This window comes from Coregonus lavaretus (genome assembly GCF_964263955.1).
Source record: "Coregonus lavaretus genome assembly, contig: HAP1_SCAFFOLD_2795, whole genome shotgun sequence".
NCBI lineage: Eukaryota > Metazoa > Chordata > Actinopteri > Salmoniformes > Salmonidae > Coregonus > Coregonus lavaretus.
The window spans coordinates 1,717-73,805 of NW_028156951.1; the positions used below are offsets into that span (position 1 = coordinate 1,717).

The 72,089-nt window shown below is 43.6% G+C and overlaps 3 protein-coding genes across 4 annotated transcripts; 1 reads left to right on the forward strand and 2 right to left on the reverse strand.

The window, feature by feature from the left end:
* The first annotated feature begins 22,249 nt into the window (after positions 1–22,249).
* LOC311125998 (uncharacterized protein) lies at positions 22,250–33,102 on the forward strand. 2 transcript variants are annotated; one of them, XM_084200022.1, is made up of 3 exons: positions 22,250–22,496; positions 30,591–30,758; positions 30,908–33,102. In XM_084200022.1, exon 3 carries the CDS (start codon positions 30,953–30,955, stop codon positions 31,700–31,702), a length of 750 nt encoding a protein of 249 aa, XP_084056148.1. In that variant the 5' UTR covers positions 22,250–22,496; positions 30,591–30,758; positions 30,908–30,952; the 3' UTR covers positions 31,703–33,102. The 2 variants fall into 2 exon arrangements, with proteins under 2 accessions (XP_084056148.1, XP_084056147.1); XM_084200021.1 differs by having other exon boundaries at positions 30,591–33,102.
* Positions 33,103–33,177: 75 nt separating this feature from the next.
* LOC311125999 (uncharacterized protein) lies at positions 33,178–44,283 on the reverse strand. Its single transcript, XM_084200023.1, has 5 exons — positions 43,963–44,283; positions 40,340–40,399; positions 39,852–40,160; positions 35,515–35,835; positions 33,178–35,110 (listed from the first exon to the last, which is right to left on the reverse strand). The coding sequence occupies exons 2-5, from the start codon at positions 40,377–40,379 to the stop codon at positions 34,647–34,649; spliced, it is 1,134 nt and encodes a 377-aa protein (XP_084056149.1). The 5' UTR covers positions 40,380–40,399; positions 43,963–44,283; the 3' UTR covers positions 33,178–34,646.
* Positions 44,284–65,520: 21,237 nt separating this feature from the next.
* Positions 65,521–71,986, reverse strand: LOC311125997 (rho GTPase-activating protein 7-like). The gene is made up of 4 exons (XM_084200020.1): positions 71,758–71,986; positions 70,633–70,850; positions 67,769–67,942; positions 65,521–67,375 (listed from the first exon to the last, which is right to left on the reverse strand). Exons 1-4 carry the CDS (start codon positions 71,977–71,979, stop codon positions 67,255–67,257), a joined length of 735 nt encoding a protein of 244 aa, XP_084056146.1. The 5' UTR covers positions 71,980–71,986; the 3' UTR covers positions 65,521–67,254.
* Between the last annotated feature and the right edge of the window lie 103 nt (positions 71,987–72,089).

The following is a 72,089-nucleotide window of genomic DNA, read 5'->3' on the forward strand; positions in this document are numbered from 1 at the left end:
GTGACTTCATAACAGGTTGTTGTGAAGGTAAACAGTGACAAGCTAGCGTACCACCTGCTGAGCACAGGGGGTTGGTGGCACATTAATTGGGGAGGATGGGCTCGTGGTAATGACTGAAGCGGAATCAGTGGAATGGTATCAAATACGTCAAACACATGGTTTCCAGGTGTTTGATGCCATTCCATTTGCTCCGTTCCGGCCATTATTATGAGCCGTTCTCCCTCAGCAGCCTCCACTGCTACTGAGGGGCTGTTCCAGCTCGCCGATTGAGCGTTCTAGTTCCACAAAGGTTCCTTGTTGAGAACCGGTTCTTAGAACATGTCGCCACAGATTACGTTAATCTGCAAATCCATGACGCTCTGTTTACCCAAAATTCCCAAATGAATATGGACTCATTTTAACGGTAGATCGTAAAACCCACCCAACTCGTTCTGTCTATTTTTACATAGTAAGATATATATATATATATATATAGATTTTTTTGTTTTCTCTTTTACAGGGAAGACATACTGAGACCTATATACAACATAAATATAGACATTATACTCAGACCAGTCTAAACCATCTCCACCTCTTCCACCACCTAGTTAACTATAATCCCAGGTGTAAGCATTGTCATGTGGAGCCCTGCCTCTGGTGAGTCCCCTAGGGGTAGGGGAAGAGAGGCTGTGTGTTAATGACTGAGTCTCATTAAGAACCATGTCTATCCATTAACTTGCTCTTCAACCATCACATGGTGGACTGGGTGAACGGACAGAATGGCTGATGAGACAAAGGAGTGCTGGGGGAGTACAGTAAGATTGAAATCAAAGATCTGATAGCACATCCTCCTTATGATGAGGTCAGTTTCCCATGAGGTTGATATGGAAAATGCTGATCAGCCAGCATCATTGTGGTTGGCCTCTTCCTCCCCCCATTTCTCAATCAACAGATGGCTGTTCCTCTCCCTCCTTCCATTTTAAATTGTTTTGTCATTTAGCAGACGCTCTTATCCAGAGCGACTTACAGTTAGTGAGTGCATACAATGTTTTATTTTTTTATTTTAACATTATAATTTTTTTATACTGGCCCCCCGTGGGAAACGAACCCACAACCCTGACGTTGCAAACGCCATGCTCTACCAACTGAGCTACATCCCTGCCGGCCATTCCCTCCCCTACCCTGGACGACGCTGGGCCAATTGTGCGCCGCCCCATGGGTCCCCCGGTCGCGGCCGGCTACGACCGTTACTCAATCAGATGGCTGTTCCTCTTCCTCCCTCTGTTACTCAATCAACAGATGGCTGTTCCTCTTCCTCCCTCCGTTACTCAATCAACAGTCCGTACTTGTCAGTTAGTGTGTGAGAAGCAGAGTGTGTGTGTTGACAGGAGGGGTGAAACAGAGGGGAACAATAGGGACCAGATGGAAAGTGTCCCTTTACAGCCTGTCTGGGTCTCTCTCTCTCTCTCTCTCTCTCTCTCTCTCTCTCTCTCTCTCTCATCTCTCTCTCTCTCTCTCTCTCTCTCTCTCTCTCTCTCTCTCTCTCTCTCCTCTCTCTCTCCTCTCTCTCTCTCTCATCTCTCTCTCTCTCTCTCTCTCTCTCTCTCTCTCTCTCTCTCTCTCTCTCTCTCTCTCTCTCTCATCTCTCTCTCCTCTCTCTCTCTCTCTCTCTCTCTCTCTCTCTCTAACAGTAAACATTACATTCACAAAAGTTACAAAAGAATAAAGACATTTCAAATGTCATTAATCCATATATACAGTGGGGGGGGAAAAAAAGTATTTAGTCAGCCACCAATTGTGCAAGTTCTCCCACTTAAAAAGATGAGAGAGGCCTGTAATTTTCATCATAGATACACGTCAACTATGACATTGTAGGATTTTTTATTTATTTATTTGCAAATTATGGTGGAAAAATAAGTATTTGGTCAATAACAAAAGTTTCTCAATACTTTGTTATATACCCTTTGTTGGCAATGACACAGGTCAAACGTTTTCTGTAAGTCTTCACAAGGTTTTCACACACTGTGCTGGTATTTTGGCCCATTCCTCCATGCAGATCTCCTCTAGAGCAGTGATGTTTGGGGCTGTCGCTGGGCAACACAGACTTTCAACTCCCTCCAAAGATTTTCTATGGGGTTGAGATCTGGAGACTGGCTAGGCCACTCCAGGACCTTGAAATGCTTCTTACGAAGCCACTCCTTCGTTGCCCGGGCGGTGTGTTTGGGATCATTGTCATGCTGAAAGACCCAGCCACGTTTCATCTTCAATGCCCTTGCTGATGGAAGGAGGTTTTCACTCAAAATCTCACGATACATGGGCCCATTCATTCTTTCCTTTACACGGATCAGTCGTCCTGGTCCCTTTGCAGAAAAACAGCCCCAAAGCATGATGTTTCCACCCCCATGCTTCACAGTAGGTATGGTGTTCTTTGGATGCAACTCAGCATTCTTTGTCCTCCAAACACGACGAGTTGAGTTTTTACCAAAAAGTTCTATTTTGGTTTCATCTGACCATATGACATTCTCCCAATCCTCTTCTGGATCATCCAAATGCACTCTAGCAAACTTCAGACGGGCCTGGACATGTACTGGCTTAAGCAGGGGGACACGTCTGGCACTGCAGGATTTGAGTCCCTGGCGGCGTAGTGTGTTACTGATGGTAGGCTTTGTTACTTTGGTCCCAGCTCTCTGCAGGTCATTCACTAGGTCCCCCCGTGTGGTTCTGGGATTTTTGCTCACCGTTCTTGTGATCATTTTGACCCCACGGGGTGAGATCTTGCGTGGAGCCCCAGATCAAGGGAGATTATCAGTGGTCTTGTATGTCTTCCATTTCCTAATAATTGCTCCCACAGTTGATTTCTTCAAACCAAGCTGCTTACCTATTGCAGATTCAGTCTTCCCAGCCTGGTGCTGGTCTACAATTTTGTTTCTGGTGTCCTTTGACAGCTCTTTGGTCTTGGCCATAGTGGTGTTTGGAGTGTGACTGTTTGAGGTTGTGGACAGGTGTATTTTATACTGATAACAAGTTCAAACAGGTGCCATTAATACAGGTAACGAGTGGAGGACAGAGGAGCCTCTTAAAGAAGAAGTTACAGGTCTGTGAAAGCCAGAAATCTTGCTTGTTTGTAGGTGACCAAATACTTATTTTTCACCATAATTTGCAAATAAATTCATAAAAAATCCTACAATGTGATTTTCTGGATTTTTTTTCCTCAATTTGTCTGTCATAGTGGACGTGTACCTATGATGCAAATTACAGGCCTCTCTCATCTTTTTAAGTGGGAGAACTTGCACAATTGGTGGCTGACTAAATACTTTTTTTCCCCACTGTATAATGATGTGCAAATAGTTAAAGTACAAAAAGGAAAATACAATGGTGTTTGTTCTTCACTGGTTGCCCTTTTCTTGTGGCAACAGGTCACAAACCTTGCTGCTGTGATGGCACACTGTGGTATTTCACAGAGTAGATATGGGAGTTTATCCAAATTGATTTGTTTTTGAATTCTTTGTGGGTCTGTGTAATCTGAGGGAAGTATGTGTCTCTAATATGATCTTACATTTGGCACGAAGTTAGGAAGTGCAGCTCAGTTTCCACCTCATTTTGTGGGCAGTGTGCACATAGCCTATCTTCTCTTGAGAGCCAGGTCTGCCTACGGCGGCCTTTCTCAATAGCAAGGCTATGCTCACTGAGTCTGTACATAGTCAAATATTTCCTTAATTTTGGGTTAGTCACAGTGGTCAGGTATTTATTTTATTTAACCAGGTAAGCCAGTTGAGAACAAGTTCTCATTTACAACTGCGACCTGGCCAAGATAAAGCAAAGCAGTGCGATAAAAACAACAACACAGAGTTACATATGGGATAAACAAAACGTACAGTCAATAACACAATAGAAAATCTATATACAGTGTGTGCAAATGTAGTAAGTTATGGATGTAAGGCAATAAATAGGCCATAGTGCAAAATAATTACAATTATAATTTAGTATTAACACTGGAGTGATAGATGTGCAGAAGATTATGTATATTTGCAAATGAGCAAAATAAATAACAATGTAAATAACAATATGGGGATGAGGTAGTTGGGTGGGCTAATTACAGATGGGCTGTGTACAGGTGCAGTTATCGGTAAGCTGCTCTGACAACTGATGCTTAAAGTTAGTGAGGAAGATAAGTGTCTCCAGCTTCAGAGATTTCTGCAGTTCGTTCCAGTCATTTACAGCAGAGAACTAGAAGGAATGGCGACCAAAGGAGGCGTTGGCTTTGGGGATGACCAGTGAGATATACCTGCTGTAACGCATACTACGGGTGGGTGTTGCTATGGTGACCAATGAGCTAAGATTATTGGTCACCATAGCAGCAGATAAGGCGGGGATTTGCCTAGAAGGGATTTATAGATGACCTGGAGCCAGTGGGTTTGGCGACAAATATGTAGTGAGGGCCAGCCAACGAGAGCGTACAGGTCTCAATGGTGGGTAGTATATGGGGCTTTGGTGACAAAACGGATGGCACTGTGATAGACTACATCCAATTTGCTAAGTAGAGTGTTGGAAGCTATTTTGTAAATGACATCGCCGAAGTCAAGGATCGGTAGGATAGTCAGTTTTACGAGGGAATGTTTAGCAGCATGAGTGAAGGAGGCTTTGTTGCGAAATAGGAAGCCAATTCTAGATTTAACTTTGGATTGGAGATGCTTAATGTGAGTCTGGAAGGAGATTTTACAGTCTAACCAGACACCTAGGTATTTGTAGTTGCCCACAGATTCTAAGTCAGAGCCGCCGAGAGTAGTGATTCTAGTCGGGCAGGCGGGTGCAAGCAGCATTCGATTGAAGAGCATGCATTTAGTTTTACTAGCGTTTAAGAGCAGTTGGAGGCCACGGAAGGAGTGTTGTATGGCATTGAAGCTCGTTTGGAGGTTTGTTAACACAGTGTCCAATGAAGGGCCAGATGTATACAAAATGGTGTCGTCTGCGTAGAGGTGGATCAGAGAGTCACCAGCAGCAAGAGCGACATCATTGATATACACAGAGAATAGAGTCGGCCCGAGAATTGAACCCTGTGGCACCCCCTTAGAGACTGCCAGAGGTCCAGACAACAGGCCCTCTGATTTGACACATTGAACTCTATCTGAGAAGTAGTTGGTGAACCAGGCGAGGCAGTCATTTGAGAAACCAAGGCTATTTAGTCTGCCAATAAGAATGCGGTGATTGACAGAGTCAAAAGCCTTGGCCAGGTCAATGAAGACGGCTGCACAGTACTGTCTTTTCTCGATCGCGGTTATTATATAGTTTAGGACCTTGAGCGTGGCTGAGGTACACCCATGACCAGCTCGGAAACCAGATTGCATAGCGGAGAAGGTACGGTGGGATTCGAAATGGTCGGTGATCTGTTTGTTAACTTGGCTTTCAAATACTTTCGAAAGGCAGGGCAGGATGGATATAGGTCTGTAACAGTTTGGATCTAGAGTGTCACCCCCTTTGAAGAGGGGGATGACCGCGGCAGCTTTCCAATCTCTGGGGATCTCAGACGATTCGAAAGAGAGGTTGAACAGGCTGGTGATAGGGGTTGCGACAATTTCGGCGGCTAATTTTAGAAAGAAAGGGTCCAGATTGTCTAGCCCAGCTGATTTTTAGGAGTCCAGATTTTGCAGCTTTTTCAGGGGGGGGCATGGGCAAGTTGCAGCGGAGGGTGCCGAGCTGGTGGCCGGGGTAGTGGTAGCCAGGTGGAAAGCATGGCCAGCCGTAGCAAAATGCTTGTTGAAATTTTCGATTATCGTAGAATTATCGGTAGTGACAGTGTTTTCTAGCCTCAGTGCAGTGGGCAGCTGGGAGGAGGTGCTCTTATTCTCCATGGACTTTACAGTGTCCCAAAACATTTTAGAGTTAGTGCTACAGGATGCAAATTTCTGTTTGAAAAAGTTAGCCTTTGCTTTCCTAACTGATTGTGTATATTGGTTCCTGACTTCCCTGAAAAGTTGCATATCGCGGGGGCTGTTCGATACTAATGCCGTACGCCACAGGATGTTTTTGTGCTGGTCAAGGGCAGTCAAGTCTGGGGTGAACCAGGGGCTATATCTGTTCTTAGTTCTGAATTTTTTGAATGGGGCATGCTTATTTAAGATGGAGAGGAAAGTACTTTTAAAGAACAACCAGGCATCCTCTACTGACGGAATGAGGTCAATATCCATCCAGGATACCCGGGCCAGGTCAATTAGAAAGGCCTGCTTGCTGAAGTGTTTTAGGGAGCGTTTGACAGTGATGAGGGGTGGTCGTTTGACCGCGGACCCATTACGGACGCAGGCAATGAGGCAGTGATCGCTGAGATCCTGGTTGAAGACAGCGGAGGTGTATTTAGAGGGTAAATTAGTCAGGATGATATCTATGAGGGTGCCCATGTTAACGGATTTAGGGTTGTACCTGGTAGATTCCTTGATATTTTGTGTGAGATTGAGGGCATCTAGTTTAGATTGGCGCAGTGGTCTAAGGCACTGCATCGCAGTGCTAGCTGTGCCACTAGAGATCCTCGTTCGAATCCAGGCTCTGCTATAGCCGGCCGCAACCGGGAGACCAATGGGGCGGCGCACAATTGGCCCAGCGTCGTCCAGGGTAGGGGAGGGAATGGCAGGCAGGGAGGTAGCTCAGTTGATAGAGCATGGCGTTTGCAACGCCAGGGTTGTGGGTTCGTTTCCCACGGGGGGCCAGTATGAAAATAATAATGTATGCACTAACTGTAAGTTGCTCTGGATAAGAGCGTCAGCTAAATGACGTAAATGTAAATATTCACATGGGAGATCGGCATAAAGCAGTCACAGGTGTTATTCGAGAGAGCTAAGACAACAGCTGGTAATGGCGACAAAAGTTTGAGCTGAGACTAAACAGATAAACAGGATGGGGTACCGTATAAAGGAACAGTCCAGCAGGCATCAGCTGTGTAGCTGAGTGATCATAAGGTCCAGTGACCAGCAATAAGTAAGTCCGGGAGCAGTTCAGTGGCTGCAACGCTACAGGCGAGCTGGAGGCACGGCTGTTGATTGCGTGGGCTAGCGGGCCGGGGCTAGCAGATGGATCTTCGTGGTCGTCGCAACGGGAAGCCTGTTGAAACCACATCAGACGATTACGTTGGCAGACCAGTCGTGATGGATCGGCAGGGCTCTGTGTCAACACTAGGAGGTCCCATCCGGTTGACAGAGAGGTAGATAGCCGGGAGATGGGCCTGGCTCGAGGCTAGCTCAAGGCTAACTGGGGTTAGCTTCAGGACAGTGGTGATTAGCCAACAACGACAACAGCCATTCGGTTGCAGCTAGCTAGTTGCGATGATCCGGTGTTAAGGTCCAGTGATTCAGTGATTCCGGCAGAAAATCCGATATGCTCTGGCTCGACTGTGCAGACTGGCCGATAATTGTCCAGGCTAGAGCTGGCTGGTAGGTAGTGCAGGCCACGGCCACGGACAATGGTGAAGACCGCTAATAGCAAGTAGCTAGTTAGCTGGCTAGTTTCAGCCAGAGGTTCTGGATAAAAATGTATGAAGAAATAATAGAATCCGTTCCACATTGGGTGAGGCGGGTTGCAAGAAAGTATATTTAGTTAAAGGATGGAAAGTGAGATTGAGAAATATATACGAAAAAGACAAAAAAAAAAAAACAGGCTATTTACATGAGGACACTACAGAAAACACGACCGCACTGCTATGCCATCTCTGTTTAGGGCCAAATAGCACTGCTATGCCATCTCTGTTTAGGGCCAAATAGCACTGCTATGCCATCTCTGTTTAGGGCCAAATAGCACTGCTATGCCATCTCTGTTTAGGGCCAAATAGCACTGCTATGCCATCTCTGTTTAGGGCCAAATAGCACTGCTATGCCATCTCTGTTTAGGGCCAAATAGCACTGCTATGCCATCTCTGTTTAGGGCCAAATAGCATTCTAGTTTGCTCTGTTGTTTAGTAAATTCTTTCCAATGTGTCAAGTAATTCTCTTTTTGTTTTCTCATGATTTGGTTGGGTCTAATTGTGTTGCTGTTGTTGTCCTGGGGCTCTGTGGGGTCTGTTTGTGTTTGTGAACAGAGCCCCAGGACCAGCTTGCTCAGGGGACTCTTCTCCAGGTTCATCTCTCTGTAGGTGATGGCTTTGTTATGGAAGGTTTTGGAATTGCTTCCTTTTAGGTTGTTGTAGAATTTAATGGCTCTTTCTTGATAATTAGCGGGTATCGGCCTAATTCTGCTCTGCATGCATTATTTGGTGTTTTACGTTGTACACAGAGGATCTTTTTGCAGATTTCCGCATGCAGAGTCTCAATTTGGTGTTTGTCCCATTTTGTGAATTCTTGTTTGGTGAGGGGACCCCAGACCTCACAACCATAAAGGGCAATGGGTTCTATAACTGATTTAAGTATTTTTGGCAAGATCCTAATTGGTATGTCAAATGTTATGTTCCTTTTGATGGCATAGAAGGCCCTTCTTGCCTTGTCTTTCAGATCGTTCACAGCTTTGTGGAAGTTACCTGTGGCGCTGATGTTTAGGCCGAGGTATGTATAGTTTTTTGTGTGCTCTAGGGCAACGGTGTCTAGATGGAATTTGTATTTGTGGTCCTGGCAACTGGACCTTTTTCGGAACAGCATTATTTTTGTCTTACTGAGATTTACTGTCAGTGCCCAGGTCTGACAGAATCTGTGCAGAAGATCTAGGTGCTGCTGTAGGCCCTCCTTGGTTGGGGACAGAAGCACCAGATCATCAGCAAACAGTAGACATTTGACTTCAGATTCTAGTAGGGTGAGGCCGGGTGCTGCAGACTGTTCTAGTGCCCTCGCCAATTAATTGATATATATGTTGAAGAGGGTGGGGCTTAAAATGCATCCCTGTCTCACCCCACAGCCCTGTGGAAAGAAATGTCTGTGTTTTTTGCCAATTTTAACCTCACACTTTGTGTACATGGATTTTATCATGTTGTATGTTTTTCCCCCAACACCACTTTCCATCCATTTGTGTTGCAGACCCTCATGCCAAATTGAGTCAAATTTCTCTTAGGGCCCTGGGAGACACAGCCTCCATGTCACTACATGATTTACACACACACTGACCTTTAGATACACACACACACACACACAGAAACAACACACACAGAAACAACACACACACAGAAACAACACACACACAGAAACAACACATACACACATAGAAACAACACACACACACTTGAGAAAGGAAAGAGATCAAAAGAGAGAGCAGGAAAATGGCGACTAATTCAGACAGAATCTTTTCGGTTGACAGACCAGACCAGACCAGACCACCAGACCCGACCAGACCAGACCAGACCCGACCACCAGACCCGACCAGACCAGACCAGACCCGACCACCAGACCCGACCAGACCAGACCAGACCCGACCACCAGACCCGACCAGACCAGACCAGACCCGACCAGGGCCGACCAGACCAGACCAGACCCGACCACCAGACCAGAGCCGCTGTTTCTCCTCCCTTTCTTCTTTAGCTTCAATGTTTCAATCAGACAATAGACCAATAGGAAAGCCAGCCTATCAGACAATAGACCAATAGGAAAGCCAGCCTATCAGACGATAGACCAATAGGAAAGCCAGCCTATCAGACGATAGACCAATAGGAAAGCCAGCCCATCAGACGATAGACCAATAGGAAAGCCAGCCTATCAGACGATAGACCAATAGGAAAGCCAGCCTATCAGACGATAGACCAATAGGAAAGCCAGCCTATCAGACGATAGACCAATAGGAAAGCCAGCCTTGTGCTAGAATGTTTCTTTGTCAAACAAAGACAAATGTCGCTAATGAAATAGAATCTATGTAGCCCTCTAGCAGCGCTCTGATGTCACAAGCAGAGATAAAGCAAGGGATTGGGAAAGAGAACAAGGAAAAGGAAGGTCTCTGCTAGATTACTTATAAAAGAGAGCCCCTTCCAAAGAAGAGCTATGGTTACTAATGACAGAATGATGTGGATAGGATACCCTCCCCCTCTCTCTGTCCCCCCCCCCCCTCTCTTTATCTCTCTCTTCCTTCGTTGCTAATTTCTCTCTTTTCTAGTGTGATTGACCTCAGATGCTCTTCCACATAGAAGCCTGTTGCTCTCCTTCTCTCTCATCTCTTCTCCATTTCAGTCTTTTACACGTTTACTGGCTCTTTTCTCCCTCTCTCCGTCCTTCTGCTATCTCTCAGATAAGCAGGGAAGGCCGAGAGAGAGAGAGTTTGAGGTAGATAAGAGAGTATAAACTACCACAACAGATCAGCCTAGAAGCACAAAAACAACACAAGACTCATTCTCTCTCTCTCAATTCAATTCAATTCAATTCAATTTAAGGGCTTTATTGGCATGGGAAACGTATGTTAACATTGCCAAAGCAAGTGAAGTAGATAGTAAACAAAAGTGAAATAAACAATAAATATTAACAGTAAATATTACACTCAGAAGTTCCAAAAGAATAAAGACATTTCAAGTGTCATATTATGTATATATATATACACAGTGTTGTAACAATGTGCAAATAGTTCAAGTACAAATAGGAAAATAAATAAACATAAATATGGGTTGTTTTTACAATGGTGTTTTTACAAAAGCTTTTTTGAAATCAACAAAGCACGAGAAGACTTTGCCTTTGTTTTGGTTAGTTTGTTTGTCAATTAGGGTGTAGAGGGTGAATATGTGGTCTGTCCTACGGTCATTTGGTAAAAAGCCTATTTTACATTTCTCACTATATTGTTTTCACTGAGGAAATGAACTAGTCTGCTGTTAATAATAATGCAGAGGATTTTCCCAAGGTTGCTGTTGACGCATATCCCACGGTAGTTATTGGGGTCAAATTTGTCTCCACTTTTGTGGATTGGGGTGATCAGTCCTTGGTTCCAAATATTGGGGAAGATGCCAGAGCTAAGGATGATGTTAAAGAGTTTAAGTATAGCCAATTGGAATTTGTGGTCTGTATATTTGATCATTTCATTGAGGATACCATCAACACCACAGGCCTTTTTGGGTTGGAGTGTTTGTATTTTGTCCTGTAGTTCATTCAATGTAATTGGAGAATCCAGTGGGTTCTGGTAGTCTTTAATAGTTTATTCTAAGATTTGCATTTGATCATGTATATTTTTTTGCTGTTTGTTCTTTGTTATAGGGCCAAAAAGATTGGAGAAGTGGTTTACCCATACATCTCCTTTTTGGATAGATAGCTCTTCGTGTTGTTGTTTGTTTAGTGTTTTCCAATTTTCCCAGAAGTGGTTAGAGTCTATGGATTCTTCAATTACATTGAGCTGATTTCTGACGTGCTGTTCCTTCTTTTTCCGTAGTGTATTTCTGTATTGTTTTAGTGATTCACCATAGTGAAGGCGTAGGCTCAGATATTCTGGGTCTCTAGGTTTTTGGTTGGATAGGTTTCTCAATTTCTTTCTTAGGTTTTTGCATTCTTCATCAAATCATTTGTCATTGTTGTTACTTTTCTTCGGTTTTCTGTTAGAGATTTTTAGATTTGATAGGGAAGCTGAGAGGTCAAATATACTGTTTAGGTTTTCTACTGCCAAGTTTACACCTTCACTATTACAGTGGAACGTTTTGTCCAGGACGTTGTCTAAAAGGCACTGAATTTGTTGTTGCCTAATTGTTTTTTGGTAGGTTTCGACACTACTTTCCTTCCATCTATAGCATTTCTTAATATTATTCAGTCCTTTGGCTTTGATGCCTCATGATTGAGTATTGCTCTGTTCAAGTAGACTGCGATTTTGCTGTGGTCTGATAGGGGTGTCAGTTGGCTGACTGTGAGAGACTCTGGGTTGAGGTAAGTGATAAAGTAGTCTACAGTACTACTGCGAAGAGATGAGCTATAGGTGTACCTACCACAGGAGTCCCCTCGAAGCCTACCATTGACTATGTACATACCCAGTGTGCGACAGAGCTGCGACTTGTTTTTGTTGGTTATGTTGTCGTAGTTGTGCCTAGGGGGGCATATGGGGGAGGGAATGCTGTCACCTCCAGGTAGGTGTTTGTCCCCCTGTGTGCTGAGGGTGTCAGGTTCTTGTCCAGTTCTGGCATTTCGGTCGCCACAGACTAGTACATGTCCCTGGGTCTGGAAATGATTGATTTCCCCCTCTCTCTATCTCTCCACCCCTAACCCTATTAGTCCAAACACAAGAGCCATCGGCTAGAAAGAAACACAATCCAGTGTGTGTATAGAGCGTTTGAGTATATGTGTGTGTATGTGTGTATGTGAGGCCTCTGCTCCTAATCCATGGGCTATGTTGTGAAACACGCGGTGACTGACGGCACTCGGGAGGCCCTGGGGCCCTGGAGTAACCTGACACGGACTGTTGCACAACAAACTACTGGGTTGTACTGGGGGGAACGTTCTGTTCTGTTCTACCCCCCTCTGTCTCTCTCCCTCCCTCCCTCACAACAACCTATTGGGCTGGGGGGGAAACTTTCTGTTCTCTCTCTCTCCCCTCCCTCTTCTTTCCAGTCTCTCTCTCTCTCTCTCTCTCTCTCTCTCTCTCTCTCGGGTCCTAGCTTAGCGCCTTTCACTCACGTTTCAGGTTTGGCTTGTGTTTAGTTTACCTCCACCCTCTCTCCCCCAGGTTGACCCCGTGACCCCTGCACCCCGACCCCAGGCTTTGTGGGTGTCTGGGAAACATGTCCCCTTCGGCTGGACCAGCTGGAGCAGCAACAGGGCCTCCGAGCCTCAGACGGCAGCTGGCTGCTTCTTCCAAGACCAGTGTGTGTGTGTGTGTGTGTGTGTGTGTGTGTGTGTGTGTGTGTGTCAGACCACCCCCCCCACTCTCTGTGCTTTTCTATCCGTCTATGCCTCAGAAGCCTCTATGCCTGTCAGTCAGTCTCATATGTGTGTTTAGTCCATCCGTCAGTCTCTGTCTATCTGCCTGTTGTCAGCCTCTGTCTATCTGCCTGTTGTCAGTCTCTGTCTATCTGCCTGTTGTCAGTCTCTGTCTATCTGCCTGTTGTCAGTCTCTGTCTATCTGCCTGTTGTCAGTCTCTGTCTATCTGCCTGTTGTCAGTCTCTGTCTATCTGCCTGTTGTCAGTCTCTGTCTATCTGCCTGTTGTCAGTCTCTGTCTATCTGCCTGTTGTCACTCTCTGTCTATCTGCCTGTTGTCAGCCTCTGTCTATCTGCCTGTTGTCAGCCTCTGTCTATCTGCCTGTTGTCAGCCTCTGTCTATCTGCCTGTTGTCAGCCTCTGTCCATCTGCCTGTTGTCACTCTCTGTCTATCTGCCTGTTGTCAGCCTCTGTCCATCTGCCTGTTGTCACTCTCTGTCCATCTGCCTGTTGTCAGTCTCTGTCTATCTGCCTGTTGTCAGTCTCTGTCTATCTGCCTGTTGTCACTCTCTGTCTATCTGCCTGTTGTCACTCTCTGTCTATCTGCCTGTTGTCAGCCTCTGTCTATCTGCCTGTTGTCAGCCTCTGTCTATCTGCCTGTTGTCAGCCTCTGTCTATCTGCCTGTAGTCAGCCTCTGTCTATCTGCCTGTTGTCACTCTCTGTCTATCTGCCTGTTGTCACTCTCTGTCTATCTGCCTGTTGTCAGTCTCTGTCTATCTGCCTGTTGTCAGTCTCTGTCTATCTGCCTGTTGTCACTCTCTGTCTATCTGCCTGTTGTCAGCCTCTGTCTATCTGCCTGTTGTCAGCCTCTGTCTATCTGCCTGTTGTCAGCCTCTGTCTATCTGCCTGTTGTCAGCCTCTGTCTATCTGCCTGTTGTCAGCCTCTGTCCATCTGCCTCTCTATATCAACCATCATGTCATTTCAACCATAATTCTCTAACTCCCCCACCACAACACCTTTTTCCACTGGGTTTTGTTGTGTGTGTTTACCAATGTATCAACTTGTGTGAGTTTGGGAGATTGCGGTTGTATGTGTATGAGAGGGAGAGAGACAAGAGTCAGAGGGCAAGAGAGAGGGGGAGAGACAAGAGAGAGGGAGAGAGACAGAGCAGAGAGACAGAGGGGTGAGAGAGCAAGAGAGAGGGAGAGAGACAGAGCAGAGAGACAGAGGGGTGAGAGAGCAAGAGAGAGGGAGAGAGACAGAGCAGAGAGACAGAGGGGTGAGAGAGCAAGAGAGAGGGAGAGAGACAGAGGGGTGAGAGCAACAGAGTGAGAAAAACAGATTGACAATGTGTTGGAGAGGGAGTCAGTGACTCAATCAGTGGTCGGAAGGGTGTGCCCGTTCACAAGAGTCTGCCCATTTTCTGACAGACGGTAACAGCGATGGCTCAGTCGGCGAGTGTTTCTCAGAATTATAAAAGGGAATCTAAATGGTCACCCACTTCAGGTAGAAAAACATTTGCTTATGTTTGAGGAAAGACTCCCCAGACGTCGGTTGACGGCAGCTAGCCTAAATGCTAACGGCTTCCTGAAATGACAGCCAGACGCTAACGCTAGCTGGGTGTTACCTTTCACAGGGCTCCTCCCGAAAAGTGAAACCGTTCCTAAGCTTTCAGTGACAGCTGAAAACTCTTCAGTCTGGCTTCTCTGATTGACTATTAGCCCTATGAATAGTTGGCATACTGCGTTTCCAAATCCTGTAGCTATGGGGAATTACAGGAAGGGGATTTAAAGTAAACTAATATTTCCAAAAAAAAGTTGTTGAACCAACAAAGTAATGGAATCTTTGGCTGTATAATAGAAGGGCTGCATCACACAGTGGTGGAAAAAGACAGGACACAGAGAAAAGAGAAACATGGATATGTGAGGCTTAAAACCATCACCGATGGGGTGTAAAGTTAATTTGGAGACTGCTTGGCTAGCTGCGAGCTGTGAGCTGTAGTATTCTCATGCTGTCTGTCTCTAGCACAAACATAGTGGGATTCAGTGGGAGGGTGAATAGGCAATAGCATACCATCATCAGCTCTGGTGAAACAGCAGAGTGTAACTACAAGATAAAGAGAGATATTTCTGTCATTACTGATCTCTCCCCCTTTCTCTCTCCCCCATCTTTCTCATTCTCTCTTCATGTTCTGTCTCTCTTGTCTCTCCCCTTCTTCCACTTCAGTGAATTTATAATTGCCGGTACGCCCCCTACCCCGTCTCCCGACTCGGTGCGCCTGAGCTCTGCTCCTACAACTCTCTCCCACACTCTTCCCTGTGTGTGAGAGAGAGTGTGTGTGTGTATCTGTGTGTGTGTGTGTGTGTGTGTGTGTGTGTGTGTATCTGTGTGTGTGTGTGTATCTGTGTGTGTGTGTGTATCTGTGTGTGTGTGTGTGTGTGTGTGTGTGTGTGTGTGTGTGTGTGTGTGTGTGTGTGTGTGTGTGTGTGTGTGTGTGTGTGTGTGTGAGGGTGCCTGCGTGAACGTCTACTCCACAATAGAGGAGCCAACATCTGTTCCCTCAACTTCAACAAAGAGAGAGAGAGAGAGAGACGGGCTTCCCTCTCCCTCCCTCTCTCTCTTTCTATACCTCCTTCCATCTATCTCTCCCACGTACCGAGGTTCTGACGCCGCTAGTCCCTAGAGATCTGGCCTATTGACAGAACTAAAGACAAGACTAAAGAAATCCTTAGGAGACAGTGTGGCTGAGACTCTACAGGGGGGGGGGGGGGAGATTCTCAGATTCTCTGCTGATTAAGCCTTGAAATATCACATTCTCTCTGCTTTCCCCTTACGCTCTGGATCTGTCACAAAGGGCACCCTATTCCCTATGTAGTGCACTACTTTTGACTATAGGGTGCCATTTCTTTCTCGCTCCCTCTGCTTATCCCACCCAATTGTCCGTCTCCACACGGCAGCTGCGGGCGTTAGATTCGGGGAGTATGGGGGGGAAGAATGTCTCTCGCAAGAGAGGCCAAGGCTCCGTGAGGTACAGCTGTTCTAGGTCATCACACTTCCACCCCATTCTGTCTGACAGGCAAGCGGAGGGTTAAAGTCAGGGACCCAGCCAGGTTCTTGGAATATGGAACTGATTGTAATTCATTCTTAATTCTCATTCTATGACGGAATGGAACCAACCTGTGAGCTCTAAGCGCCACTCCAGTGGCAAAGCAGTCACTATCTATCAGTCGAACCACATGCAAAACAAACAGAATTGTATGACGCTGTGCAATAACATGAAGTAAAAACCAGAACATGCTGACAACTGGGCCTAAGATGGCAAAAAGGCCTCTGTAGAACTAAGAATTCTGATATGACTTTTGTCTGTCACAATGTATCCATTCCAGACAGACCAAGACACAGACAGACACTCACTGGACATCACAGGAGGTTGGTGGCACCTTAATTGGGGAGGATAAGGCTTGTGGTAATGGCTGGAGCAGAATAGGTGGAATGGTATCAAACACATGGTTTCCCATCTATCTCTTAAGACCATCCAGTTTTGATTTTTAATTTGCCATACATTTTCAACTGTGCTGTGATGTTTCACAAAAGTTCTGCACCTACATACATCCAACTGCCTTCTTACACCAACAACACCAGTAGCCTAACGACATGACAACAGCATCCCCACAACAACAACAACAGCCATTCCCACCTCTCGTCTTCTTACCTGTGTCCTGCCTGAACTGGTGCATCGACTGCAGGTCTAGGATGTAGGGCGAGAGGCGGTTGTCGACTTGGCCTAGCACGACGCTCCCACCACGGGGATCGCTTCGTATCACCGCCTCGATGTGGTGGGAGACGGCCGGGCTGTAGGGCCGCCACCGCCCGTGTTCGTTGAGCCATTCCCACACGACCACAGCGGACGCAAGGAGCATGGTGGCCCTGGAAAGAGAAGTTAGAAAATGCCCCTTTGTTAGCAACCATGTCGGGATTCGGTGAAAAAAGGAAGGCGCGACGTTGTGTTTACATCCGGAACCAGGCTAGACTTTGTTAATTTTGATTTGGCTACAAAGTCGCCTATCGCTGTTCATTGAAACGAGGATCGCTGTCTCATCACTGATTCCAACATCAGCTCAATCTAGCCTACATTAAGTCCCGTAGTGTATAAGTTATATGGGGTTGTAGCTAGGTTATATCTACACACAAATACAGGTCTCCCTAAATTAACAATGAGGGATCTTACATTTAGTCAGCCGGCGGCGTGCTAATGTGAAGGAGCGCAGCATCTGGCCACAAATATCCGTGCCACTTTCATGGTCGAACGCGGAGAAATCTTATTTTACCCGGTTGTTATGCCTTCATTAACCGTGGACAAGCAAAGAAACGGAGAGTGCTCTTGTTATTATTGTTGACAGCCTTACTTTTCAGTCACGTTCTAGCGTAAAGAAACAAGTGTGTCCGACTGAATCTTATAAATCCCTTTGCCAGAGCGCAAGTGGCGAGACCAAGCTACACTTATGGAGTGAAGGCAGGACGGAGCTCCGTTCCAGTCGTTGGGGCGTAGTAGCGTGTTGAACTGTTCCAAAGTGACATCCAACACCACACTCGTAATAGACCTACCTACCAATGCCCGTGACTCGCTGAGCGACCTTTCACAAATCTGTGAAACAGGCTGGACAGGTATATGCTGCGCAGAGAGAACGGATTGGGTGTACAGTTTCATTCATACAATACATGCATTTTTGGATGAAGCCTGGCACAACATGTTTAGGGGCGATTACTCAGCTCTTTGTGATGATTGGCTAATCATCGCGTCATTTTCCCTAGAAACAGTACAGTCGGCCTATTGAACATGTTTATTACATGTCAATACTGTAACTATGTATCTTCCCTCCGTGGGATGGGCTACATTAGGCTACAAGTACACCAATTGTGTCAATTGAATTGGCACCTGTCAATTACTGTACACAACTACCTAGGCTAAGCACAAGAAAGAAACCATTGAATAAGAAAACGTTCCGGTATCTATATAGGTTTTTTATAGCCTATCTTTTGAGTTATTGTGTAAATCAGTTGACACTTGTTTAAATCCATAAAATAAGCCAGTCCCATGTTCACGCATAAACCTCGCCTTGTCCAAGTTCAGAGAAAGGCAACTAGGTTATGATAGAAGTGATGATGATGTATTGTGATCTTGGAACATTTGGAACGCATTTTTACGCACGGGCTATGTAGACACTAGTCCCTTCTTATAAACACAATCAAAACGCAAACAACAAATGCAGCATTTTATTGGTATTTGAAAAATCACATTCAACAGGTTATCTACGGGAGATATTGAATCAATCATTGCTCTAGTATAGGCCTATTCACCAGTTACTTACCGTCCTTGCGATGGAGGCTTGGTTTTAGAAATGGGTTCAAAACCAAGACTAACAATCCGTCCGTCTTCCACACGCATGTTTCTCATTTACAATCCTCAAGTGGTTAGTGATGCAAAAAATATGCCTTTTCATAAATCCATAAAATACAATTCAATTCAATTCCTGCGCGTATTTATCGGATATCGAATACGAGTTCCATGGTGGAATGGTTTCAGTATTCCAAAGCAAATATTGGACATATTTTACGTCCTCTGGCTAACCATACGTATCCATCTCTGTATCCCTAAATTGAATATGACCCATTCCGGAGGCTGGTACCTCCGTTCTATTCTATACCACGCCCAAAGCCATAGGAGGCTGTCTTTGCAAGCCAGTCAGGTGCATTGAACTCCCAAAGTAGTACGCCACTGGTGCAGATCCGCCCTAGTTATCCCAAATTGTAAATGCATAAGCAAACACAAAAATACTAAGGTGCATAGTGTTGCTTTATAGGCTATGCCAACTAAAGGATTATTTATTTGTGTGCACATTCTGTATTCAATGGTCAGTGCAGTGGTTACAGAGAATGACTGGAGAAGATAGATTTAGGTTTTAGCCAAGTTTTCCCATTGAAAGACTGCCGTGCAAAAGCACGAGTAAAGTAGTAAATACTGGTCTGGACTGTGAATATATATGTAGTCTATACATAAGCAATAAGGCCCGAGGGGGTGTGGTAAATGGCCAATATATCATGGCTAAGGGCTATTCTTACCCATGACGCAATGCAGAGTGCCTGGATACTGCCCTTAGCTGTGAATATTGGCCATATAGCACAAACCCCCAAGGTGCCTTAATGCTATTATAAACTGGTTACTAACCTTTTTAGAGCAGTAAAAATAAATGGTTTGTTCTTCCCGTGGTAAAAGGTCTGTTATAAACTGGGTGGTTCGAGCCCTGAATGCTGATTGGCTGACAGCCGTGGTATATCAGACTGTGTATCACTGGTATGACAAAATATGTATTTTTACAGCTCTAATTATGTTGGTAACCAGTTTATAATAGCAATAAGGCACCTCTGGGGTTTGTGGTATATGGCCAATATACCACAGCTAAGGGCTGTATCCAGGCACTCCGCGTTGTGTCATGCTAAAGAACAGCGCTTAGCTGTGGTATATTGGCCATATACCACACCCCCTCGGGCCTTATTGCTTAATTATCCACTTGAGCGCAACAAATGACTGGCTACAAACAACTTCTGAACGGCTTGTTGACAAATGCAGTTCTTCGACGCCATCTAGTGGTTGAAGTTGAAAACACATTGCAAGTCAGAATGCAGGATATTTTTTTGTCTTTATCGTGGTGATTTAAAATACTGACAGAGATGTTTTTACAATACAATCAAAGCGATCAATTTAGGCCTTTGCAAGCAAACATAAAATATTTTCAGAACATTTATAGAGCTCGAATGAAAGGCTGTCCAGGCCATATTCAAAAAGAGTTTGCGCTTCAGCCTCAACAGAACAGGGCTCCATAGCTCAGGGGTTAGAGCACTGGTCTTGTAAACCAGGGGTCGCGAGTTCAAATCTCGCTGGGGCCTGTACATTTTTCTCCCCTTTCATCTGATCAAAACAGGTCTTTCATTTACGTTCTAAACTTGAGACCCCCCCCCCCCAAAAAAAAACTCACACTATACATTAGTCGCAGTTTTTTTTGCTCACGTTAATGACGTGAACAATAATGACGTTAATAAAGTACGTATATTGATCTGATGAAAACACTGAATTGTCAATAAATGGAGATGAAAGGAACAACACAGAGGCTGACAGTAGTTTTTCGGTGCATATTAACACTTACACATGGACAATGGTGCATATTTGCACCGCTAGGTTAGCTGACCACAGAATGAAATGGAACACTCTATTGCGAGCTATGATAGCTACAGTAGCTAGCTAAGTTAACGTTAGCATAACCAAAGATACGGTAACAGTTCCTATTCACCTGTGGGTAAAACCAAAGCTAGTAACCTATTCATCTGTGGTATAAACGTTACGATGCTGACTGCAATACACTTACTGTAACGTTAGCTATGTGGTAGGAAAGTGTCCCCTAGCTCTTGCGCAGAGCAACACAGAAAGAATGCAACGTCTTCGGCAACAGTTGCGAACGGCTCACTTTCCTAACAAGTTTAGATGTGATCTAGCTACAACTTCTAAAATCAAGATATTTAAATTTTCTCTGCATGTCAGAGCCCGGATAGCTCAGTCGGTAGAGCATCAGACTTTTAATCTGAGGGTCCAGGGTTCAAGTCCCTGTTCGGGCGGTAATTTTTGTTTTGTTTTTACCGCTCTCGTTTGCAAGCGCCTTCTTTCTCACCTGCCTTCTAGACAGAACGAACGTTAGAAAATATTGTAATGATCATAAATGAACAATTGTCCAGACAGAGGTTTGAGTTTACGAATTCCCGGTTTATTAACCAAACTCAGATAGCAGGTTGACTGGCATGTCGGACCCCACGAACACTGGGTACTGGTAAGTACAACACAACCAACGAACAGCACATAACACACAGCTGTCTGTGCGGGCCGCTACAATATTATTATCTGTCTCGATAGCTTCTGAGGTTTGTTGGAATCATGTTGCGGAATACATGTGCATACAACATCTGGTTTCTGGCTTCTTGCATTTAGCTAGCTCAACAAACTCATCAAAACCATTTTCCAAGAAGAGAAGCAGGCTTTTTAATGCACAATACAATTGTGTGATATTTTACAATATTTCAAATAAGTGAACTGAAATTAAGAAAGCTAGCTAGCCAACCACATTTTCCAACCTAGCTAGCGAGCGAGCTAGTGAACACGGACTGGGCTCGCTCGTGCTCTCTAGTTAGCTAGCTAGTTGTATTGGATAGCTGCAAAAAAGTCTGATACATTTTGTGACATTATAATAACAGTATATTAACGCAATAATTCAACCTAAATTGTCGACTTCTCTTATAACTTACATGCGGCCAGTGGTTTAGTTGGTGTCTTCTTGCCTCACATGATTTAGCTAGCAGGGCAAACACCACGGCCAGGTCATGAAATCCCTCCGCCACAACCAGTGTCAAACCATTTAAGGCGCTACATGGTCAATCTGACATCTGCATTGGATGTCAGGGCATTCATACTTCTTGCGCTTCGCAGACCAGCGCAGGGCTGTTGTGAAGTAAGTTGTCAAGGAAGTGAGTTTGTGTTTATACAATGCGGAGCTATACGGAGCCATCCGCATCGTTAAAACATTTTAGAGGCGCACAGCGATACACACCGAGCTCAATTTGGCCTCTGGGGGCCCCGCAATTCCGCCACACCATCCTTTGACCACATTTCGGATCAAGCATAAATCGGCTCTTAGCGATAGGTCGTTTGCGAATTAACAGCACTTTTTGAACTGATCTTTTTGGTGAACGTCGGGAACCGAAGCACATTGGTGAAAGAGTTGTTCATTTGGCTCCCTGATTTGCATACTGCTACTACTGCTTTTTTGGCGTGCTATTTATTGTTTCTGCAGATAAATGACACGATCATTATAAAGAGGGGGAGTCCTCACTGCAGAAACAATAAATAGTGGGGAGAGCACGGCAATCTGGTCCATGCTGATTTTTTTCAGTGCATAAAAAACCCCCATTGTTTTGCAGGATATCTAATAATTTGGCCAGGTAAAAATGTATTTGACGATCTGACATAATAATAGCCTAATTTTGGGGCTTTACATTAGAGATTTGCACTTTTTTTCATGCTTCTAGGTCGATGTTTAAGCATTTTGAACGAAGAGCCGTTTGGGAGCCAAATGAGCCCTTCTCTTTTACGTGAACGGAGCCAAATGATCCGGCTCACCGAAAAGACTGGATATGACAATCAATATAAAAATTGCAGGTCCTTGCGCCAGTGGCTCAAAACAGTTTTGTCGTGTATTGGGATTATGCTTTTGTTAAATGTTTTTAAGTGGAACTGAAAGAATGTTGATTTTAGTATCAAGAGGGAATGTTTTAGTGTAACGCCACATACAACAGACAGGAAGTGTGTTGTAGACAGGGGAGACTGGTGATTGGCCAGAAGAGGGAGCATCTTTTTGCATTGTTTATAAGTAGGGGGAAAAACGAAGGAGAAGGCAGAGCAGCCATTCTGAGGCGTCGCTCTCCGGGTGGGCATGTCACCTGTCACTTATGCTAAAGCTTGTGATCTGAATAAACCTTATGATCAAAGTTCAGTATGAGCGGACTCCTTTGTTCATCAGCAATAATTGCCACCATTCACCCGATACGACAAATGGCGCCCAACGTGGGGCTGGTCTGCATCTCTCCTTTGCTCATTCGTAGCCACCAAGCTAACTTCGGTCTGGAGTCATGACCAGACAAGGGTGAGTGTTCCTCACAGCTAAGTTGTTCGTTTTGATACTGCTTGTGTACACTGGAGAGATGTACCATACGACCGTGCCTCGTGTGGCGTTATTGCTGATGACTGGAGGTCTGGCTAATCATTATCAATTGTTGCACTGGTAGACAGGGCAAAAAGGGGGAGAGTAGGCTTGGAATTTTAGAGCAATCGATGGTAGAGATATTAACGGCAGATATTGGCAGAATGAAGTCAGGGATACGTATGCAATTAGAGCATTGTGGATCTGTTAAAGACCTCGAAAACGAGGCGACTCTTTAGGAGTGGGCCATAAATCCGGGCAACGCGCTAGTGTGGGGTCAGGTTGGTTCTGGGAACCATGAGGTGGACGATGATATTGTATGTTATGCTCATCTTATAGTCGACGGATTATTCGTTTGGGGTAACCGCTCATATGATTATCCAGAACTTACGGCAGCATAAAGTTAGCAGGTGATATATGGACAATGATTTAGGCACAATGCAAGGTTACTTAGGGCGTGGTAGGCCACAGTTAGCTAAAGGCTAAGGCTAATGTTAATGCTAAATGCTAATTGTGTTGTGTGCTACATGCTAACGTATCCTTAGAGGTCCTATTGCGATAGGATAAGCCTCTTAAAATATGTATGTGTGTGTAGAATTCAAAGTTCTACGCAAATGTGAGCTCTGTTATGTGTAATTGTGTGAGTATAAGGTATAAAATAGTGAAGCTGTAGCGTAATGCTATCGTTCTATTGTCTGAGAATCGTATCATTGGATGCATTTGCGCATGCGTTTAATTTTATGACACTACACTACAAAACGTGGGAGTTGTAGTTTATGGCACGAGATTATGAGACGTTTGGTTCCGGTACTAAAAAACTACAAAATGTTGTTTACTAAAACTACAAAACGGGATTGTGGGTAACGTGTCATAGTTCTGTTGGGCTGTGTCTCAGGGGGAGACAGAGAGACACAGACGAGGGAACAAAGAAGAGAGATTTTAACACGAATCTTATAGTTTAAAGCGGCTGGTGTTTGAACATGAAACTATTTGTTGAAATGTAGTGAATTTATACATTAAATATATGTTGACGGAGTATAATGAATTAAATTAAATGACGGATTAAAATAAAATAAAAATGTTTTTGAGCGATCTATTTAGTTCTGAGTTTAGTCTTAGAGTGAATAATGGGTGAACGAAGGAATGTTGAATATGGTTGAGATAACTCAGTGATTGCAGTAACTACTAAAATCTTTTTCTGTGTCTCTGTTCTTCTGTCATATGTGAGGAGCAATAGGACGATACGACAGGAGAGAGGAGGGGCTAACGTGTGACTGACGTGCGTCACGTGACAAGTTGTGACGAGGCAGAGGATCAGATATCAGGCTAGTTCACAAAATCTTCCCCTAACAGGATATGTGATGTTATGAAAATTTCACATAGGCTTGGCAAATACTGATTTGAATAAAATTTGCATTTTGGAGTCTCTGTGCATCACTGGGCTGGATTACAGTTCGGTTGGAAATCAGGTACTGACAGTATTCTGGAATTAAGATACTTGGGTGCATATTAAACAATGGAGTTTATGGTTACATTTACTTTCCTGATGGATTGTGGTAAGATAGCCTAATTGATAAATGGGTAAGTTAGGATATAGAAATAAAAAATTGGTTTTAAATTATTCATAATTTTTAATTGATTTTTTAATTGATTTTTTATTTTAATTAGAAATGGTTTTTGAATAAAACATTTAATTGAATTTTTTAATATTCATATTTTGATTGATTTATATTTTGGGTTGTTTAGGTTATATTAATAATTGAAGGGGGGAAGCCATAGGCTATATAGTCTAAAATAAAATAATTCACGATAAAGGAATATAAAAGGGTTGTTACAATGGGGAAAAACGACATCAAGGCTATAAAAGTCAGTACACCGGTTGATATAGTGCAAAATGGTAATCCTTTAACTAAAGTATTGCGAGGTTATCCGGCAAGTGAAACAAAAGTTGCCCTTCATTCTCAAACAAAAACTGATAAAAGATTCGAGCGATAAGATAAACAAAGCTATAGAGATAAGGCTAAGGGAAGTAGAGCTTAGGGATGTTTATCCTCAGCTTCCAGTGATCATCCAGGAGGGTGATTGCTGCATCAGAGATGAAGATGAATAATAGATAGAGGACAAGCAGAAACGACCAGAAAGATGAATCCAAAACTCCAGAAGGAAGAACATGAGATGTCTGAAAGAGAAGAGTGAGGTTAAAGAAGACGAGGATGATGAAGATGAGAGTGATTGAGAAGAGGTCATGGGTGGATATGACTCTGTGATCAGAAGGAAGTTGGCAAGAGAGGAAAGAAGAAGGATACTAGAGATTTCATCTCTGATGGAAGTTGAAGGAAGAAGGATACAAGAGATTCGAGTTCAGATGAAGACAGTGAGAAATAGGAGACTGAAGGTGCTGTGTATTCAAAAGGAGTTTGTCCTATAAGGACTGGCACAGAATAAATAGAAGGAGATATAGACCGATGCTTATCAGGCCTGGAGGAAGCGAGGACTTTGGGAGAGGTAAGAGAGCTAGAGGAACAGCTCGAGACGCTGAAGAGACAAGGAGAAAACCTGCTGAGAAAATAATCCCAAGAATTGGAGGAGAAGAAGAATACATTGAGGCCAAGAAGTTGAAGAAATAGTAAGAAGATGATGGAAGATGATATTTTGAGGACAGAACTTAGAATATAAGCTTTTGAAGAATCCTGATATGTCAACAGCAAGAAAGAACAGGATCACGAAACTCTCAAAAAACTCAATCATACAACTGGTGGAGAAGAGAAGCTTTGGTTATGAAGAATCAGAGTGAACCAAATCAACAATCACTGTTACAGCTTCAACTGAACAATATCAAATGCAATTGTACCAGCCAAGGGGGGTACCAGGTGTTCCATATCCACAGATAGTTTCTGGACAGACACAGAGTTGGAGAGGAAGAGGACGAGAAGGCTTAGAAGGAGGAGGAAGATTTCAGCTACACTTCCAGCAACTTTCAGAAGACTGTTATAATTATGGACAGATTGGTCACTTTACCTGTGAGTGCAATGGGTCAGGAGGAAACAACAGAGAAAATTTTTAAGGAAGATACAGGGGCCATTCAAGATCACCTGTTCTCCAGGTGAACCCTAAGGATTCTAGAGTGCTAGAAGATACGAAGGGGGGGTGTCAGCTGATAGCACCGATTAGAGAAGAAGAGAAAATATCTAACAATTGAAGTAAAACCAGAGGACTATGAGAAGTGATGGTGAATAGTGTAAAAGCTTTTATCTGTGTTCAGCCTAAAGAGGTTAAACATCTTACTATGTAAAATTAACTAATTAGGATAGGGATTTGAGGTAGTAAAACAGTTAATTACTCTTAAGGAACCAATGGAGCTATGCTATACGAACTCAAAGAGAAATTAAAATAGACATACTAATATTAGAAGATACTGTTATTGCAGTGTTGGGAAGAGATGCATTGTTTAAATTGAATTGTACAATAAGATGTACACTAGACGGATGTCTGGTAGAGGATTTTTAAAAGTAGGGTTTTTGGGAATTATATTTGCTTAAAAAGATAATATCATAGGAAGGATGATAATCTATTAGACTGCCTATTAGACAATCTGTCTGAAAAATAAAGTTAAAAGGGGTGACTGTTATTCTGGGTTACATTCTTACACCAAGAGATTTCAGGCTAGGCTAAAAGGTGTTTAGTCGTTTGCCAAGTCTGTGTGTAAAGAAGTCAGAAGCAGGGGGGGCTTTCCCAATCACATATTCTAAAAATTGGTGGTAAAGGGATTTTGTGAATAAATCAGTGGAAAATGTTTTTAAAGGTTAGGAGAAAAGATTAGATTAAAAAAGTTAGGAGAACTAGGTTGAAGGAACTCTAAGACAGTAAGCTAAGTTTCAAAGTTAGTAGTAAGAGAGAGAGAACAGTGGTGAAGGACACTTTAGAGTAGGGAGATCAAGGTAATTATAGGTGTATTTTTTATAATCAAAAGTTTGAAAGTCAGGGATTACAGGTAGGACTGAGAGTTGGGAAAAAGTGACACTAGTGGTGATAGATGGAAGTACAAGCAAAGACAACTTTTCTTTGGGGAAAATGGATGAAGTAACAATAAGGACATTAACACTTCAGTCTATTAAAACAACAGTGAGAAGCAATTTAACTCTTTCAACATTGATAGTTATTAAAGCCATAAATATATCGCATTTGATTATAAGGGAACCAATAGCTCCAGCACCAATTTTAGAGGAAAAATACTTATTAGGGTTAGGATGGGGACGTCCCTCCCACATGGAGAGATAATTATGGAGAATAAGTATTGTTATCAGGACCAGATGTAGAACCTGTTGCACTTGGTCAAAGGAGGTATAGTTTGTACAACGATATGAAGTGGAAGAGGGTTATGAGTGACTGTTCATTCATTTTGCATAATATTACAGAGAAAGATCAGGGAGAATACAGTGGGGAAAAAAAGTATTTAGTCAGCCACCAATTGTGCAAGTTCTCCCACTTAAAAAGATGAGAGAGGCCTGTAATTTTCATCATAGGTACACGTCAACTATGACAGACAAAATGAGAAAAGAAAATCCAGAAAATCACATTGTAGGATTTTTAATGAATTTATTTGCAAATTATGGTGGAAAATAAGTATTTGGTCAATAACAAAAGTTTCTCAATGCTTTGTTATATACCCTTTGTTGGCAATGACACAGGTCCAACGTTTTCTGTAAGTCTTCACAAGGTTTTCACACACTGTTGCTGGTATTTTGGCCCATTCCTCCATGCAGATCTCCTCTAGAGCAGTGATGTTTTGGGGCTGTCGCTGGGCAACACGGACTTTCAACTCCCTCCAAATATTTTCTATGGGGTTGAGATCTGGAGACTGGCTAGGCCACTCCAGGACCTTGAAATGCTTCTTACGAAGCCACTCCTTCGTTGCCCGGGCGGTGTGTTTGGGATCATTGTCATGCTGAAAGATCCAGCCACGTTTAATCTTCAATGCCCTTGCTGATGGAAGGAGGTTTTCACTCAAAATCTCACGATACATGGCCCCATTCATTATTTCCTTTACACGGATCAGTCGTCCTGGTCCATTTGCAGAAAAACAGCCCCAAAGCATGATGTTTCCACCCCCATGCTTCACAGTAGGTATGGTGTTCTTTGGATGCAACTCAGCATTCTTTGTCCTCCAAACACGACGAGTTGAGTTTTTACCAAAAAGTTATATTTTGGTTTCATCTGACCATATGACATTCTCCCAATCCTCTTCTGGATCATCCAAATGCACTCTAGCAAACTTCAGACGGGCCTGGACATGTACTGGCTTAAGCAGGGGGACACGTCTTGCACTGCAGGATTTGAGTCCCTGGCGGCGTAGTGTGTTACTGATGGTAGGCTTTGTTACTTTGGTCCCAGCTCTCTGCAGGTCATTCACTAGGTCCCCCTGTGTGGTTCAGGGATTTTTGCTCACCGTTCTTGTGATCATTTTGACCCCACGGGGTGAGATCTTGCGTGGAGCCCCAGATCGAGGGAGATTATCAGTGGTCTTGTATGTCTTCCATTTCCTAATAATTGCTCCCACAGTTGATTTCTTCAAACCAAGCTGCTTACCTATTGCAGATTCAGTCTTCCCAGCCTGGTGCAGGTCTACAATTTTGTTTCTGGTGTCCTTTGACAGCTCATTGGTCTTGGCCATAGTGGAGTTTGGAGTTTGACTGTTTGAGGTTGTGGACAGGTGTCTTTTATACTGATAAAAAGTTCAAACAGGTGCCATTAATACAGGTAACGAGTGGAGGACAGAGGAGCCTCTTAAAGAAGAAGTTACAGGTCTGTGAGAGCCAGAAATCTTGCTTGTTTCTAGGTGACCAAATACTTATTTTCCACCATAATTTGCAAATAAATTCATTAAAAATCCTACAATGTGATTTTCTGGATTTTTTTTTCTCAATTTGTCTGTCATAGTTGACGTGTACCTATGATGAAAATTACAGGACTCTCTCATCTTTTTAAGTGGGAGAACATGCACAATTGGTGGCTGACTAAATACTTTTTTTCCCCACTGTATATGTGTACTTATCTAGTGCAAGCATTAAAATTTGTTCCGGTTAAGAATTATTGGTTAAAAGGCTATGTAATTCATAAAGTGACGCTTATAATGGAAGATTTGAAGTCTGTCGAAGCTTCCGCAGTCACCAAAGGAGGAGTAGATTACAGTAGTCACTCCAACAGTAGATAATACACAGAGGATATCGGGAACTTTCGCACTAGAAATAATTAAGGTTGATACATCAACTAAATCAACTACTTTAATGGTAACTTTGGAAGGGATTAATGATACGATGGCAATAGCAAATGTAGGAAGTATGACACCGACAACAACTTTTCTGAAATTAAAGGGGGTCGCAAGAAGGACTCAGGTTTATGTTACGGATGGAGAGTGCTGTCAATGATAGTACGAATAGGGTTAAAATAGGAGAACAGATATTAGTAGAGAGAATATAGATTCATCATGGAGGTACAGGATGAGGTCTTTGATTTTAATGACAGACAAGGAGAGGTATCTGATCAGTACCGCTCGTTAGGGAAGAGAGAAACTATATGCATGTGGTTTGATTCTTCTGTTGTGAAAATTAGAGATAGATGGGCAGGTTCCAGCAGCTCATTCTGTAATATCAGTGAGGAATCTTGAGGGTCCATGTCTGTTGAGAATTCCAGTCAAACATGTTAGAGACGGTCGCTCGACCTCTATCAAGTATGTGTCAATCTTATGCTTTGTCATGACTGTTGTATCAGCAACAACATTCAGTAACAGATAAAATAATGTCGTTGTCAAAACATTTGTTGAAGCCTAGGTTTAGGTGTTCTTGGTTAAATGAATTACCCTATGGGAATTTGTTAGATGTGAAGTAAAATCAGGTAACAGCAAACCCTGAAGCATTTGAGGTGTAACCATTGAGGGCTAAAAGTTGTTTTTGTTCTAATAAAACATATGAGGTAAGGGGTATGTTTATGGGAATATCAGATTGTGATGTTATATGATAACTTTGGGTATGCATGACCTTAAGGGTAGTAATGAGAAATATGTTACTTTTTATGTACCAGGTAGTAAGAAGAGCAGGACTTTGATGGTAAAAGATTAGCTTTTGCCTGACAATGTGACTATGGGGAATTTTAGAGATATTTGGAGGGTTTGTGGTGATAAAGCATATATATTCTTACCCTATGGATAGACAGGATGTTGTTACATGTCAACGTTGAAGCTTCCATATGAGGTTTCTACCATTATAAGAGGGGTAGCACCGGACACAGAAATCTGAAGCTATATTTGAAATTGGATGAAAAGAGACATGGCTACATGTCATAGTCTTCAAGTCTATCATTGAAGGATAAATCTAAGGGAGAAGGGGGGACTTTTTCCATGGTATGGTGTAATATTTGGGAAGATCATATTGATAATGCTAGTTATACTTTGAGTCCAGATAGTTCAGATATTATCACTAGGGTTATATATGCATTGAAGAATATAAGGGATGCATTTGGTATATCTGAAGGAGCTGGAAGTCAGCGAAGTCTTGGTTGCAAGATCAGGTAGGCCAGTAGGGGCAGTGATGGATTGCATTTTAATGGCAGCTTTGATAGCACTGTGTGATGTTTGTAATTTGTTACTGACCTTTGAGAAAGCTATGAGATTGAGATAGGTTGGAGAGTGATGCCTGGAGACAACACTCAGATACCGGTGTTGACTGTTCCTGATCTGGATAAAGATGGACAAGTGGAACTGGATGGATAAATATCCTTTTTGATTATTTGATCATTTTTCAATTATTATTATAATTTTTTCAATATTGGGGTGATTTTGGTATGATTTTATGAATCAAAGGGGGGAAGTGTATGAATGAATAATTATCCTAGTTCATTATTCTATCATTTAATGTGATTCATACATTCATTATATATCATTTTTCAGGACTGGTCATTCAACTGAGACTGCTCTTCTCTGTGTCACGGAGACTCTCCGCACTGCTAAAGCTAACTCTCTCTCCTCTGCTCTTGTCCTTCTAGACCTGTCTGCTGCCTTCGATACTGTGAACCATCAGATCCTCCTCTCCACCCTCTCCGAGCTGGGCATCTCCGGCGCGGCTCACTCCTGGATTGCGTCCTACCTGACCGGTCGCTCCTACCAAGTGGCGTGGCGAGAAGCTGTCTCCGCACCACGTGCTCTCACCACTGGTGTCCCCCAGGGCTCAGTTCTAGGCCCTCTCCTTTTCTCCCTATACACCAAGTCACTTGGCTCTGTCATATCCTCACATGGCCTTTCCTATCATTGCTACGCTGACGATACACAACTAATCTTCTCCTTTCCCCCTTCTGATAACCAGGTGGCGAATCGCATCTCTGCATGTCTGGCAGACATATCAGTATGGATGACGGATCACCACCTCAAGCTGAACCCTGGCAAGACGGAGCTGCTCTTCCTCCAGGGGAAGGACTGCCCGTTCCATGATCTCGCCATCACGGTTGACAACTCCGCTGTGTCCTCCTCCCAGAGTGCGAAGAGCCTAGGCGTGACCCTGGACAACACCCTGTCGTTCTCCGCCAACATCAAGGCTGTGACCCGCTCCTGCAGGTTCATGCTCTACAACATTCGGAGAGTACGACCCTGCCTTACACAGGAAGCGGCACAGGTCCTAATCCAGGCACTTGTCATCTCCCGTCTGGACTACTGCAACTCGCTGTTGGCTGGCCTCCCTGCCTGTGCCATTAAACCCCTACAACTCATCCAGAATGCCGCAGCCCGTCTGGTGTTCAACCTTCCCAAGTTCTCTCATGTCACCCCCCTCCTCCGCACACTCCACTGGCTTCCAGTTGAAGCTCGCATCCGCTACAAGACCATGGTGCTTGCCTATGGAGCAGTGAGGGGAACGGCACCTCTGTACCTTCAGGCTCTGATCAGTCCCTACACCCAAACGAGGGCATTGCGTTCATCCACCTCTGGCCTGCTGGCTCCCCTTCCTCTGCGGAAGCATAGCTCCCGCTCAGCCCAGTCAAAACTGTTCGCTGCTCTGGCACCCCAATGGTGGAACAAGCTCCCTCACGACGCCAGGACAGCGGAGTCACTCACCACCTTCCGGAGACATTTGAAACCCCACCTCTTTAAGGAATACCTGGGATAGGATAAAGTAATCCTTCTAACCCCCCCCCCCCCCAAATTGTAAAGTGGTTATCCCACTGGCTATAGGGTGAACGCACCAATTTGTGAGTCGCTCTGGCTAAGAGCGTCTGCTAAATGACGTTAATGTGCCCTTGAGCAAGGCACTTAACCCTAATTGCTCCTGTAAGTCGCTCTGGATAAGAGCGTCTGCTAAATCACTAAAATGTAAAATGTTTATATTCTTAGTTGATATTGATGTTTAATTTGAAAGTGTTTGTTTTGCAAAAGATACTGTTTGGTCTTTTCTTTTTCTTCCAGAAGCATTTGGGGGACATGTGGAGATTGAAATACTCAAACAAGGACAATATGAAAGGACAATATGAAGGGACAATATGAAAGGACAATATGACTGGAGGAGATGAAACAAGGAGGGTGTGGCCGATTCCATCATCAACAGTCCATTGGAAGAAGAGACTACGGGGAGATGAAGTGTAGTGGACTACATTCCAGTGTCTGCAATGAAATATAGACATATTTGATGTGTAATACATAATTGTGTCATACTCTTACGTATTAATTTTTGTAGAATGATGTTTGATGTTATTGGATACATGTGGGGATCTTAGATGTTTTTGTTTATTTCGGTGATGCTTAGGGACAGGGAGTCTAGGCAGGGAGAGGTCCACTGTAGGGTCCAATGGGTTGACCAGCCTTAGAGTGGATATTTTTTGGATAGGATTTTGTTTGCAGGGGCTTACATGTGTATTTAATTGCATCATAGTTTCAAATGCATTTACATTGTTTATGAGTTTATTTGGAGTACCGTGGTGGTTGCCTGGGGCAGAGGGACCGTGAGAGAATTTTACTGTCTTGATTGATGGATGGATTTGGAACGAAGGTTGCCAGACAGTTTTTCGCTCTTACACTCCATAAAGATTTGTTCATATTTCATAGTAATGTATACACACTTCATAAACAGTTATTCATATTTCATAGAAAGGTATATACACTAAGAATGTTTTTGGTTTAATGTTAAAGATACTCAATAAGATAAATTGTCACTTGTCATAATCCTATTCTGTTTGTTTTCGAGACTGTTCGTCTCGAAGGGGGGAAATGTCGTGTATTGGGATTATGCTTTTGTTAAATGTTTTTAAGTGGAACTGAAAGAATGTTGATTTTAGTATCAAGAGGGAATGTTTTAGTGTAACGCCACATGCAACAGACAGGAAGTGTGTTGTAGACAGGGGAGACTGGTGATTGGCCAGAAGAGGGAGCATCTTTTTGCATTGTTTATAAGTAGGGGGAAAAACGAAGGAGAAGGCAGAGCAGCCATTCTGAGGCGTCGCTCTCCGGGTGGGCATGTCACCTGTCACTTATGCTGAAAGCTTGTGATCTGAATAAACCTTATGATCAAAGTTCAGTATGAGCGGACTCCTTTGTTTATCAGCAATAATTGCCACCATTCACCCGATACGACAGTTTCGACACAGGTTTACACTTTGTGTACAATAGTCTTTATTACATTTTATAAAAGAAACGTTCATGTAGCAAACATTCTTTACAATCATTTAGCAAATGCATATATTTATTACGCATCATGTAATACATAAAAATACCTTCATCTGCTATCGGGGATCCTTTGGACGTGCCTACCCCACTGTAAAATAGTTAATGTAAGGATTAAGGTATGGGCTATGGTTTAAGGTTAGGATTTAGGGTAGGGACGTCCCAAGGATCTCGGGTATCACTTACCACAAAATAATCACAGTTTACATTTAAATGATGGTGTAAGTCTGCCCTCTTGGGAGGATCTTTTCTATTACAGTACTGTGATCCCCTGAGATATTAAGCAAGGCCAGATTAGACGTGAGATTGATCTTGACCAGTAAACCTTCCAGTTACAATATCAGTAGCACCACCACCAAAGTGATTAATAATTCCTCCTTTACACCAGTGGTGGAAAAAGTACCCAATTTTCATACTTGAGTAAAAGTAAAGATACCTTCATAGAAAATGACTCTATTAAAAGTTAAAGTTACCCATTAAAATACTACTTCAGTAAAAGTCTAAAAGTATTTTGTTTTAAATATACTTAAGTATCAAAAGTAAATGTAATTGTTAAAATATACTTAAGTAACAAAAGTAAAGGTATAAATACTTTTTTATTCCTTATATAAAGCAAATCAGACGGCATAATAATACATAAAACATGTGCTGATAGCCAGGGGCATGCTCCAACACTCAGACATAATTTACAAATAAATTATGTTTTTAGTGAGTCCGCCAGATCAGAGGGAGTATGGATGAACAGGGATGTTCTCTTGTTAAGTGTGTGAATTAGACCATTTTCCTGTCCTGCTAAGCATTCACTTTTGGGTGTCAGGGAAACTGTATGGAGTAAAAAGTACATAATTTTCTTTAGGAATGTAGTGAAATAAAAGTTGTCAAAAATATAAATAGTCAAGTAAAGTACAGATACCCCAAAAAACTACTTTAAAGTATTTTTACTTTCATACTTTACACCACCGCTTTACATCCTAACCTTTCATATCCACTTAAAGGAGAATTTGCTTTTTTACAATTTTTCAGCTAAACGGATCACTTGGATTGCTAGAAACATGAAAGATGGGGCTGAGAATATTAGTCGTTGAACTGTTGGATAAAACACACCTAATCCCTGAGTTCGGAATGAACTCAGCGATTCAAACTGTTTTTCATTTCCCCCCGATATAATTCTTATGCTGGTGTAAAATCACTGGCCTTAAAAATGGGTCCACAGGGAAAACATTTGAAGTCACCAATAAGGCTGGAAGACTAGGCAGGACATAAGTAAAGACTGGCCCCAGACAAAATAACCCCAGTATCATTTGATCCAAGCCAATCAGGCTAGAGTCATTGGCTACTGATTTATACAGTAAACTCTGATGGGAAGACAACCAAAACAGACTACCTTCATACATAACTCAACTCCCTGTGTTACTCTTCTTCTGCTCTAGCAGTGTCCCACTTTCAGTCACGGGGAGATGGAGGGCCTCCTCTTCCTCCTCTGTGTGTTCCATCCTCATGACAGGGAGCTCTTCCTCATGAATATGTCCCACTCTTTCGGGGCACATGTTCTCATCAGGATGATCATCGGAACTCTTCTGTCTGTCAGTGGTCACTGGTTCGCTTTCCTGGACTGGAGCAGGAAGAGGGGTCTCCTCGGTGGAAAGAAGTAGTGGTCCTAGGGTAACCATTGCATTATCCTCTGTTCCAGTGATTGTGTCGTCCATGGTTGGAGGTCTCTGCTTACTCTTGCAGATCACCACTAATACTAACACACAAATGACTAGACATACTACTAGACATACCACTAATGGCAACCTACTCCTTCCACTTGTCTCACTCGTTGTAGTTGTCTCATTCGTTGTAGACTCCAAACGGTTTTCTAGAGAAACACAGACAAACACACAAAGATAGAAAACAGTAGTGTTAGTGGGGCAAAGATAAGGGATATGAAGACAATATTATACTGAAGCAATAAGGTCTGAGGGGGTGTGGTGCTGTATATAGCCAATATACCACGGCTAAGGCCTGATATTAGGCTGATATACCACGGCTGTCAGCCAATCAGCATTGAGGGCTCGATCCACCCAGTTTATAATCTCAAAAAAAGCAGACAACAATACACAACAGCAAGATTTCCATGACTAAATACTATTCTCTTGCATTATTACACTAACACTACATCTACTACTATGATAATAATTAGACAAAGAACAATGTCTAAACATGAAAAGGGAATATTAAATAAAAAACTTAAGTGAGCAATGCATTCACTAGACATCCCACCTTTAACAGTGAGAGTGACTCCATGTGGATATCCTGGATCACTATGACGGTTGAAGAAGCACAGGTAGGTCCCCTTGTCAGACGATTGTACATTGGTGATGATGAGGGAGAGGTCACCCTCTCTGTAACCATCCCTGTTTACTGATGTCCTGTCCATGAATCCAGGGCCATAGGTAGTATTGGTCGGGTCAATCTTCAGCACAGTCTGTCCATCTTTATCCCACTGCACATGCATCTCACCATCGGTCGCCTGCTTATTGGTCGAGCCATAGCAGGGAAGCGTGACATTATCTCCGAAGTCAGCTGATATTTCTGGTGGGACTGTTAAATGAGAAGAGAGAAGAGGGGTGGGCCTTGAATGGTGTGCCATTATGAAAGCAATTGGATTAGATATAGGCCTACACCATGGCTCAGTTTAGCATTTATGACATTTAACAGTAGTTGGGAAGGACTGAGTGGGGAAGATGCGAGGAGGGGGGAGAAAAGGTGCTTGGGGGAAATGAGAGGAGGGTGGGTTAGGGAATAACTAACTAAGAGCAGCACAAAGTAGATCAAAGACTAGACGGGTTGGCTGACAACGACACAAAAATGATGCGCGCCCATCCATGTGGCTGGAAGCTCTACTTTATTACGATTCTGAACAGTCAGATACTGTAGCTAGCAACAATGAATGACCAGAGGGGAATCATACGAAGCAGGTTTGAGGAGTTAGCATGGTAACTTTAGTCAACTCTTGAGTTCAACTTGGAATAACCAGTCATACGAAAGTGGCTCACCTTTTAGCCAGGTACATTTCCATGGCAACGCATCCTTCAGAACTAACCTGCTCCCGGGCCGGCTAACTCACAGGCAACTGGAATGTGAAACTAACTGAAGCTGGTTAGCTTGAGAAAACCCTGAGTAGATCTAGCTTGCTTCGTAGTATACCCCTCCGAAGCTGCCATGTGGGAATAGTAGGTGGCTCGTTTCAGCTAGTTGTATCTTGTTATTGATACCATGTCTTGTTTTGAGGTGTTGACTTATTTCATGTCAATGCTAATTTGGCAAAAATGTGCTAGCTAGCTAACCAACAACTGTAACGATGTATTTGAGATTAAAGTGCTCATTGTACAAATGTATTTATGTTTTCAATGAACATTGGAGACGAAATATAGTTTACGTGTTGTCAACAGTCTAAGCCAACCCTGTCTGTTTTGCAAGTGTCATTTTTTTTGCAAAACAACCAACCCGTCTATAAAACAGAAGAATCCCAGCAAACATGACCCAATTGGCCCCATGTGGGTATTCGGTTGGGCAAGGTGGGAACGGGCATGCCCACATCAAGCCCAGCTAGAGACTAGCCCACACCAAGCCCAGCTAGAGATTAGCCCACACCAAGCCCAGCTAGCGATTAGCCCACACCAAGCCCAGCTAGAGACTAGCCCACACCAAGCCCAGCTAGCGATTAGCCCACACCAAGCCCAGCTAGAGATTAGCCCACACCAAGCCCAGCTAGAGACTAGCCCACATCAAGCCCAGCTAGAGACTAGCCCACATCAAGCCCAGCTAGAGACTAGCCCACACCAAGCCCAGCTAGAGATTAGCCCACACCAAGCCCAGCTAGAGATTAGCCCACACCAAGCCCAGCTAGAGATTAGCCCACACCAAGCCCAGCTAGAGACTAGCCCACACCAAGCCCAGCTAGAGATTAGCCCACACCAAGCCCAGCTAGAGATTAGCCCACACCAAGCCCAGCTAGCGACTAGCCCACACCAAGCCCAGCTAGAGATTAGCCCACACCAAGCCCCGCTAGAGATTAGCCCACACCAAGCCCAGCTAGAGGCTAGCCCACACCAAGCCCCGCTAGAGATTAGCCCACACCAAGCCCAGCTAGAGATTAGCCCACACCAAGCCCAGCTAGAGATTAGCCCACACCAAGCCCAGCTAGAGGCTAGCCCACACCAAGCCCAGCTAGAGGCTAGCCCACACCAAGCCCCGCTAGAGATTAGCCCACACCAAACCCAGCTAGAGATTAGCCCACACCAAGCCCAGCTAGAGATGAGCCCACACCAAGCCCCGCTAGAGATTAGCCCACACCAAGCCCAGCTAGAGGCTAGCCCACACCAAGTCCAGCTAGAGATTAGCCCACACCAAGCCCAGCTAGAGATTAGCCCACACCAAGCCCAGCTAGAGATTAGCCCACACCAAGCCCAGCTAGAGGCTAGCCCACACCAAGCCCAGCTAGAGGCTAGCCCACACCAAGCCCCGCTAGAGATGAGCCCACACCAAGCCCCGCTAGAGATTAGCCCACACCAAGCCCAGCTAGAGATGAGCCCACACCAAGCCCCGCTAGAGATTAGCCCACACCAAGCCCAGCTAGAGATTAGCCCACACCAAGCCCAGCTAGAGATGAGCCCACACCAAGCCCCGCTAGAGATGAGCCCACACCAAGCCCCGCTAGAGATTAGCCCACACCAAGCCCCGCTAGAGATGAGCCCACACCAAGCCCCACTAGAGATTAGCCCACACCAAGCCCAGCTAGAGATTAGCCCACACCAAGCCCCGCTAGAGACTAGCCCACACCAAGCCCAGCTAGAGACTAGCCCACACCAAGCCCAGCTAGCGATTAGCCCACACCAAGCCCAGCTAGAGATTAGCCCACACCAAGCCCCGCTAGAGACTAGCCCACACCAAGCCCCGCTAGAGACTAGCCCACACCAAGCCCAGCTAGAGACTAGCCCACACCAAGCCCAGCTAGAGGCTAGCCCACACCAAGCCCAGCTAGCGATTAGCCCACACCAAGCCCAGCTAGAGGCTAGCCCACACCAAGCCCAGCTAGAGACTAGCCCACACCAAGCCCAGCTAGCGACTAGCCCACACCAAGCCCAGCTAGAGACTAGCCCACACCAAGCCCAGCTAGAGATTAGCCCACACCAAGCCCAGCTAGAGATTAGCCCACACCAAGCCCCGCTAGAGACTAGCCCACACCAAGCCCAGCTAGCGACTAGCCCACACCAAGCCCAGCTAGCGACTAGCCCACACCAAGCCCAGCTAGAGATTAGCCCACACCAAGCCCAGCTAGAGATTAGCCCACACCAAGCCCCGCTAGAGACTAGCCCACACCAAGCCCAGCTAGAGACTAGCCCACACCAAGCCCCGCTAGAGACTAGCCCACACCAAGCCCAGCTAGAGATTAGCCCACACCAAGCCCAGCTAGAGACTAGCCCACACCAAGCCCAGCTAGAGATTAGCCCACACCAAGCCCAGCTAGAGATTAGCCCACACCAAGCCCCGCTAGAGACTAGCCCACACCAAGCCCAGCTAGAGACTAGCCCACACCAAGCCCCGCTAGAGACTAGCCCACACCAAGCCCAGCTAGAGATTAGCCCACACCAAGCCCAGCTAGAGACTAGCCCACACCAAGCCCAGATAGAGGCTAGCCCACACCAAGCCCCGCTAGAGACTAGCCCACACCAAGCCCCGCTAGAGACTAGCCCACACCAAGCCCCGCTAGAGGTTGGGGATCGTTATAATATTTTGGGGCTTGGTTTGCACACACTTCTTTTTTTGTAACTGTTTCTGAGAGTGTTGTTCCGTGTTCTGTTGTGTGATGCCCACTTTTTTAAATCTTGTACACTGCCAATGATGAAGTCTTTAAAAATACTGAAATAAATGCATGTGACATATTAGAAAATTAACAGTTTGTCTTGTAAAAGAATATATGTATTATGTTAACAATTTGTATTTCTGATACAATGTATCACGTTCCCTAAATACCCATAAAGCCTAAAATTTATGCAATTGATGCATTTAAACTGTAATAAATATATAATAAATACACTCCTATTAAGCAGCAAAAGCGCATCAGCCCAATGTGGGCAGCCTACATGAGACCAATATTTTAGCCCACTTTGTGCCAATGTCGGCATGTTTGCTGGGAAACTATGGGGTTATTTCAGGCAAAGTGAGGGCTGCCCTCAACAGATATGGGCTGCCAACACTGGGCCACACGGGGCAAATGCCTTGGGGAGCCGATGAGCAAAGGCGCATTGGCCCAGCCTACATGGGGCCAATATTGTAGTGCCAATGTGGGCATGTTTGCTGGGATGTGATACTATTAAGATTACTCCAAAACACAAAGAAACAGTATATTGATTGGAGTTCAGAAAAACAGTGGTCTGGACAAATATAAATATTGTAACTTTCCTTTGTTTACACTTATGAGTAGGCTTATCCCTCAAATTGTTTTGGGAATGCCCAGCACTCCCAGCAAACCCATTATTCTTAGTATATTAGTCTTTGTTCTTGTTTCCAGTCAACATTCAATATGTAAAAAGTTTCATGTCTCTCGAACTTACCCAGAACATCGAGATTTACATCTCCAACAGCATACCCATCACAGAGACACTCATACGAGCCCTTGTCATTGTACACAGCAGAGGTAATGGTGAGAGAGAAGTCTTTGTTGATTTTAACCCGGTTCTCAAAGCCCTTTCCTCCAGTGAAGTTCCTTTGATCAAGCTTGGCAACCATCTCGCCACGATGAATCCTCCACTCGATGCCACTGTCACAGATTGCATTGCAAGGGAGAGTGATCTCGTGCTTCAAATTCACTGTTTTCTGAATGATAACGTTACCATTACCAATCGAGGAGCATTCTGTACAAACTGGCAGGAGGCAAAATAAATAGAAGGATTATTTGGTTGATATTTGTAGATTAACTATTATCAACATATTTGATATGGCTAATAGAGTGAAAACACTCAATGATGTTGATCAGGAGGCTATGTTACACAAATCAAGTGTAAAGAGAAAATCTAACAAGATTAAGTTAGGAAAAACTTACCAAGAAATACAATCATAAATTTGCTCCATTTCCAACCCATGGCTGTGCTTACTGCTCAATCTGTGAAAATGAAAGCATTTTAATGATGGATTGTTGCTATGGATAAGATTGACATTTCTAAAACAATATAGCCTACACTAAAATAGTAGCCTACAGACATAAAAACACAGAATTTGCCAACATCAAACAAGGCAACAGTAAACATGTCAGAGACAGATCCATAGTCCACCTCCGATTTCATTGTGGGGAAAACAATCCTACACCAAAGCCTATCGACTCAGTCGGATTCGGTATGAATGGACCAGGGGCCAGGGCCCGTATCCACAAAGCATCTCAGAGTAGGAGTGATGATCTACGATCAGGTCCCTCCTATTATTCACTATGATTATAAAGGCAAAACTGATCCTAGATCAGAGGCTTTGTGAATACAGGCCCAGGGCCCGGTTTCCCAAAAGCATCTTTGGCTAAGTTCTTCTTCTTCAGTATCGTGGCGTTCGCACATTTTGTTGGTGCATGCCACCACATCCTGTGCGGTAGTGTGTATTCAAATCACGTTACATTTTGTGACACAAAAAAAAAGAAGGGGGAAATGAAAAACCCCACAAACGAACCGTTTCATAAAAATCACCAGCCCATTCCACTACTTTGACCCTAATCTTCCAGCAGGCCAACGGCCTGGGAGGACGGGGCTCTTTCGTTTAACACACTGTCTTGTTTTGTACGCTTTGTACAAAATAATAAAATGCAGTACGACAGGATCTTTCTAAACGTAGCTCTTTATTAACTAACTATAATTGGCATGTTCATGTGTCTCCGGCCATGATCATCTGAAGATGACCACCTGGGTAGTCTTAACCAATCATAGCGCAGTATGATACGACGGTAGAATGCATCCAATTACAATTCAGTATGCTGACACATATGAATATTACACCCCCCTTCTTAAAAAATATATATATATGTTCTACATATTTTAAGTGTTTCTTTTGAATATATGCTCTGTAGTTTGAACTCGAGGTAAGTAACCATTTATACTACATTAACTGCATCAACATAACAGACTCTGAAACAATGATTCAGCATACTGTTACTTTTAGAACTAATATTTCTCAGCAACTCAGCTTTTCACTGTAGCAATGACATCTCAACATATCAAACAAATACAATACCAAAGCATTTCAAGTTAACATTTCAATAACAAGTTTACAGTCAAACTCTTTTAGGGCAGCGATCCGCCTACGCCCTTTGACATTTCACAGGTCTAGGACAGCTCTAGGCTTGTCCTCTCTTCCTGACCTGGTGTGATACGAAGCTGATTATGCTTCTGTGTCAGTCCACAGTTCTTGTGGTGTTGCAGGTAAGTATGGTGTATGTTGTGTTGTGTCTGTGTTTAGTCCACCCCGTTCTCTTTCAGGGGAACAGTTCATCTCGTCAGTGTGTTGTACTTTTGTGTTCAGTAGGTGACGACGATCGTGGCGGTACACCGCTCCTTCTGCGGTGCGAACATGATATGAACGTACGCTTTGTACAAAATAATAAAATGCAGGACGACAGGATTTTTCTAAAAGTAGCTCTTTATTAGCTAGCTATAACTGGCAAGTTCATGTGTCTCCGGCCATGATCATCTGAAGATGACCTCACCACCTGGGGGGTCTTAACCAATCATAGCACAGTATGATACGTCGGTAGAATGAATCCAATTACAATTCAGTATGCTGACACGTATGAACATTACACACAGCTTGTAACTCTTCTGCAGTAAAACCTCATACTTCTCTGCAGATGCCACCACAACATCTATTTTACGTGATGCATGTTCTATTTCTGCCATACAGTTGATAACTATGGCAATGAATGGTAAGAAGCCCACCTTAACGAAGCACAAATTCGTATCACTCTGTATTGGCCTAGGACTGCTAAGCCTTGACCCATCATCCTCTACTTTCTTCACTGCCTCAGCATATGACACCTGTTCTACTCTGACCCTGGCAATCTCAACCTGTCTCTCTCCCGCACTGGACACTTCTGATCCCCAGCAACATGGACACACCCACAATTGCACACTGCCCTATCCCATCTGGACAAGAGGAATACCTATGTAAGAATGCTGTTCTTTGACTATAGCTCAGCATTCAACACCATAGTACCCTCCAAGCTCATCATCAAGCTTGAGGCCCTGGGTTTCAACCCTGCCCTGCGCAGTTGGGTCCTGGACTTCCTGACAGGAAGTTCCCCAGGTGGTGAAGGTAGGAAACAACATCTCTACTTCGCTGATCCTCAACACTGGGGCCCCACAAGGGTGTGTGCTCAGCCCCCTCCTGTACTCCCTGTTCACCCATGACTGCGTAGCCATGCACGCCTCCAACTCAATCATGAAGTTTGCAGACGACACAACAGTAGTAGGCTTGATTACCAACAACAATGAGACAGCCTACAGGGAGGAGGTGAGGGCTCTCGGAGTGTGGTGTCAGGAAAATAACCTCTCACTCAACGTAAAAAAACAAACAAAGGAGATGATCGTGGACTTCAGGAAACAGCAGAGGGAGTACCTCCCTATTCACATTGACGGGACAGCAGTGGAGAAGGTGGAAAAGTTCCTCTGCGTACATATCACTGACAAACTGAAATGGTCCACCCACACAGACAGTGTGGTGAAGAAGGCGCAACAGCGTCTCTTCAACATCAGGAGGCTGAAGAAATTTGGCCTGTCACTTAAAACCCTCACAAACTTTTACAGATGCACAATTGAGAGCATCCTGTCAGGCTGTATCACCGCCTGGTACGGCAACTGCACAGCCCACAACCGCAGGGCTCTCCAGAGGGTGGTGCAGTCTGCACAACGCATCACCGGGGGCAAACTACCTGCCCTCCAGGACACCTACAGCACCCGATGGCCAAAAATATAATCAAGGACAACTACCACCCGAGCCACTGCCTGTTCACCCCGCTATCATCCAGAAGGTGAGGACAGTACAGGTGCATCAAAGCTGGGACCGAGAGACTGAAAAACAGCTTCTATCTCAAGGCCATCAGACTGTTAAACAGCCATCACTAGCAGAGAGTCTGCTACCTACATACAGACTTGAAAATCACTGGCCACGTTAATAAATGGAACACTAGTCACTTTAATTATGCCACTTTAATGTTTACATATCTTGCATTACCCATCTCATATGTATATACTGTATTCTATACTATCTATTGCATCTAAGACTACTATACATTATTTGTCCCATACCCACCTACAAACTTCTCACATGTCGGAATCTCCCTCCTACAACATGACTTTGGCTAAGTTCATCGTTTGAACCATTGATAAGATGCCGTTTGGAAAACAGACAGGTCGAATTCACTACGAAGTTAACGGAAGCAAACGGGGCTAAATAGCGAGAGACTACCTGAACTTGTCCAATAAAAAAACGATCGTCTTCGTTGAAAAAAGTTTTATGTTGCAAAACGTTTTGCTTAGGCGCGCACTAACTTCATGAATACACACCTGGAAAAAAACGCTATTGGTATTGCCGCCGATTAAAACATTCATTCATCACACGTTACAACCATTTAAAGAAACATTATAGTAACAGTGTATTAACGCAATAATTAAACCTAAATTGCCGACTTACCTTATAACTTACACACAGAGGTGGGTAGTAACGAGTTACATTTACTCCGTTACATTTACTTGAGTAAGTTTTTGAAAAAATTGTACTTCTAGGAGTAGTTTTAAATCACTATACTTTTTACTTTTACTTGAGTAGATTTGTGAAGAAGAAACTGTACTCTTACTCCGCTACATTAGGCTACAATGAGGTCGTTACTTTTCTTTTTACCTCTTTTGTATTCTACGCGTCATTGTCTTTATCCCCCGGCATAAACCTTATTTTAATGTTTTATTTTGACAGAGAGAGAGAGAGACTTCCGCTAAGGCTCTACCACGTGACTGTGTTTCACCAATCAAACGTAGTTGTGCAGTCTCGTCACTTTACCATACTCAATCTCAGCGGCGGGACCGGTTGGCTTTACAGTCATAGCAACACAAAAATGTCAGAATTAGCCGTCGGCAATGCAGACACAGACGAGGAGGAACACCCGCACCCCTGGCCTCATATTGAAAGCATGTTTACCTTAGTAAAAGTGCGAAAGAACAGCTACATTATGCTGTGTCTTCTGTGTCTACCAAAACAAACTGACATTTCAGCATTCAAGAACTCAACATTAACTTGAGGAAACATGTAGCGGTAAGTTTCCTAAATTCGTTTTTTTTTGCTGTGGATAGGCGAATGTTTGTCTTTTAGGTTACATATGTTTTAAACATTTTCTATATATATATATCCACATTTTATGTGATAATAAGTCTCTTTTAATGTCTTGATCTCCCTGTAGCCTCACAGATTTTTTTTTTGTCCACAGAGGATTCACCCCAACAAACTGGCAAAGGACACAGACTTACTAGAGAACCACAGAAAGCGTAAGTCCTCCTCTTCCAGTGATGCTCTTGTGAAAAATGCAAAAATCACAGCCTTTGCTGCCCCAGGGCGGGTAACACAAGCAACGCTTGACAAGCTGATGCTAAATTTTGAATGTGATTTTCTGTGGTTGAGACGCCATCCTTCAATACTTTGATAGAAACCTTGCAACCTCATACAGTAATGACAAGGAAAACGTTATGCACAAGAATACAAGAAGCTGCAAAACACAAGAAGAGCATAATCATCAAAAAGCTGAGTGCTGTGAACTATGTTGCTAACGTAGCTACTTAGGTGTCACCTGTCACTGGATAGACAACACCTCACTGGAGAGGCACTCCACATTGGCTTGTAGACCTGTCAAAGGCTCGCACACGTTTGATGTCCTTGCTGCTGCATTAGAGGAAATACATTCTGAGTACCACATCAGGGAAAAAGTGACCAGGATGACAACAGACAGTGGCTCAAACTTCCTTTCGATTATATGGTGAGGAGAAAGAGGAGGAAGCCATCAATGTACAAGAGGAGAGTGACTCCACCCTTGATGATGCAACAGAAGATCAGAGTGAGTCAGAGGTGGAGTATCAAGATGTCTGCAATTCTGGATGACAACACAGGCCTTGAGTACCAACTTCCAAGGCACCAAAAGTGTGCATGCCATCTCCTCAATCTTATATCTACAGTTGATGCCACTGCTGCAGGAGGAGCTGCAAACGAAACCTACAAGAGGCTGTCTCGGTCTGCTTTTGCAAAATGTCATGCTCTTTGGAATAAAACCAGCAGGTCAACCATGGCTCATGAAACAGTGGAACGTGAATGCAAGCTGCAGTTTCTCCGACCCAATCAGACACGCTGGAGCTCCCTGTTCCTCGCTGTAGAAAGGATTGTGCGCATTCACCGAGAGCAAGGAGAACAAGCAATTCGCAATGTCTGCACAGCATTAAAGATAAAGATGTAAGTTGACAAAATGTATATTTTGTTTTTAAAGAATAATAAAAGTAAATAAGCCTTGCTGATTAATGGGTGAATCCACTTGTCTCAAGTAACTAAGTTTTCTTTGCATGGTGGTGTGACAATTGTGGATGACTTGAATGAAATATATATATATTGTATTTAACATGTACAATGCATAATAAAGACATTGTACCAGAAATAGCTATAAGTAATTGTTTTATCGTTACATCTTTTATAGGTTCAATCCAGCTGAAAATTGGTTTTTGGTCGAGTATGCTGCTGTGATGAAGCCTGTTGCCATGGCCCTTAATATCCTCCAAGGGGAATCATCTGTGCATATGGGCCTCCTGCTGCCAACACTTTACCAGTTACGGGACAAGCTGAAGAAGTTGGAGTCAACTTGCAAAATGTGTACACCTCTTGTTCACGCCCTGCAGCAAGGGATCCAGAAACGTTTTGGAGACGTCATGAAAGAGCCTGAGCTGATTGCAGCAGCAATACTCCTACCAAGATTCAGAACATCCTGGACCACAGAGGAGAACATCTTAAATGCTGGTAAATATACTTGTTTATCAATTCAAATGTGAACCAGTAGACATTGACCTATATAACTCTGTATAATGTTACTGTCATTTAGGATTATAGTGTGTCAGTGACAAACCACAGGGTGGCAATATAGTTAGTGTGACTTTTTTTTGCTGACTTTTCTTGTTAGATATTGGAACTGGAAGTAAACATAATGCCCGATCTACAACTACATCACTCTCCTCTAATGCCTTTTAGAGAACATGCATTCAGCTTAATTTGTGTTCTGGGATACTAGGCCTGCAATATTGTTTTATTTGGCCATCTATCATGGACTGCTGCTCTTTTCCTCTGCTCAGTGAGATGTGCAGTGTGGCCTAATCACAGATCAGAGTATTCTTTTCTAGGCACACAGAAAAAGGGCTGTTGCTTGCCATGCAATACAAAGGTACTGAGTAGGCCTAATCAACACCTATTGATTATTTTACGTTGACCGCTTCCTTCTGGTGTGCAGTTTTCTGTTCAGCATGCCTGGTATGAAATGTTTGTGTGTTTCCTTCTGTTGTTCTGTCACTGTGGAGACACACACAGTTTATGAGAGTTTATGGGCTGCCTCGTTCTAGTTCTGCCTGGTAAAAAAAGTATAAAGGTTTGGAAATTTGTGTTACTTGTGCTTATTTATTTTTTATCTGTTATTTTTTTATACTTGAATTTACCTGAATTATTTTAATTTAAGCTATTTTGTAATTCATTAAAGATGATTATTTTGTATTTTTGTCTGTCTGATTGTTGTCTTGTGTTAAAAAATAAATCAGACGTTACTCAACAGTTACTCAGTACTTGAGTAGTTTTTTCACCAAGTACTTTTTTACTCTTACTCAAGTAATTATTTGGATGACTACTTTTTACTTTTACTTGAGTCATATTATTCTGAAGTAACAGTACTTTTACTTGAGTACAATTTTTGGCTACTCTACCCACCTCTGCTTACACAGTAGTTTAGTTTAGTCGGTTTCTTCTTGCCTCACATTACCTACGTAGCTAGCAGGTAGTGAACCACAAAATGAAGCAGCTCATCGAACCGGGTCGTCATAGTTACTACAGCACGTCATAAACCCCGCCCATTTTCTACAATCCATCTTCTTACAATGTGATTTTGGACCTTAACCACACTGCTAACCTTATACCTAACCCTAACCTTGAATTAAGACCAAAAAGCCACAAAATAATAATAAAATCAGATATTTTTACGATAGAGAATTTTGACTTTGTGGCTTTGGTAACTAGTGGAACCCAAAGACTGACTGCCCATTCAATAGATATACTGTAAAAAGGGTGTGACTAGATGGCGTACCTGCTACCAAAAAGTAACTTCTGGTCGTAGCTGTATTCCGGCTGGTATTCCACCTGTCTTCTTTTTCTTCTATGGTATATTGGCGATCACACAATTTAATGTGCATTCCGCCACCTACTATACGGGATGGAACCAGCAATCCCCCCCAAAAAACGGAACTACCAAAAAACGACACAAAAATAAATAAATCAAACAACATTTATGTTAAAATACATAAATAAAACAGATCTGACCACTACACAGGCTCAAGGGAACCCTGGGAGGGCGGGTCTTCCGGCGCCAGTACCCCTTGCAAGTTTACAGATGTAATGCACCAATTTGTAAGTCGCTCTGGATAAGAGCGTCTGCTAAATGACGTAAATGTAAATGTAAAATCCTTGATTCCCAAAAACTTTTCTGCCGCAGCCACAATACACATTTTTAACACACAGGGTATCTTTTGACCGGCAGCAAACATTTACTTCAGGCTGTATTGTAACTACTACCACATCTTCACTAGCATCCCTTGTTTTCTCGACTATTTTAATCGCCTCCGCATAGGAGATTCGATTGACTGCTCCAACTTTTGCCACCTCCATTTCCTTCACCCTTACAGGGCACTCCTGGAACTCAGGATCATGATCCCCACCACAATTGCAACACTGTCGTCCGTCTACACACCGTTCTTCAGTATACTCTGTTCGTTTACACACACTTGAAACATGGCCAAATCCTTTACAATTCTTACACTGCAGTGGTTTGAGGACGAAAGCTCGTACGGCGTATCATAACCAAGCTTCACATGCGTAGGTATTTGCTCTTGATCAAAAAACAACAGGACCGACAGACTTTCCTCCTTTTCTCCATTCACCCAGCAGGTCAGACGCCGGGCACCAACCACACCAGGATTTCTCTTCAGGTATTCAACCTGAACATCCGTCATCACCCCTGAGATGACTTCTTTAACGGGTGCTCTACTCCGAAGTTGAAAACACAAAACGTATGTTGTCCGGATTCTTTTGAGGCCCACTGCAATCTTCCTCTGCTTATCAGAAATACAATGAATCAAAGTAAGACCACTCCTGGTCACTCTGACAGACTCCACTTTTCCCAGTGCATACTTCACCATTTTCAACGCCTCAAATGGGTTTCATACATATGCATCCTTGCTCAACAAACGCATCCCAACAAGAAGCGATTCATTATCATTTACATATGTATCCTTCACTCCAATTTTAGAAAGTTTACTTTTTGTTCCAGTTTTCAATACTACTGTAGTCCATTCAGAACATTCGTCTTCACCAAATTTACTCGACGCGCTGCTTAATTCAAACTCAGCATCCATTTACGCCATCCTCCCGCTTTCTCTGTCCCTTCCTATTCCTTCATTCTTCAGTGGGGTTTATCGGCGGTTGTCATCCAACGTTATGGTCCATTACCGCCACCTACTGTACTGGGGTGTGGGCCGGAGACAGGGAGAATCAAAATCCTACCCATCAGCCCGTTGCTCTTAAAAAAGATAACAAAATATTTGAGACTATATCTAATGACGTTCTACTCAATTTACTCTTTAAACTAATTTCCTGTATCCCCTTCTCCCTCATACTAGATCTCATCCTCTCTCTTTCCCTCTGATACTGCCCACACTGTAGCAATACATGCTCCACAGTCTCTGTTTCCTGACAATAATCACACTGTCCTGTTGGATGCTTTCCTATCACATTTAATGTTTTATTCAACTGGCTGTGTCCCACCCTTAATCTTGTAAAAAATAGCCTCCTCTCTTCTGTCCCTTCCTGGCGTCCTCCCCTCCCCGACTTTCCTCTGTTCTTGAAATAAATGCCTTCCTTTATTATCTCTATTCCACTGCTCCTGCCATCTCTGCACCATCACTGTATATATCAGTCTTTTTGCCTCTGCCTTGCTCATTGAAACTTCAACATCAACATTCCCACTACTAAGTGCTTGTTTAGCCTGTTCATCTACTGCCCCTCCACCCCCACATGGGCTGGGACCCAAGTAAATCTTATCTGTATACCCATCTGTCTAATCCTGCCATGGGTTTGTAGCACCCCATAAAGCAGGTCTTGTCTGCTACGTGAGCTAAAGGACTGGTGACTCATTAACACTGCACTTAAATCAGAGCAAATAACTACTCTGTCTTGTTTGACTTCCTCCACCCACTGCAAGGCCATCAGCTCCGCCGTATATACAGCCAGATGATCTGTAATACGTTTCCTGACTTCCACCCCACATTCCTGCACTACAAATGCTGACCCAGTACGTCCTGTCCTTGGATCTTTTGAACCATCTGTGTAAATGGCCACAAAATCCTGATACACAGTATCCAGACGTCTCTTAAACAAATCAGATGGATCAACACTATCCCTATCTTTCTGTAGTCTCTCCAACACTTCTAGATCAACTGCTGGAGGCGGGAGTAGCCATGGTGGATTTACAGAAATAACTACCGTTGGACTAAACTCCCTTCCTATTCCACCTGTCAGAACCTGTAAAAAGGGTGTACCACAACGGACATGTTATGAAATCCCTCCGCCAAAGCCGCAGTGTCGAACCATTCATTTCAAGTGCTTGCACCAGACGCTCAAAACATAGTTCCGATACAGGTGTAACCTTGAACTTTCTGTGCCTTTATATATATTAATTAAACGTAATGTAATAATCATTCTTCATCACCGTTTATCAAATGCATGTAGATAGATTGAGTATGCATCTCGCAATACATTAATCTCTATCAAGATCGTAGCCAGGCTTTCTGACAGACTGCCACACATAACATACTTGAATTCCACCATTTAGGCCTCGTTTTTTAAATGCACAAAATATATTTAATTATATAACAGGATAAGAGCAATCTTTTCAATGTAAAAAGTTAACATGGTTAACAACAAGTTTTATTTATATATTTTTATATATTTTTGGGGTTAACAAGTGACAACAGACAAATGTTGGTGTACCTGAATGCCAAGAGTGTGCAAAGCTGTCATCAAGGCAAAGGGTGGCTATTTGAAGAATCTAAAATATAAAATATATTTTGATTTATTTAACACTTTTTTGGTAACTAAATGATTCCATATGTGTTATTCCATAGTTTTGATGTCTTCATCATTATTCTACAATGTAGAAAATAGTAAAAATAAAGAAATCCCCTGGAATGAGTAGGTGTGTCCAAACTTTTGACTGGTAGTGTATATATGTATATATGAACTTTTATTTATCCAGGCTAGTCAATATTTTTTGTTGTTGATCACTGACCAAAAAATTATCACGTTGACATTTAAAATGATGGTGTACGTCTGCCCTCTTGTGGGGGTATTGTGTATTACATGTACTGTGATCCCCTGAGATATCAATCAAGGCCAAATTAGACGTGAGATTGATTTTGACCAGTAAACCTTCCAGTTACAATATCAGTAGCACCACCACCAAAGTGATTAATGAATCCTCCTTTACACCCTACACTTTCCCACCCACTTAAACAATAATTTTGCTTAAAAAAAAAAATTCAGCCAAAAGTATCACGTGGATTGCTAGAAACCTGAAAGATGTGGCTGAGAATATTAGTTGAACTGTTGGAAAAACACACCTAATCCCTGAGTTCGGAATGAACTGGTGTAAAATCACTGGCCTTAAAAATGGGTCCACAGGGAAAACATTTGAAGCCACCAATAAGGCTGGAAGACTAGGCAGGACATAAGTAAAGACTGGCCGCAGACAAAATAACCCCAGTATCATTTGATCCAAGCCAATCAGGCTACAGTCATTGGCTACTGATTCATACAGTAAACTCTGATGGGAAGACATCCTCTTTTTCAGTGAACATTTCATCCAACAAGGCTAGACTGTAAGGCATGACGACAACAATGAAGTTGTCAACCAAAACAGACTACCTTCATACATAACTCAACTCCCTGTGTTACTCTTCTTCTGCTCTAGCAGTGTCCCACTTTCAGTCACGGGGAGATGGAGGTCCTCCTCTTCCTCCTCTGTGTGTTCCATCCTCATGACAGGGAGCTCATCCTCATGAATACGTCCCACTCTTTCGGGGCACATGTTCTCATCAGGATGATCATCGGAACTCTTCTGTCTGTCAGTGGTCACTGGTTCGCTTTCCTGGACTGGAGCAGGAAGAGGGGTCTCCTCGGTGGAAAGATGTAGTGGTCCTAGGGTAACCATTGCGTTATCCTCTGTTCCAGTGATTGTGTAGTCCATGGTTGGAGGTCTCTGCTTACTCTTGCAGATCACCACTAATACTAACACACAAATGACTAGACATACTACTAGACATACCACTAATGGCAACCTACTCCTTCCACTTGTCTCACTCGTTGTAGTTGTCTCACTTGTTGTAGTTGTCTCACTCGTTGTAGTTGTCTCACTCGTTGTAGACTCCAAACGGTTTTCTAGAGAAACACAGACAAACACACAAAGATAGAAAACAGTAGTGTTAGTGGGGCAAAGATAAGGGATATGAAGACAATATTATACTGAAGCAATAAGGTCTGAGGGGGTGTGGCCAATATACCACAGCTAAGGCCTGATCTTAGGCTGATATACCACAGCTGTCAGCCAATCAGCATTCAGGGCTCGAACCACCCAGTTTATAATCTCAACTAACCCAGACAACAATACAGAACAGCAAGACTACCATGACTAAATACTATTCTCTTGAATTATTACACTAACACTACATCTACTACTATGATAATGCTGATCATGGGCTGGGTGGTAGACTAGCGGTTAAGAGTTGGGCCAGCAACCGAAAGATTGCTGGTTCGAATCCCCGTGCTGACTAGGTGAAATCTGTCAATGTGCCCTTGAGCAAAGCACTTAACCCTAATTGCTCCTGTAAGTCGCTCTGGATAAGAGCGTCTGCTAAATGAATAGGATGTAAAATAATAAGACAAAGAATGTTTATACATTAAAAAGTGAATATAAATTCAAAACCTTAGGTGAGCAATGCATTCACTAGACATCCCACCTTTAACAGTGAGAGTGACTCCATGTGGATATCCTGGATCACTATGACGGTTGAAGAAGCACAGGTAGGTCCCCTGGTCAGACGAGTGTACATTGGTGATGGTGAGGGAGAGGTCACCCTCTCTGTAACCATCCCTGTTTACTGATGTCCTGTTTATGAATCCAGGGCCATAGGTAGTATTGGTCGGGTCAATCTTCAGCACAGTCTGTCCATCTTTATCTCACCATTGGTCGCCTGCTTATTGGTCGAGCCATAGCAGTGAAGCGTGACATTATCTCTGACGTGAGGGGGGGGGGGTAAGGTTAGAGAGAAGGTGCTGGGGGGTAAGGTTAGAGAGAAGGTGCTGGGGGGGTTAAGGTTAGAGAGAAGGTGCTGGGGGTTAAGGTTAGAGAGAAGGTGCTGGGGGGGTAAAGGTTAGAGAGAAGGTGCTGGGGGGGTTAAGGTTAGAGAGAAGGTGCTGGGGGGGTTAAGGTTAGAGAGAAGGTGCTGGGGAGGTTAAGGTTAGAGAGAAGGTGCTGGGGGGGGTAAGGTTAGAGAGAAGGTGCTGGGGGGGTTAAGGTTAAAGAGAAAGTGCTGTAGGGGGGTTAAGGTTAGAGTAGTGTGAAGGCAAAAGGAGAGGAGTGGAGGATGAAGGAAGTGAGATCAATAGACAGAATTACAGAACAGAATGATATTACACTATTATGACCATTGATCACAACTCTAAAACACAAATCAACAGTATGTAGAGTTGGAATTACACATTGACTTCAGATAAACAGTGGTCTGGCAAATATTACAATATTGTAACAATTGCAAATCCATCCATAAATGAGGAGTTTCATTCCAAAACGCTATATATCAATTTCAGAAATGTTGGTAAATTGGCTTTTATTGTAATTCGAAATGAAGAAAGATATTGGTGTGTTTTCCACTATTTAACCATGGCATGGGGTTGTTCAATGACACACATGTATTTGTTTAAAATCTATCACTGGATGGTTTCACTTCAGAGACAAATAATCATGTTTTTTTGCAAAACGCTATATATCCGCCTCTCAGAGAAATAAGTAGTACTACTATGTTTTACAGTCAAATTTAACAAAACACAACATTTTTTATAAAACAAATTACAAATAAATGAATTTGTGGCAATTCAATAATGTAATATGAGATCTGTACGTAAAACATTTACATGTAACATTTTAGTCATTTAGCAGATGCTCTTATCCAGAGCAACTTACAGTAAGGGCGGGGATACTTCGGGATTTTGGCAATGAGTCAGATGAACTCGTGGATCCCATTTTTATGTCTCTGCGTGCAGTTTGAAGGAAGTTGCTAACTAGCGCTGGCGCAAACTAGCATTAGAGCATTGACTGGAAGTCTATGGGTATCTGCTAGCAGTCATTGTGCTAACACTAGTTTGCGCTAGCGCTAGTTAGCAACTTCCTTCAAACTGCACGCAGAGACATAAATTAATCTGACTCATTGCCAAAATCCCGAAGTATCCCTTTAAGATGAATGAACTTACTGTAAGTTGCTCTGGATAAGAGTATCTGCTAAATCACTAAAATGTTACATGTAAATGTTTTACGTACAGATCTCATATTACTGTATTGTTATTATTTTTAAATACTGATGTCACAAATTAATGAATTTGTAAATTTTTTGTTTAAAAAAATGTAGTTCTTTGTTACATTTGACTGTAAAACATAGTAGAACTACTTATTTCTCTGAGAGGCGGATATATAGCATTTGCATTGGCTCGCAGAACTACCTCTAACTTCCTTCATACTGGACACAGAGACATCAATGCCAAAATCCCAAAGTGTCCCTTTAAGATACCTAGGTGTAGGTGAGACAATCACATATCATTCCATTCCAGCTAAACAATGGATATATAGCATTTTGCAAAAATAACATTTTCATACACATCTATGGATAAAAAAATCTGAGAACAGTAATATTTTACACACACATGAAGGTACCCATAACCATTAATTTCTTATGAAAAAACTGTTGGGTATAGCGTTTTGGAAATAAACTCTTCAAATCTATCCCTGAGTAAAGTAGTCATAGTTCTTGTTCCCAGTCAACATTCAATTTGTAAAGTTTCGTCAAGTCTCTTCAACTTACCCAGAACATCTAGGTGTACATCTGCAACAGTACGCGTATGACAGATACACTCATATAAACCCTTGTCATTGTACACAGCAGAGATGATTGTGAGAGAGAGGTCGTTGTTGATTTTCACCCTCTTCTCAAAGGTGTTTCCTTCAATTAATTTTCCTTGATCAATCTTGGCAACGACCTGACCATCCAAAATCTTCCAAACGATGCCAATGTCACAGGTTGCATTGCAAGGGAGATTGACAGTGTTCTTCAAATTCACAGTTTTAAGAATGATACCATTACTGATCGAGGGGCATTCAGTGGAAACTGTCGGGAAGCAAAGATATACAAGGATGATCAGGTTTACATATTTGTAGCCAAACTAAATCATCAACATATTTGATATTAGGCTAATACAGTGAACACACCCAATGATGTTGATCAAGAAGCCAGTTTACACAAAAAAATAAACATACTGTATCTAAAATGATTAATTTAGGAAAAACGTACCAAGAAGGCCAACCATCAATGTAAAGAGACAGTAGAGGAGTTTCCAACCCATACTGTGCCTAAGGATTCAAAATCTGTGAATTTGAAAGCATTTTAAGATATGGATTATTGTTATGTCTAAAAAATATGTGGATTATTGTTATGTTATGTTTAAAACGATTTAGCCTACTCTAAAATAGTAGCCTACTAAGAAACTCACGTCTTTGTTGCAAAACGTTTTGCTGTGGTTTGCTACGGTGTGCACTAATGAATACACCCCTATATAAAAAAAGTATATTTCATAGGCTATTGCCGTCAATTAAAACAACATTCATTCATCACACACGTTACAAACGATTTAAGAAACAAGTAGCCTATGCCACCCCCCCAAAACAAACAGATTTCCAATAGAATAGACTTAATTTACCAAACTATATAATTTTCTCCTGGGGCGTTGGTTGTCTGGAGAGATAACTACTTTCGTTTTTCTTCTTCTTCTTCTTCTGCTTCTTCTTCATTGGATATTTTAAGGTGCATTACCGCCACCAACTGGACTGGAGTGTTAACCAGAGACAGGGAAGGTCTGAATCCTACCCATTGTCTCCCTAAGGAAGTGAAATACATAACTAAATACTACATCCCCTGAAGATTTCCCCAGCAGTTCACTTAATATTGGCTCTTCAACCCCATTACTCCTTAAATCTAACAACCATCTCTCACTTTCCCTCCCATATTGCTAGCACTGAAATAGAACGTGTTCCATTTACATGTTTAGTCATTTAGCAGATGCTCTTATCCAGAGCAATTAGGGTTAAATGCCTTGCTCAAGGGCACATCGACAGATTTTCCACCTAGTCGGCTCGGGGATTAGAACCAGCGACCTTTCGGTTACTGGCACAACGCTCTTAACCACTAAGCTACCTGCCACCTCCACTGTCTCCATCTCCTCCTGACAATGATCACACCACCCAGTCGGATGTTTCCTACCAATTTCAATGTCCTGTTGAGCCTTGTGTGTCCCAGTCTCAGCCTTGTGATTACACTTTCCTCCTTCTCTCTCGGCCTGAGGACCTCCCTGCCCCCACATTTTCCTGGATCTTATACAGGTGTCTTCCCTTACTCTCCCTGTTCCACAACTCTTGACATTTGTTTTTACGTTTTTAACCACTGTTTTAATTAACCCCTTGGCTTCTGCTTTACTGATTTGACAATTCCATTTCAATGTTAGGATGTTTAAGAGCCTGCTTGGCGAGAACATCCACCTCCTCATTCCCCTCCACTCCCACATGAGCTGGTACCCCAAGGAACAACTCAAATACCCCCATCTGTCTCACCCTATACAAGCACTGCAAAACCTCATACAATACATCTTGTATGCGCCAAGACACACATTAATTTAAGCTCATTAGTGCTGCACAGGAGTCAGAGCAGATGACTTCCCTGTCTGGCCACACCTCCTCCACCCACTCTGCAGCCAATAGTATGGCCAACAACTCCATTGTGTAAACAGATAAATGATCCGTTGCCCTGTTTGTCACTGCCACCTTAAACTCAGGAACACTAAAAGCTGCACCTGTCCTCCCTGTTTTAGGGTCCTTAGCTCCATCAGTGAATATATTCAAGAAAGCATAGGACTGTGTTCTTAAATGTTCACTTTCAACTGAATCTACTCCTTCCTCAACAGCTCTTACCCTCTCAAGCAACCCTAGATCTATCACTGGCTGAGGGAGAAACCAAGGTGGGATAGCAGGAAGAACCACAGAGGGGCTAAACTCCCTCCCAAACAACCCCATCTCTACCTATCCACCCAAAACTTGTTTTCAGATTTCGATCATGCTCCCAGCACTCTAGGAGCACCTTTTTTTGTAGGATGTGTGACCTGATGTCCATGTAGATTTACCCAATATGTCATGGTTAGCTGTTGTCTTCTTAACTTTAACAGCATCTCTCCCAACTCTACATGCAGCGCTGCCATCGGGGAGGTCCTGAGTGCTCCACAACATATTCTTAGGGCTTGGGCCTGGATTACATCTAGCTTTTAAAAAAAGATGTCTGAGATGCTGATCCATATGCTACACTTCCATAATCCGGTGATGACCTTGACAACACTGTATATATAATTTTCAATGCCATTCTATCTGCCCCCCACTCTATTCCTGACAGGCAACGCATCACATTCAATATTTTATTTCCTTTGAAGCTTCTCTGTTAATATGCTCCGCCCATGTCATTCGAGTGTCAAACCAGACCCCAAGGAACCTAAAAACTCCTACCCTCTCCAGATTCCTTCCGAACAAAGAACTACTTTTGTTTTCGTTTTGGTAGGTCATCGCAATAGTGTGTTATTGCGGCCCACAATTTGGGGCGTTCCTGCATGTAGGCATTCCTGCAGGAACCCACCCGCCCTCGAGCATCCCATTGGTTTCTTCATGAACACCCCTGCCTCGAGCATCCAATTCGTTCCTGCAGGAATGCCCCCCTCCCCTTCCTCAAGCAAGATATCTTCATGCTTGTGTGACACTTTTGAATGTGGGTCAAAAGGGAAATAAAAGTATTATCTGAGTTTTTCTCTCCCGCCTGCTGTGTACTGTAGGTGGGGGGCAACACCGGTAAACAGTGTCCTTTGCTCCTGCTTGCCCAACACCTGCTCTCACCGTTAACAGAACTGCGGGAAAACATTGCCGGGGCAAAGGACAGTGTCTATACCGGTGTCGCCCCAGGCCGTGTGCTAGCTAGCTTGCTAGTTAGCTAGCACACAGTGTCGCCCCCGACTGCTGTGTACCGGAGTCCTCCTTACTAGCTAGTGAGCACACAGTGTCCTACGCTCACGCCTGCCGAACCCCGGGTAAACATTGCCCAACAGGCGGGGGCGAAGGAATTGTCTACCGGTGTACGGCTAGCTAGCTACCGTTGTCACCCCCAGCCCTTCATCTGTGTGGTTTGTTGGTGGTTGACATCAAACGTTATTGTGCATTACCGCCACCTACTGTACTGGAGTGCCGCCGCTTCCTGCATGTCCTACCTTAAGAATTGACCATAGAAGTATAAAGAGGGGTTCCTGCAGATGCAGGAATGCCCACATGAAGGAACGCCCAGAATTGCGGGCCGCAATTGCACCCTTCTCAGTCGTCAGCCTATCCATTTACTATTTGCATAATTTATCGCATTTGCTGCGATAATAAGGGATACAGATGATACAATATAGGATTTTATTTTATTTTATAATGTTCTTATTGTAAAATAACAATTTCTACACAAGTCCTCCAAATCAGTTTAATCATGAATATGACCGTTATTGATAATATGAATATTAGCTTAACACTATTATTTCTATTTTGCAAGTATGATAAATTACCGTTTGAATCAAAAATATCATGTTCTAGCTTACTTTAACTTGTTCAGCACATTATGTTGGATCATGCTGGTGTCAGGGTCTTGTAGTTGCTTACAACGGCCACTAGACAGTAGTGTAGCCTCATTCCTGAAGCCCTTGCTCAGGTTGAAATCAATCTTACCCCAGTGGTGGTAAATCTTATCCGCAGAGGGCCTGTTGGGGAACTTTTGTTACCGCCAGTCAATCACTCACCTCATTCCACCAATTACAGTCTTGGCGGAAGGCTATAACTAGTTGTTCTAACTGTGTACCTCGACAACTGGGTTTGAGATTTGAATAACCTCTGGGCTATGTGGTTGTCTTTGAATCTGGGACGTGTCTTTCCATGTTGATGATGCTGTACCTTGGTTTGACTCTACGCCTAAGGGCCTGAAATAGTCAAACGGTGGCTCAAAGAGAATGAGTCAATGAGTACTAATGTTGAATTTCCGTCTCTCTGTCTCTGCCCACAGAAAAGCCATTTAGAGATCATGTCCAGACACTGACTGGAACACCACCAGTCTGTCTGGCCGCCCAGCGGAGAGCTGGCTGGGGGAGAGGGATCAGAGCCAGGTGGGCCACATTTGGGACATGAAGTCACTGGGGTGTGTGTTCGTGTGTGTGTATCTGTGTACGTGCGTTAGAGCCCTAGAATGGATTATAATATTATTATGTAAACTTTAAGACAACTTTCATGTAAAACATTTTTTTCATGTTGACACATACCCTGTCATCATCACTGATAATTCCTGTTGTCACAACAATACATATTTCTTGGCCTCCTGAGTAGTGAGGCGTCACTACAGACCCGGGTTCGATCCCAGGCTGTGTCACAGCTGGCTGTGACCTGGAGACCCATGAGGCAACTCACAATTGGACCAGCGTCGTCTGGGTTAGGAGAGGGTTTGGCCGGCTGGGATTTCCTTTTCCCATCGCGCTCGGGACTAGGGACTCCTTGTGGCGGGCCGGGCGCCTGCAAGTTGACTTCGGTCGCCAGCTGGACGGTGTTTCCTCCGACACATTGGTGCGGCTGGCTTTCGGGTTAAGCGAGCAGTGTGTCAAGACGCAGTGTGGCTTGGCAGGGGTCGTGTTTTGGAGGACGCATGGCTCTCGACCTTCGCCTCTCCCGAGTCCATGGGAGAGTTGCAGCGATGGGACAAGACTGTAACTACAAAAAGGGGTAAAACTAAAAAAACATTACACATTTCTCATGCGTTTGTAATGTATTTGTCATCAGGCCATCAGTCCCGTTTCAGCAACATGAAAGAGAGGAGGATGGCATTGGCATTTCTCTACAAGTAGGGTGAGTCAACATTTTTTTTCTACTTGCACGAATGCACACACACACACACACACACACACACACACACACACACACAAACTGTTTGTTACATGCAGTATGTTTTGTGGACTTCACTGGACAGATGTTGCTCTCCGGTTTTGTGATGAAACAAAAGTGTGGTTTAATTTATTCTGCCACTGTGTCTTCTTATTGTCTCAGCCTTTAGGCCTATATACCACAGTCACAAGGCATATGAACTAACAGGTTATAGAGCAAACAAAGCAATTATCACAACACATACGTTTTAATATGGCTTTTTGGGGGGCTTGGCTTCCCCAGTGATTTTACCCGGCAGTCACTAGCCTGGTCCCAGATCTGTTACGGTACCTGGCAGTCACTAGCCTGGTCCCAGATCTGTTAGGGTACCTGGCAGTCACTAGCCTGGTCCCAGACCTGTTAGGGTACCTGGCAGTCACTAGCCTGGTCTCAGATCTGTTAGGGTAACTGGCAGTCACTAGCCTGGTCCCAGATCTGTTAGGGTAACTGGCAGTCACTAGCCTGGTCCCAGATCTGTAAGGGTAACTGGCAGTCACTAGCCTGGTCCCAGATCTGTTAGGGTAACTGGCAGTCACTAGCCTGGTCCCAGATCTGTTAGGGTAACTGGCAGTCACTAGCCTGGTCCCAGATCTGTTAGGGTAACTGGCAGTCACTAGCCTGGTCCCAGATCTGTTAGGGTAACTGGCAGTCACTAGCCTGGTCAGTAGCCAGCCTGGACTTCATTGTCATTGTCATTGTCAAGCTAAACATGTTTGGCATTACAATTCCATAAGGAGTTGGCAACAGAGCAGAAACAGACTGGCACCCAGGCTAGGCTGTCACCACCTTAGAAATAGCCGAACCCTACCTTAACCCCTAAATGAACAACAAATAACTAATGTACTAACTCATCAACTCTGACAATATAGCTCATATTTGTTCTTTGTAGCATGGCCATCTAGTGATTTGGTTGCTGTTGGCTAATCAGGAGAGACACCTGTAACTTCAATGACTGGGCCACGTTCAGTTGCCAAACGTTGTCAAACGTTGCAGATAGAAATTCCATTAATAGTGCTGACGTGATTCCTTGGGCGACATGTCGGAGAGGCATGTTTCTTCTTCATGAAATTTTTCTATCTGAAAGTACCAAAACGTTTTGTCCTGCTGAATTCACCCCTGGAGAAGGGGAACCTGTTCAGGAGGGTACAGAACAGTACAGAACATTCAGATATACACTACCGTTCAAAAGTTTGGGGTCACTTAGAAATGTCCTTGTTTTCCATGAAAACATACATGAAATTAGTTTGAATAGGAAATATAGCAAAATGAATAGGAAATGTAGTCATTGACAAGGTTAGAAATAATGATTTTTAATTGAAATAATAATTGTGTCCTTCAAACTTTGCTTTCGTCAAAGAATCCTCCATTTGTAGCAATTACAGCCTTGCAGACCTTTGGCATTCTAGTTGTGAATTTGTTGAGGTAATCTGAAGAGATTTCACCCCATGCTTCCTGAAGCACCTCCCACAAGTTGGATTGGCTTGATGGGCACTTCTTACGTACCATACAGTCAAGCTGCTCCCACAACAGCTCAATATGGTTGAGATCCGGTGACTGTGCTGGCCACTCCATTATAGACAGAATACCAGCTGACTGCTTCGTCCCTAAATAGGTATTGCATAGTTTGGAGCTGTCCTTTGGGTCATTGTCCTGTTGTAGGAGGAAATTGGCTCCAATCAAGTGCCGTCCACAGGGTATGGCATGGCGTTGCAAAATGGAGTGATAGCCTTCCTTCTTCCCTTTTACCCTGTACAAATCTCCCACTTTACCACCACCAAAGCACCCCCAGACCATCACATTGCCTCCACCATGCTTGACAGATGGCATCAAGCACTCCTCCAGCTTTTTTTCATTTGGTCTGCATCTCACAAATGTTCTTCTTTGTGATCCGAACACCTCAAACTTCGATTCGTCTGTCCATAGCACTTTTTTTACAATCTTCATTTGTCCAGTGTCTGTGATCTTTCGCCCATCTTTTCTTTTTATTGGACAGACTGAGATATGGCTTTTTCTTTGCAACTCTGTCTAGAAGGTCAGCATCCCGGAGTCGCCTCTTCACTGTTGACGTTGAGACTGGTGTTTTGCAGGTACTATTTAATGAAGCTGCCAGTTGAGGACCTGTGAGGCGTCTGTTTCTCAAACTAGACACTCTAATGTATTTGTCCTCTTGCTCAGTTGTGCACCGGGGCCTCCCACTCCTCTTTCTATTCTGGTTAGAATCAGTAGCGCTGTTCTGTGAAGGGAGCAGTACACAGCGTTGTACGAGATCTTCAGTTTCTTGGCAATTTCTCGTATGGAATAGCCTTAATTTCTCAGAACAAGAATAGACTGACGAGTTTCAGAATAAAGTTATTTGTTTCTGGCCATTTTGAGCCTGTAATCGAACCCACAACTGCTGATGCTCCAGATACTCAACTAGTCTCAAGAAGGCCCGTTGTATTGCTTCTTTAATCAGCTCAACAGTTTTCAGCTGTGCTAACATAATTGCAAAAGGGTTTTCTAATGATCGATTAGCTTTTAAAATGATAAACTTGGATTAGAAACACAATGTGCCATTGGAACACAGGACTGATGGTTGCTGATAATGGGCCTCTGTACGCCTATGTAGATATTCCATTAAAAATCAGCTGTTTCCAGCTACAATAGCCATTTACAACATTAACAATGTCTACACTGTATTTCTGATCAATTTGATGTTATTTCAATTAACAAAAAAAGTGATTTTCTTTCGAAAACAAGGACATTTCTAAGTGACCCCAAACTTTTGAACGGTAGTGTATATATATTGTGTAGAAAAGATACGACTGTGGAATTGGAATTTGGTTTATTTTCTGAATTGACTGGAATTGAAATGGAATTGACCCCAACCCTGCTGAGGTGTCAGCTCTATTCATTATATTTCTGTTTACAACATTTCTGAACATTTTATCTCACTGAACACACCTCAGCAGGGTTGGGGTCAATTCCATTTCAATTCCAGTCAATTCAGAAAATAAACCAAATTCCAATTCCACATTTTCCTCCATTGACAAGCATTAACGATAATTGGAATTTCAGCTTACTCACAGAATTGACTGGAATTTAAATGGAATTGACCCCAACCCTGCACCTCAGGTTTCACAACATGAGGTAACGTTAGAACTAGAGGAATTCTTAGTTGTTTTATTACGATGTCTCTCCCACACACTTTTCCTCCGTCATCCACTCCTCTTTCTCCCCCTCTCCATACGTTTATCAATGTGGGAACCCTCCTCCGCAGATTCTCAAAGGATCTGTCCGGAACGTGTCCCTGATGCTAACTCTAGGTCAGGTCTTCTCTGGTCCGGGGCCGCCTCAGAGATGTCTCGGTTCCTAGCAGACACACACATACTTGGACGCATAGATACACGCACATACACATAGACGCATACCTAGATAGATGCACACACACACGCACACGCACGCACACACACACACACACAACCACACAGGGTAATATGTGTGTGTGTGTGTGTGTGTGTGTGTGTGTGTGAGTTGGAAGCTCTATTTTAGCTCTGGTTTCGCAGAAACACTTCAGAAGAGAATGTGGAAAGCTCATGTTGTCCACGTGACTGAGGGTTGTTGTTGAGAAGGATGTGCTGCCGTGCACTGTATAATATCTGCACATTATCTAGATTTAGAGTACAGGGTATGTGGGTGTTCATGCAAGTTTGTGCATGTCATTTCTGTTCTTGCACAGTACACGTGTGGCAAATCCCTCTGTGTGTACAGTACACGTGTGGCAAATCCCTCTGTGTGCACAGTACACGTGTGGCAAATCCCTCTGTGTGCACAGTACACGTGTGTGCTCCTGTGAAGGCATAGTGTGTTAGAATCCCAAATGGCATCTTATTCCCTATTTAGTGCACTACTTTTGCCCAGGGCCCATAGGGTGCCATAAAGGATGCACCCTATGTGTAAGAAACATTTCTTCCACTCTTGTTGCCTTATCATAAATTACTATATATATTTTTTTTTGTACACCGCATTGATCCAACATACACTACACACAGTGTTCAGAGCTGTCATCGAGGCAAAGGGTGGCTATTTGAAGAATCTCAAATATAAAATATGTTTTGATTTGTTTACCATATGTGTTATTTCATAGTTTTGATGTCTTCACTATTATTCTACAATGTAGAACATAGTAAAAACAAATAAAGAAAAACCCTTGAATGAGAAGGTGTTCTAGAACTTTTGACTGGTACTGTATGTGTATCAAATGCCTGTGTGTACCAAACGTGTGTAGACCCAACATGTTTATACAGCATTTGAGGATGTGTGTGTGTCTCTGAGAATGTGTACATGAAATACAAACTGTAAGTGTGTGTGTGAGCTGCCCAGTGAGAGCCCAATGTGTGTGTGTGTGTGTGTGTGTGTGTATGGTGGGAAGAAGCGCAAACCCAACCAAGCCCACAGATGGCCCCTGCTGGCTTGAACGGCATGTGAGAGGAACGCTAGGGAGGTCCGAGCCCCCCCTCCGCACAGCCTCAGACCCTGTGACCGTCCACCCCCTCCAGCTGTGGTCACAACAGACCCTTTGTCCACCCCTGCCATATGAACCAGTTATATAAGACGGACTGTGAGTGAGATCACCATCTATGTACCAATCAAGCCACTGCCTGCTGCCTGCCCGCCTGCCTGTCCGCCTTTCTCCGGCCCTCTCTCACTCTCTCTACTGTACATGTTGTTTGTGAGGAGAGAGAGAGAGGGAGAAAGAGAGAGAGAGTGTGAGAGGGAGAGAGAGCGAGAGGGAGGGAGAGCGAGCGAGAGGGAGAGAGAGAGAGAGAGAGAGAGAGGGGGAGAGAGAGAGAGAGAGAGGAGAGAGAGAGAGAGAGAGAGAGAGAGAGAGAGAGAGAGAGAGAGAGAGAGAGAGAGAGAGAGAGAGAGAGAGAGAGAGGGGGAGATAGAGAGAGAGAGAGAGAGAGAGAGAGAGAGAGAGAGAGAGAGAGAGAGAGAGAAGAAGGGAGAGGGGAGGAAGGGAGAGAGAGAGAGAGAGAGAGAGGGAGAGGGAGAGGGAGAGGGAGAGGGAGAGGGAGAGGGAGAGGGAGAGGAGAGGAAGGGAGAGAGGTAATCCAGGGGCAGGGTACAGTATGACCCTAGGCTAAGCTCTCTGTCTGAGAAAGAATTTAGACTCCAACAAACTATCAGAGCCACGATAGAGGATTTCAGAGTTACTACAAAACCAAAGTTTGGCCAATTGTGTATTGCTTATGGCACTCCTTAAAGGGGCACTTCATCACTATAACTGTCATACTATACTGTAGCCAATTTGGGTGGCAGCCTACATGAGACCATTGTAAAATGCATGATCATTTTAAATGACATCAGAAACCAAGTCAACAACTACAATCCACCTGAACTCTCAACATTTCAAACCACCAGCCCATGACCCAACTAAGACAACACTTTGTTTAATACATTTAATAGTGCACTTGACCGTGATTAATCTGTACAGAAATAATATTAATAATACAAAATATAAAACACATTTCTAATTTCTGTAACTTAAGCGTAACATTTACAATAAAATAAACACGGTACAAAAAACATATCTGAGGTATAAATATATTGAGGCTTTAAATTAACTGTCATTGTCATACTCATATTTGGCAGCATACAAACAATGTACACACACGTTTAACAAAACGACACAATGGCTTAGCAAATGAGTCATACACTGAACAGAGAATGTATCATTTTGAACACGGTGCCCAAATCCGGCCTGGATGTTGCTATTAGTCTTCTACTTCATTTAAGGTAACACAAACAGACAGACACACATGCAGAAAAGAAACCTGCACATATAGATTATTTTTCCTTCCTTAAACCATACAAACTTTCTCTGCACTTTCTTCTCCTCTGTTTACAGTAAAACCTGTAAAATCCCACACCTTTATAAAAGGACCTTCTCTTTTCTTTGTTTTCTATTCATTTCTTCACTTCTTTTTCTGTTTTTCTTTCCCCCCGCTGGGTTTTTGGTGAAGCAGAATACTATCTTGACTGCTCTTGTGTACATCGTACTACAAAAGTAATAACAGGAAGTGTTCCTTTAATCAATGTTTAGCCTACAAATGGCGGCCATTTTGAAATCCTAGCCATGTTGATTGTTGAGTATTCTCTGTGCTCTTTTTTAAGCAGTGAAATCAGTCAAAATTCTCTGTGACTGTCTGCTTTCTTTAAGCTTTGTTTTGACTAAAAATTTGGTCCATCAGAATCTAAGTCTCCATTTTAGTTTTTGGGGCGACTTTAACCCTCTCAACCAATTGGTGTTCCGGCCACCATTTTGCTTCTGTTCCATCATCTAAACCCACTCTAGCTAGCTTTCCTTACTGTCATTTAACCAAATATCAACTCACCATACCCCACTTATCAATCCAAACTCAGATATTGCATATTTTCAATACATTCACACAACTGTTAGCCCATATTATCCATCCATTCTCCATCCATCGAATGATACATTATCTTCCTGAAAGCAATGTTGCGGACATTGCCTCTGCTGTAACAGGATAAAAACACTTGTCCACGCGTACACACACACACACACACACACACACACACACACACACACACACACACACACACACACACACACACACACACACACACACACACACACACACACACACACAGGAAACAGGAAAAGGAAACATGAACAGGTGCAGGATATAGTATATACACACTATAGTGCAGCTGGGAGCCAGTGCATTAAATATGTCTAATTAATCAACCATTCGTTACACACACACACACACGCACACACACTAACCTTCTCTCTTCTCAGAAGCTCCCCCTTCCCTATAGATTGTCTCTTTTTACTAAACCGTGACATCACATCCTGTGACGGTGATGTCACATCCTCTCTGTAAAGGTATTATGCTTTTTGGGATGAGTAACACCCTACTTCCATTTCAGACGCATTTACTTTGGTGGTGCGGCCCGCCACGCACCACTTAGCACAACAACCATAACACAACTCTGAAAGAACTTTGAGGGTCCATGTTCGTTCCTGTCCTAGCATGACCCCTCGGAGGCAGTAACACCACCTGGTCGATGATGACAGTCTACGGATGACGACAAAGTCTGTTCAAAGTCTCTCTGTCCAGGACACAACGGTCAGTCTGTCGAGAGCTTGAATCATGTCAATGAGCCAATGGGTTGTCCTCCCCAGTCAACCCCAACCAGCATCAGGGCTGTAGCGAATTAGGGGGTGAGGTGGGGGGTGCATAGAGAGTCTTTCGGGGTCCAGGGTGTCGACCCTTCTTGTGACTTTGGTCCCCAAGTCAAGCGGAGCTGCCTGTCCCTCCCTTATCCATCTGGGTGGTGAAGGACTGGCGTATCCGCACCACCTCGCTGGCACACAGGTTTCCATACAGTTTATTGTACCACTCTGGGAACCGACCCCTGGAAACAGAGAGACGGAGAGGGGTCACTCTTTAGTATCAGACCAGAGTTACTTTGATTTAGAGAGGAGATGTTTAAGCATCAGACCAGAGTTACTTTGATTTAGAGAGGAGATGTTTTAGTTTCAGACCAGGCTCACAGAGTTACTTTGATTTAAAGCTCCCCTCTAGTTCTACTGGTTCTATTCTACTGGTTCTATTCTACTGGTTCTATTCTACTGGTTCTATTCTACTGGTTCTATTAGTTGACTTCTACTGTTCCTATCCTATTGGTTCTATTCTACTGGTTCTATTCAACTGGTTCTACTAGTTGAGTTCTACTGGTTCTATTATACTGGTTCTATTATACTGGTTCTATTCTACTGGTTCTATTCTACTGGGTCAGCTGACTCACCTGCAGTCGACCCTGGAGATGTGTGTGAGGCGGGACTTATTGCTGCCGCAGGGCTCGATGAAGTAACGTGAGGTGAGCACATTGGCCCGCACACCCAGTAACGCTGCCCCGTCATGGTCCACTGAGGTAGACACCAACGCACACGCTCCCTTAGGTAGGTCTGTCACCCACATCCTGAAGTAGAGAGAAGAAGAGTTGTTTTATGAAAGGCATGAAAGAAGGAAATAAATAATGAATGAATGAATGAATGAAACAAACAACACAAAAAGGTGATATCCAAGGCGTGGGAAGGTACAGTTGAAGTCGGAAGTTTACATACACCTTAGCCAAATACATTTAAACTCAGTTTTTCACAATTCCTGACATTTAATCCTAGTAAAAAGTCCCTGTCTTAGGTCAGGTAGGATCACCCCTTTATTGTAAGAATGTGAAATGTCAGAATAATAGAAGAGAGAATGATTTATTTCAGCTTTTATTTCTTTCATCACATTCCCAGTGGGTCAGAAGTTTAAATACACTCAATTAGTATTTGGTAGCGTTGCCTTTAAATTGTTTAACTTGGGTCAAATGTTTTGGGTAGCCTTCCACAAGCTTCCCACAATAAGTTGGGTGAATTTTGGCCCATTCCTCCTGACAGAGCTGGTGTAACTGAATCAGGTTTGTAGGCCTCCTTTGCTCGCACACGCTTTTTCAGTTCTGCCCACAAATGTTCTATAGGACTGAGGTCAGGACTTTGTGATGGCCACTCCAAACCCTTGACTTTGTTGTCCTTAAGCCATTTTGCCACAACTTTGGAAGTATGCTTGGGGTCATTGTCCATTTGGAAGACCCATTTGCGACCAAGCTTTAACTTCCTGACTGATGTCTTGAGATGTTGCTTCAATATATTCACATCACATACCGTAGTCTGGCTTTTTTATGGCGGTTTTGGAGCAGTGGCTTCTTCCTTGCTGAGCGGCCGTTCAGGTTATGTCGATATACAGTGGGGGAAAAAAGTATTTAGTCAGCCACCAATTGTGCAAGTTCTCCCACTTAAAAAGATGAGAGAGGCCTGTAATTTTCATCATAGGTACACGTCAACTATGACAGACAAAATGAGATTTTTTTTCTCCAGAAAATCACATTGTAGGATTTTTAATGAATTTATTTGCAAATTATGGTGGAAAATAAGTATTTGGTCAATAACAAAAGTGTCTCAATACTTTGTTATATACCCTTTGTTGGCAATGACACAGGTCAAACGTTTTCTGTAAGTCTTCACAAGGTTTTCACACACTGTTGCTGGTATTTTGGCCCATTCCTCCATGCAGATCTCCTCTAGAGCAGTGATGTTTTGGGGCTGTCGCTGGGCAACACAGACTTTCAACTCCCTCCAAAGATTTTCTATGGGGTTGAGATCTGGAGACTGGCTAGGCCACTCCAGGACCTTGAAATGCTTCTTACGAAGCCACTCCATCGTTGCCCGGGCCGTGTGTTTGGGATCATTATCATGCTGAAAGACCCAGCCACGTTTCATCTTCAATGCCCTTGCTGATGGAAGGAGGTTTTCACTCAAAATCTCACGATACATGGCCCCATTCATTCTTTCCTTTACACGGATCAGTCGTTCTGGTCCCTTTGCAGAAAAACAGCCCCAAAGCATGATGTTTCCACCCCCATGCTTCACAGTAGGTATGGTGTTCTTTGGATGCAACTCAGCATTCTTTGTCCTCCAAACACGACGAGTTGAGTTTTTACCAAAATGTTATATTTTGGTTTCATCTGACCATATGACATTCTCCCAATCCTCTTCTGGATCATCCAAATGCGCTCTAGCAAACTTCAGACGGGCCTGGACATGTACTGGCTTAAGCAGGGGGACACGTCTGGCACTGCAGGATTTGAGTCCCTGGCGGCGTAGTGTGTTACTGATGGTAGGCTTTGTTACTTTGGTCCCAGCTCTCTGCAGGTCATTCACTAGGTCCCCCCGTGTGGTTCTGGGATTTTTGCTCACCGTTCTTGTGATCATTTTGACCCCACGGGGTGAGATCTTGCGTGGAGCCCCAGATCGAGGGAGATTATCAGTGGTCTTGTATGTCTTCCATTTCCTAATAATTGCTCCCACAGTTGATTTCTTCAAACCAAGCTGCTTACCTATTGCAGATTCAGTCTTCCCAGCCTGGTGCAGGTCTACAATTTTGTTTCTGGTGTCCTTTGACAGCTCTTTGGTCTTGGCCATAGTGGAGTTTGGAGTGTGACTGTTTGAGGTTGTGGACAGGTGTCTTTTATACTGATAACAAGTTCAAACAGGTGCCATTAATACAGGTAACGAGTGGAGGACAGAGGAGCCTCTTAAAGAAGAAGTTACAGGTCTGTGAGAGCCAGAAATCTTGCTTGTTTGTAGGTGACCAAATACTTATTTTCCACCATAATTTGCAAATAAATTCATTAAAAATCCTACAATGTGATTTTCTGGATTTTCTTTCTCTCAATTTGTCTGTCATAGTTGACGTGTACATATGATGAAAATTACAGGCCTCTCTCATCTTTTTAAGTGGGAGAATTTGCACAATTGTTGGCTGATTAAATACTTTTTTTCCCCACTGTAGGACTCGTTTTACTGTGGATATAGATACTTTTGTACCTGTTTCCTCCAGCATCTTCACAAGGTACTTTGCTGTTGTTCTGGGATTGATTTGCACTTTTCACACCAAAGTACGTTCATCTCTAGGAGACAGAACGCGTCTCCTTCCTGAGCGGTATGACGGCTGCGTGGTCCCATGGTGTTTATACTTGGTTGAGTGGTTGAAGAACCAAAAAGGGTTATTCTATGGAGATTGCTTCAAGAACCCTTTTAGAGTGTAGGGAAAGCCTCAGTCTTCTACCTGAGCACGAGGTGGTCTCTGGTGGGGTGGGGGGCCATGGTGTTCCTGGTGTACTGATACACCTCTGTGCGCTCGCCCAGCGTCTCCACCACACGGCTCTCCATCAGGTCCTCGTCCCAGCGCCCCTGCTCCCGGAGGACCTGCGTCAACACCTCCTCAGGACCCGCAGGCACCTCCACGGACGCCTTCCATAGGCGCAGCGGCGAGCCGTCGTTGACCTAAGAGTCGGAAAACGAAAGAGATAATCTTTTAATACTTTTGTAAAAACATATCTGTAAAATATATTTTATTGACGAGTTTAAGGGCAACAACGTTTTTGGGGGAAACAGCTTGGATGCTAATGCTAATGATACACTGTAATGATGTAATGTTGAAACTAGCGCTACGCAGGCTCTGGGAAAGAAGGCCCAGGTCTTGCACCATGATTGGGAACATAACTGTAAGGGCAGTGTTGTAATCACAACAACCCAAAGCCTCTCTCCTTATCTTAGACTAGTCAGCTGCCTTCCTTCAAGAGGCCTTGTGACTGGGAAGCTTATTGGCAAAGAGATAACCACAATGATGGCCTCTACACTGGACAGGATGTGTTAGCTTGGGAGCAAGCTGGGCAGTGTGTGTGTGTGTGTGTGTGTCCAGCGAGCCCCTTGACAAGCTGATGTCATCCTGGGGCCAGAGTAAGGGGGGTGGGGGTACCTCTGGGCCAAGCTAGTTTCACACAGACCTGTTTCTACACAGGAAATACTAACTGGTGCTTTTCCATTACACAACGAGAGAGAGAGAGAGAGAGAGAGAGAGAGAGAGAGAGAGAGAGAGAGAGAGAGAGAGAGAGAGAGAGAGAGAGAGAGAGAGAGAGAGAGAGAGAGAGAGAGAGAGAGAGAGAGAGAGAGAGAGAGAGAGAGAGAGAGAGAGAGAGAGAGAGAGAGAGAGAGAGAGAGAGAGAGGTGGAATACACTAGGCTTTATGCCAGCATTTTCTAAACAACAAAATAAGTAATGTATGTCATCCTTCATACTAACTTAACTTCCATATAAGGACAATAAAGTGAACATGAACTTATAATAAAAGACAAGATCCAGCCTCCATAGAATAGAAGTGAATAGATACTATCCATCCCTCTATCCATACCTTCTTGTACGCCAGCTCGGCGTGTTCTGGCGTGGAGCAGCTGTCGTAACCTTTGAACTTGTCCTTGGCCTCTTTGAGGAGGGCGTCCAGGCTGTCCTGGAGGTAGGTCCTGTGTCCCATGGGGCCGCCAGCACCCCCGTCACCCCCAGAGGAACCCCCTAGCTCCTCCAGCTTCAAGGGGATCAGGGCCTGCTCCTGGTACGAGTTTCTGCAGCGACTCATCTCTTCTGGGATCTGAGGGGGAGAGAGGAGGGAATAGTTTATTAGTTTATCATACAATTACAAGGATTATACAATTATACAATGACATAAAATGAATGAGAGGATAGAGG

Bases quoted from the DNA above. Each gene is read 5' to 3' on its own strand.
- LOC311125999 (XM_084200023.1), bottom strand. From the start codon at position 40,379: ATGGGTTGGAAATGGAGCAAATTTATGATTGTATTTCTTG. The intron at 40,161-40,339 runs GTAAGTTTTTCC...GCCTCCTGCCAG, and splicing joins ATTTATGATTGTATTTCTTG to TTTGTACAGAATGCTCCTCG. The intron at 35,111-35,514 runs GTGGGATGTCTA...GTGTTTCTCTAG, and splicing joins AGTCACTCTCACTGTTAAAG to AAAACCGTTTGGAGTCTACA.
- LOC311125998 (XM_084200021.1), top strand. From the start codon at position 30,953: ATGACGGATCACCACCTCAAGCTGAACCCTGGCAAGACGGAGCTGCTC.
- LOC311125997 (XM_084200020.1), bottom strand. From the start codon at position 71,979: ATGAGTCGCTGCAGAAACTCGTACCAGGAGCAGGCCCTGATCCCCTTG. The intron at 70,851-71,757 runs GTATGGATAGAG...TCCGACTCTTAG, and splicing joins CCGAGCTGGCGTACAAGAAG to GTCAACGACGGCTCGCCGCT. The intron at 67,376-67,768 runs GTGAGTCAGCTG...CTCTGTTTCCAG, and splicing joins ATCTCCAGGGTCGACTGCAG to GGGTCGGTTCCCAGAGTGGT.